Raw genomic sequence first — 72,089 nt, 5'->3', positions numbered from 1 at the left:
CATATGTTATAGGAATTCTAAGATGCCATAATTAAACTGAATGTTCATAAGTGCACACGGTAAACACACATATATAAGTACAGGGCTTTTCCCCCATCAGAACTCAGTTCCGGCACTTTTCAGGTAGGCACCATTGCCATTCTAAGAGAACATAGGAGGTGTTCATGGTGAGTTCCAGCCACTCTTTTTCTAGAAAAACAGCACTGCATAAGTATATAAACTACATGTCTGAAAGATCAATCCAGGAGATCAATCCTGAAGCCATCTTGACTCTTAATGACTCCAAATATTCCTCTGCAGAAGGAAATATATTGGAAAAACCTCTCCCAATGGTTCTTTTCACTTAAAAACCCTTCAAATCTTGCCTTAAGCACATATTTTGTCTATGAATAGGGTAGGCCTGTGACCTGGATTCAAGAACTAAGGTATTTTACCATCTCAAAAAAATTGCCCAAACTGGCCAGGAAATGCAATCAGCAAACATTATCAGTTAACTTGACAGACAGGAGGCAAGCCATACCCTCAAATTTCTGTTGCAGTCCACCTCTTTCTGCGATGGGGTGGTTTTTGGCTAAGGGGCTGGGCAATTCCTTAAGTCTTTAAAAACTCTTGCACACCTGTGGTCTGTGTCTTCACATCCCACCAAAGGGGTAGAATGGCTTCTGTTGCAACAGGAAAACAAAGATCTGCCTTGCTCTCACTGGATCCTGCCTCCATCCATTCTTCTCTGACCAATCATGGACTTAACGGTGAATGAGTCCCTTGATGGAGAGCTGGGCTGTAAAAGCCAACTCTATTTTTTTCTATTAACACATTCAAAGCACTATAACAGTCATGGTTTCTGCCAAATAATATTGGGAACTGTAGTTTGTTCAGGGTGCTGGGAGTTGTGAGGAGACCCCCTATCCCCCCCCCCCCCCGAATTACAATTTCTGGAGCAGTTTGACAATCAGTACTTCTTTCCTGGGGGACTCTGGGAACTGCAGCTGTTGTGACATCTTTTCATGTAACTTTTCTGAATAAAGACATTTTTTCTTTTCTTTCCAGCCATCCCAGTGGGGCGGGCAGGAAATGCTCCTGTTGCTCCTTTATATTCACCAGAAGGATTATATCCCAGGATTAGTCCCCACAATTTATAGTTAAAAACATGATCTAAAGAAACTGGGTAAATGGCTTGATATACTCTGGTTGACTGCTAGCCGCCTTGGTTGTTAGAACCGGGCTTGATGTGGTTCAGTTTAAAGGCACCTCCTTAAAGCCTTAGAAATGGTAGCAAATCACAAAAGTAAATGGATATGTTGTATGCAACATCATTAGTGACAGAGAGAAATGTTCTGGAAAACTGCAAAGAGAAACTGCACTGGAACAGCAGGTTCTGGGGAGAGGAGATGTTGAGCTTTTGGATAGGAAAGACTGCCTTCGGCATAAATTGATGGTTGGTGTGATTCTTTTTTCCTTTAACAGAGCAGGTGTGTGTGTGTGTTTTAATCTTGCACCTGTAATATGTATATCCCCAGTGACTGATCTCAGAGAGCATGCAATACTGTAGCATTGTTGAAGCTGTGACTGGGGACTTGTGGGTTGACGTCTTTGTCATCATCCAGTCCCTGAGTCCACCTGCAACCCTTCCTGCTGTCTGCCTCTCAAGAAAAGAGCATAAGGGCAGAAGAAGAGCTCTGCTGAATCAGGCCAGTGTCCCATATAGTGCTGCATAAAGCACCAGCTCCTAGGGGCTGAGACAGTTCCTCCTCCTCCTCCTCCTCCTCCTCCTCCTCCTCCTCCTCCTCCTCCTCCTCCTCCTCCTCCTCTTCTTTTTCTTCTTCTTCTTCTTTATTAAATTTATATACCATGCTATACCTGGGGGTCTCAGGGTGGTTCGCTGAATAAAATCAAGATATAAAACCACAAAATACATAATAAAAATAAAAACAACAACCCAATAGCCCCCCACCAACCCACAAATTTTAGAAGGGCATAGGATGTAAATCAGATCAACCAAAGGCCTGGTTAAAAAGGAACGTTTTTGACTGGCAGCTAAAGGTGTACAATGAAGGCACCAGGAGAACTTCCCTAGGAAGAGCATTCCACAGATGGGGAGCCACTGTAAAGAAGGCCCTGTTCTCATGTTGCTACCCTTCAGACCTCTCGAGGAGGAGGCACAGGAAGGACTGCCTCAGAAGATGATCTCAGAGTCCAGGTAGGTTCATATGGAAGGAGTTGGTCCTTGCAGAGGCGGAGCTAGCTGCTCCGGCACCTGGAGCAGCGTGACCTGGGGGCAGGGGAAGCCACCCGTGGGGGCGGGGCTAGCATCTGGGGGGGGGGCTAGTGTCCCAGGGGGCAGGGTGAATGTCCCGGGGGGGCGGGGCGAGCGTCCTGAGGGTTAGTGGCCACCCGCCATGAGCGCATGTATGCAATTGCAAGTGATTATTTGTGAGTAAATGTCTTGTATTACAAAGCCCTGGAAAACGTGGGTCCAGAATACCTCAGCTTGACCACCTAGATCATCTGCTGGAGCATCACTGGTTGTTCCCTAAGTTGGTGAGGGTCATCTGACAAGGACAAGAAACTGAGCTTTTACTCTCATCTGTCCAGTATTATGGGATGCACTGTCAATAGAGATTCAGCAAGCACCCTCTGCACTAACTTTTAAACACCTGCTGAAAGCACTGTTATTCTGCCAGGCCTATGCAAGCAATTCAGAATACATCTTTCCACAATGGTTAACTGATGGCTGGATCGACACTGATCTGTAAAAACACTTAAAAAATAATGCAATGCAATTTTTCATTGATGGTGGATTGCTGCTTTACAGCACCCTCTGGTGTCACATTTTTATAACACACGTTATAACTTACCAGTGTAGATTAGTCCGATGTCTGTTTTTAACATTTTTTATGGCTTTCTTTGTATAGTTTTATGTTTTGTTGCTGTAAACTGCTTTCATACTTAAAAATATATATGACGTGGTAGCAAAGAAACAGGTTCAGGTACCAGGTACCAAAATGGCTAAAATGAGTGGAAGAATCAGAAATCGGGAAGACCAAAATTTTAATAAGGAATGGGGAAAATTTATAATTTATCTTAAAAACCATTGTAAACAGCTAAAATTGTTAGTAGGATTGTAATAACACTTGTAGTTCAATGTTGAATTATGGAAACAATGGAGATGTACATTGGCGATTGGTGGCTGCTGTCAGTGAGCGGGCAGATGATTGGTGGCTTTGGTAAGGTGTGTGATTGGTCAGGTGGGTAAGCGATTGTCGACACCCCCCCCAATAAATAGCTCAACAACTCTGGGCAACCCCCCAAAAAGCTTTAACAACTCTGGGCAATCTCCCCCCATTTCCTTAATAAGGGTCGTCTTATACATGGGGGCATGTTATACACGGAAAAATACAGGAGAGAGGGAGAGTTGTATGCATTTTCATATCTCTAAGAGTAAGAGTGGACTTCTGGGATAGCTGAGTCTGTAGAACATGAGACTCTTAATCTCAGCATTCGAGCCTCACATTAGGCAGAAGATCCCTGCATTGCAGGGGGTTGAAATGACCCTCATTGTCCCTTCCAAATCTACAATTCTATGAGTCTAATACAACTTCTCTCCATCAGAACATTCCCATCAGGCCTCCCAGGTGAAACCATCTTGCTATATACACCACTACCACCACACACTCCCCCGCTACTTCCCCACACTTCTAATGTGTATTAAACAAAGGCATTAGCAGCATTTGTCAAAGTGGCCCAAGAGAGGTCTACTTAACACTTGATCTCTGAATGCTTTGCAAAGAACTGCGGATGCAAAGATTAACATTCCTGAGAGTCTTCTTGCCAGGCAGTTCAATTTCTGTGTATGTTTCAGCAAATGAGAATCAGGCGGAAAAAGGACCACAGATCCCAGCTATTCAAAATACCTCTGTGATGACTAAAAAGGAAAGAAAAAAACCATTCTCGCATGAAATGCACCTAAACCATTTTCTTAATCGGGGACATTAAACAATTCTGCTCTCGTGAGCATAACGATCCACAATAAATAGGCTGAGATTTTCTGAGACTAAATGCTGCTCCTTCTGCATGCAGGTCACACTTTAATGAACTCGCATTCCACAAAGCTTTTGAGATGGAAGGAAGACGCTAAGGCTGTTATTGTGAAGGCTCCTGATGCCTCCAGAGCAATTGAGTAATGTGACCAACCCCCAAACAACCATTTGTAACATGTTTAATTTGAGGTTAATTCTGGGCACAACACTTTGATGTGAGCTTTAGCCTCAGGTGTCTACTGGTGTCCATCTAACAGCAGATGAGGATGGGAGGGAAAATAAGATTTTCAAATGTATGGAAGTTGTGCTGGGGTGTATGTGTGAACCAAGTGTCCTGTGCTGATGATAGGGGTGGGTCAAAATATCCACTTAGGCTTCTCTTCATTTCTCATTTCCCCCAATCTTAAATTCAAGTTCTTCACATTTCTATACCAGGTCACATTAACCAAAAAAAAAAATGGCCTCCGCCTACTGTTTGGACTCCCTGCCTTGTATCTCAATGGACATCAGCCCCGATTCCAAGGAGCTCTATAAAATTGCCCTTTAGTGGATTTAAAGCCTTGTGATACAGGCTCTTTATTCGTTCTGGGGAGCAAGATATAAAGAGATACTATTAATGCTGTATTTCAAAAAGCCAATGGTGGGTACATAAATCTGGGCAGGCCTTTTAAAAAAACCACACCTCTTTTCTTAAAAATAGATATTACGAAGCCAAATGCATCCCTCTCTTTGCTGGTCAATTGGGCAAGAAAATGCAGAATCACAGTGGAAAGGCTTTTGGTTATGAAAATGTTCACAATATTGGGAAAGGTCCAAAAGACACCCCCCCTCTCTCATTTACATCTCACAAACAGCTCGTAGATCCAACTCGAGCTAAAAGCACTGTAAATACATCATTTTTCCAACTCAGCATATGAAATCCTTAGAGGGTGGAAAAGCCTCTAGTAGGCCATTTAATTATATACACTTGGCTCTCCATAAAATTGCAAGGGTTGGGGGAAAAATATTTCCTTTCTGCTGGTGTGGAACACTTCAGCATACGATGAGGCCAGCAGGCACCATGATAGAGGGAGGGCAGGTTAGGGGCAGGCAACAGACTTTTCTGGGTCCTAGCACACTATATGTATACTCCCCTGTTTCCCTTGGGTTGCCATATGTTCTCTTTTTCCAGGACATACCCTCTTTTTCATGGTTAGAGTCGTCATAGCAGTCCATAGTTAAAATTAGAAGTTGGCAAATGTGTCCTCTTTTTTGCAACCCTATTTCCTTATGCCTCCTCTTCCTCCTCCTCCTCCTTCTCCTCTTCTTCTTCTTCTTCTTCTTCTTCTTCTTCTTCTTCTTCTTCTTCTTCTTCTTCTATCATTCATAGCCGAGTAAGATTGTCTTCCATAAACATGGTTTTAACAATGAGTCCGTAAGTGACTGCGGAGGCCAATTCTGGATCCACACGTCCTTCCACAGTGGGGACATTGGTTTCCGGGTGGGAGTTGATCACAGTGTGGATTTGCCAAGTGCGCCTTCCTCTTAGCACATTTCTCCCTTTCGTCCTGAGTTCGAGTGTCTTCAAAGCCCATGCCACCTTTGGTAAAGGCTGTTCTCCAATTGGAGCACTCTCAGGCAAGTGTTTCCCAATTGTCAGTGTTTATGCTACAAAGGGCCATGCACAAGTTGCCTGACAGACTGAGTGTCAACGGGTGAGGCATTCCCTATAGTTGTATTTCCATATTAGAAAAGACTTGACTTGCTGAAAGTCTGCTTGCCACACAGCTGTTAAAGCCACAAGAACCCCCATTCCCCCATTGCCACCGCTTAACCATGCAAAGAGCTCAATTGGTAGAGCATGAGATTTTTAATCTGAGGGCCATGGGTTCGAGCCCCACGTTGGGCAAAAGATTCCTGCATTGCAGGGGGTTAGACTAGATGATCCTCGTAGTCCCTTCCAACTCTACAATTCTATGGTTCTATGGGATGTTGCAAGTCAGTGGTGTTAGTGTAGGTGTTTCATCCGTTGGTCTTAGGCTGGCAAGACTCTGCTTGGGGCAAAAGCCAGTCAAGGAATTTCAGATGGCAAGGAGTACCAGAGTGTGTTTTGAATAAATGTGCAATTAATTGTTACTGTTTTGAATGCCATTGCTATCTTCCTTAGTGGGTCATGCAAACTGCTATTCTGAATATTCTTTTATAGGGCAGTGGATACTGGAGACGAGTTTGTGGAACCAAGGAGGGGTTGGCCCAAAAACATTTGCAGATCACTGATCTAATTAATTCAATTCACAAATTACAAATCATTTTTAAAAATCAAAACATCTTTAAAACAATTCCAGTACAGATGCAGACTGGGAAAGATAACTACTTAAAAGGCTTGTTGGAAGAGGACAGTCTTCAGTAGGTGACATAAAGACATCAGAGATGGTGCCACTCTGATATTCATGAGGAAGGTATTCCAAAGGGCAGGTGCCAGAACACTAAAAGCCTGGTTCCTCTTCTCCTTCTGAAGACTCACTGATTCATAAGTTTGATTCCTCTTGACATTGCTGATTACCAAGCATTTGGCACTTCTGATTAACTTGATCCTGGGGGGGAAAGATGCTGGATAAAGGGAGGAGCTGTCTCTCAAAGAATATGCCCGTGCTTGGAATGGATATATCGTCAATTTTAGTGGCTCAGTTGTCCAGTTATAAATTCAGTTCTCCACATTTCTGCAACAAATTGCAATTAAAACAATTATAATGAATTTTCCTAGGCATTTCAGTGCAAATTTATCCTGATAAACACATTTATTTTGTATGCAGTTTTGTAAGCAATTTCCCCCTCATACATGTCTCTCCCATAATGTACTTGCAAGATCTCATTGGATAGGGATCCACCCATGAGATCTTATGAGAAGAGGGAGGGATCAAGGCCTTTAAAAGGTTTCAGCTGCAAGTGTTGGGGCCATTTTCCCTTGTGAGTTTCCCACCCACCTACCCTTAGTGACCCTCTCTGGGTCATCTAGGTCACTGGTTGACAGGCCAGAAATAAATTGCTTTTCAATCTCAACCACAGTTGGCCTGCTGGTTGGGTTTTCCCCTCAACCACCCCTAGCAGCCTGGTTTGCACCATGCCAGGGTTCGATGCTGGACCATTCCCATGAAGTAGGGCCAGGAGCTTCCCTAACCCAATGAATCACTATTCCACCAGAAGAGGCTAAGTGGAATGCCAAAATTACCCTTGCCTTCTGCCAACTCCGCTTTCCAGGTGCGCTGACTCTAGCAGGCAAAGGTGTCAGCAGTCCCCTCAATATTCCTTGGCAGGGGGCTCAGCCCTCCCAATATTGAGGGTGGAGGAGGCCCAACTGCCAAGGCGAGCATGGTTCAGCATCAAAGTAGGCTCTGTCTGAGCACCAGAGAGGAGGCACGGTGGCCATTGAAGCTGTGTGGAGCTGGGCAAGGCCTTCTCCAGACATCGCTCCTTGTCCTGACAATGCGTGCGTGATTTCACATGCACAACACATCACTAACCTCCCAATCTTTGCCTCAAGATAGCACATATGTCATTTTCTGCTGCAGTCAGTAAAGGCTGGGCCTGATTTCACCCAACACCTGTGCCCTGTATTGCTTATTCCCTGCTCTCTCATAAAAAAGGTAAAGGGATCCCTGACCATTAGATCCAGTCGTGGCCGACTCTGGGGTTGCGGCGCTCATCTCGTTTTATTGGCCGAAGGAGCCAGTGTACAGCTTCCGGGTCACGTGGCCAGCATGACTAAGCCACTTCTTGCGAACCAGAGAAGCGCACGGAAACGCCGTTTACCTTCCCGCCGGAGTGGTACCTATTTATCTACTTGCACTTTGACGTGCTTTCAAACTGCTAGGTTGGCAGGAGCAGGGACTGAGCAATGGGAGCTCACCCCGTTGCAGGGATTTGAACCGCTGACCTTCTGATCAGCAAGTCCTAGGCTCTGTGGTTTAACCCACAGTGCCACCCACGTCCCTTTGCTCTCTCATACCCTCCAACATTTTGCCAGTGAAAATAGGGACCTCCTATTCCTGTTGTTGTTGTTGTTGTTGTTGTTGTTGTTGTTGTTATTATTATTATTATTATTATTATTATTATTATTATTATTATTATTACCCTGACCATCTGACTGGGTTGCCCCAGCCACTCTAGGCGGCTTCCAACATATATAAAATCATAGTTTTAAAAAAGTCCCTATACAGGGCTGCATTCAGATGTCTTCGAAAGATACTTAGCTCCCTGGCTCCAGGGGCGCATAATTCTATACCCTCTGATGAAAACAGGGATATCTTTCTATACCTGCCAACATTTCTCTGATGAAAATAGGGATGTCCTAAGGAAAAGTGGGACATTCCAAGATCAAATCAGAAACTGGGACAGCTTCTGTAAATCCTAGACTGTCCCTGGAAAATAGGTACACATGGAAGGTCTGTTCTCTCAAGGGAAAAGGGAAAAGGCTGATGGGTCTCACTTCCTTTCAGCAACCGTGCTGCAGAATTCTGCACTGACAGCAGTTCATGGAAGAACTTTCTCCTTCAAAATTATAGGACGGTATCCTCCACTGAATTCATCACCAAGGAAGGACGGAAATCAAACAGTTCTCTGGTATACCAGGCAAAGGTGTTAATTGTGTTTTTTAAAAATAAAATAAAATGATCTAGGTTGTTCTCATTCATTTCCCGGCCTGGCCAGCTTCCTGTTAACTACCCTCTCCCCTTTCCTGGGCTTGTTGCAAGCATATTTTCTCACCTTCAATGTCCTGAAAATTAATGTGAAAGCAAAGGAATGGTGGCATGCCTGCTCTCACAATTTAGCTGAAGAAACAATAGTGATGGATGTTTAATAGATGTGAAATATCTGTTTTTAATCTCCTGTGCCTCAGATGCTACCTTTGCAGCTGAAGCGATTGTGGTGCATATTGAAAGATTGTTCCTATTTTTAATTGAGTTGCCATGTAAACAGACGTTCTGACTAGTGTTACTGGTATCTTTTTGATGTTGGAAAACTGTCCCCTTGCCTTGCCTCATCTGGATCCCCGTCACAGCACGGACTGTTTCAGCAAAACAAAGAAGAATAAATTTAGCATATAGGTGACAAGCCTCCACTGCTCACTTTTAGCCGTGTTTGCCGGGGAGGTGGTCCCACTATGTTCCGTGTAACTTCCTTCATGCGAACACTGAGAACAATGCTGTACAATACCAGGAAATGGGTATTTAGTGTGAGATATAAATCCTTTTGAAGAGAACAGGCCATGTATTATGGAGTCACAGCTGTGGCCCAATACTAAGCCAGGTGTGCATACGTTCCGCAGTTTATAGTTATAACAAGTAGGCTTGTTGAACAATACATTGGCAGGATTTTAAGAACACTTGTAATTTGAGAGTTATTATGGGGAAAATAGGATGATTATTTTTTTTTGAGAAATAAAAATATGCAGTTGCTTTTGCGTGCTGAGGTCCCCCAAAACCCCTACCCCAATAATTCACACATCACACATAATTTTTGTTTAAGGTTTCTGGCATAATTTTGGCCACAACTTTATTATCATACAAATTGTGAGTGGTTGCTTAGGCATTGGTTATGACTAGCTGTCCCCCCCGCCTTGGAGGACAGCACTGACTCCATAGTCAGTTCGGAGGAACAAGATCAGGGTGAGCTGGAGCTGCGACACAGACCCTCAGCGACTCCCGCATGCTCCTTGAAGCTTACGTGGCCCGCACCCTGCAGTCAGGGTTTGGACGAAGGGGATGGTAAGCTTCAGAATTCCTTTAACGGAATACCCGTGCAGCAGCAGCATTGGAGGGGCAGGCACAGCCAATCCATACCCCTCCACCAACCAATTTTAACCAATGCCTAACCGCCAACCTTACAAGTTGTGACGATTTGCTAAGCAGTAGGCAAAACCCAAAGGCACACACTAATCAGCCAATTGGGAAAATTCCTACTGGGCCCCCACACCAATGCGAACGACCCCATGACAGGCAGAGCAAGGTCAAAGCGCAAGCCCAACAAGGGAGGGCGGGCGGGAGATCCGGTGTCCACAGCGAAAGAGAAAGAGAAAGCTGTGGACCTTGCTTAAATAACCCTAAATCCCACCCCTAAATTGGCAACATCAAATTTACCCCAGTAACACCATCCTCCAATCTGCTCCAAGCCCCTTGGATCAATACTGCCTGGCAACCCAGAGGAGTTTTGTTCGGCCCCATCCGCAACACGTGCTCTCCTTTAATGAGAACACGCTTTGTTGGAAGCCACCCAGAACGATTGGGGCAACTCAGTCAGATGGGCAGGGTACAAATAATAAAATGATGACGATGACGTCTGTTAAGGGTGTGGCCCTCAACAGCTGTACATCCCTGGCATTTTGGAGAGTGAGTTAACATGGTACGCCATAACACACAGCATGTTGAACTGAAAGATTTTGTTGCTGTCATTAATGGAATACTTTTGACACAATAACAGGCACCCTGGCTGTGCTGACTAGCCCTGCCCCAATATCGCAAACTCTGAGTAGAAAGACACATTCAGTATTCCATTGTTATTTCCATCAAAACTTATTTACACTGTTGAATTTATCTCAATGCTGCCAACGTTTTCAAGTGTACACAATTCCCGCCCTTTATTCAACCAACAATTTCCAATCTTCTTTAAGCGAATGTTCTTCTTGCTCTCTTATTCTATAAGTTAGATCCGCAAGCTGTGCATATTCCATCAGTTTAAGTTGCCATTCTTCTTTGGTTGGGACCTCGCTTGTTTTCCATTTTTGAGCCAGCGTGGTGTAGTGGTTAAGAGCAGTGGACTTGTAATCTGGTGAACCGGGCTCCTCCACATGCAGCTGCTGGGTGACCTTGGGCTAGTCACACTTCTCTGAAGTCTCTCAGACCCACTCACCTCACAGAGTGTTTGTTGTGGGGGAGGAAGGGAAAGGAAATTGTTAGCCGCTTTGAGACTCCTTAGGGTAGTGATAAAGCGGGATATCAAATCCAAACTCCTCCTCCTCCTCCTCCTCCTCCTCCTCCTCCTCCTCTTCTTCTCAAAACACGGGCCACCATAGTTTTACATAAATAACCTTTTTTGACACCTGGGAATTCCCTTCTGAATTATCCCCAACAAAAAGGACTCTGATTTTTCGGGGGGGGGGGAGGTACTTTTAACCATTCCCCCCCCAATTCATTATGAATTATTTCCCAATACTCTTTTACCCTTTTACAGGTCCACCACTCGACCTCATTGCATCTCCCCATTGCCATTTAGACCCCACAACACCCTTGTGTGGTCAGTTAGGTTGAGAGACAGTGACTAGCCCAAGGACACCCTGTCAACTTCATGGCTTTGTGGGAATTTGAACCCTGGTCCAACCCTAACCACTACATCACACTGGCTCTCAAGTGTGCTAACTGACGTGTGGTTTGGAATTTAACTATCCTTCATATTCCACACTTTCCAAATGTTCTAATGGAGTTAATGGTTTTAAAAGGGGGCATAAAAAAATCATGTTAACATGTGTGTTTTGATCAGATACACCATGCATTTAAATGCAATTTTCTTTCTTTTCAATTGCAGATTAATTCAGAAATGTGACAGAATGAATTTAAAGTGTCAAAGTGAATTGAATCAGCAGCAGATTATTTGTCCAACTCTGTTTTGGAAGAGTCCCTGCCAAATACAAAGAACCATAATAAAGAGGAGCGGGAGAAGAAGGGCAATTGTATCTGGAGAAGCCCTCAAATCTCAAAATTAAGAACACTTGCAATTCGAAAAGAACTAAAGAGAAGTGCAGAGAGCTATTGGAAGGAGGACACATGTCAGGGTTTTCTTCATTTGTTATTCTTTGCCATTCCAACTCTTTTTGGAGGGTGGTACAACGCTTTTCTTCCTGCAGCTCCCTTCTGTTCATGCCAGCTCCAAAATTTCAAAGTGTGTTCTTGTGAATGCAGCAGGGATATTGCAGTTGTTGCTTGGTAACTGGCCGTGACATTTCAAAAATGCCTTGCTTTTCAATGAAGCTTCCCAAACTAATGACTGTAAAAGGAACAGTTGTTCTTTCAGAATCATTTTGTATCTCTCCTTCTTTTAAGCTTCTTTTCAGAGGCGAGAGTATATTCACATCTGGGCTTGGAAAAACGTGCCCTGTCACTGGCCCCGCCTGGGAATCAAAAATCCTTTCGAAAACAAACAAGCTCCCTTTTTCCTTTGGGAGTTGATAAATTGTCGCTCAAGAGCATCGTCAGTCTTTTGGCGTTTCTACTCCTCTTTTTACCCATGTTATCTGTCCCTTGATGAGATTCCAGGAGGTGGGTCTGTCTGCCGCCATCCACTGAATCAGACAAATTTGCTTAAGACTTCAGGCTTTGGCCAAATCCCATGAACACCCCTGCTTCAGACTATAGATAGATATTAATATGTAGGTAAGGGCTTTTTAACAGATAGTGTTTATTTTTAGATGACATTCAGGTGCATCATGTTGCAAAATAATTTACCCGCTACACATAGCATATTGTGTGTTCTGCAACTTATTCAAAGCAAACAGAACAAACACTTTCCACACACACAAAATGATGTTTCAAAACTGCAAGATATGTACTTCCTAAGTGGGTTATAATCTTGCCATTCTGATATTTTGCTTCAGGTTGGCTCTGTCTTATATGTATTTCCATGGAAGTCCGCTTACCTTAAATGGTCAGGTTAAAGGGATCCGTGAGGAGTTGTTTCTGTCCGATGCCCTTATGGGGGTATGGCCTTAGAACTCCTCCAGTGGAGACCTCTATCTGATGTAAGTCATAGGGCCCCTCATGTTGTGGTTTACCCTTAGATACACTCCCAGCAGACATGTTGGAGTTAATTAGATGGCTTCACCCAGTGCCTATGCCAAACGGTTCACATCTTTATCCAATAAAGTCATGGCCTATTTGAACCCCAAACCTATATTCTGCTGTCTTGTATGGTGATTTCACCATATAGAGAGTGATTGGGGTCACGGGGCCTTGGCACACAATTACCGTGGTACCTGGGGTTACAGATGCTTCAGGTTACAGACTCCACTAACCCAGAAATAGTACCTCGGGTTAAGAACTTTGCTTCAAGATGAGAACAGAAATCGTGCAGCAGCGGCACGGCAGCAGTGGGAGGCCCCATTAGCTAAAGTGGTACCTCAGGTTAAGAACAGTTTCAGGTTAAGAACGGAACCCCAGAACGAATTAAGTTCTTAACCCGAGGTACCACTGTACTCAGTCACCTCTTTCAGCTTTTTGTCGCAATGAAGCAATGGACCGCCACATGGTTTCCAAATCTTTCATGTTTCTGTTGTGAATAATCTACAGTTCCACTCCTCTCATCTTTGGATGAGGCAGCCTGACAGTTCTCTTAATTTTGTTGGTTGCGTCCTTTAGAGGAAAACTCCCCCCCCCCCCACTGGAGTGGTGGTGGTCACTCTTAATTGGCTTGACTGTCTTCTGCCCTGAAACATTATGCTAATGGAGTTGAAATTGACCGAGATAGACTAATTGCAGTGTCTTTACTATTTCTCCTTCTGATGCCAGGGAGGTGGGGAATGCTAACGACAAGAGCTGACCCATGAAGGAACAAAGCACACTGTCATTGCTCTAATTTGGAGTCTGGATCGGTGTGATCGCCGTTGCTTTCCATGTCGTCCGCTTGCTAATTGCTGCTGTCAGTTCCCAATAATGAATGACTGAGTCAGCACAGCATGGGGGGGGGGATGAGGGAACCCAACCCTGATTTAATGCTGTAACCATCTTAACTATGCTCTGCCTTCCTAAAGGGAGATGGGCAAAGGCTTTTCTTAGATGCTAGTGCTGTTGTTTCCTCCCTCTTCTGTCAGCTATAGCCATTTGGTAACTATAAAGAAAGTGAGGAGGAATTAAAGAACCTTTTAATGAGGGTGAAAGAGGAGAACGCAAAATATGGTCTGAAGCTCAACATCAAAAAAACGAAGATCATGGCCACTGGTCCCATCACCTCCTGGCAAATAGAAGGGGAAGAAAAGGAGGCAGTGAGAGATTTTACTTTCATGGGCTCCATGATCACTGCAGATAGTGACAGCAGCCACGAAATAAAAAGACGCCTGCTTCTTGGGAGAAAAGCAATAACAAACCTAGACAGCATCTTAAAAAGCAGAGACATCACCTTGCCAACAAAGGTCCGTATAGTTAAAGCTATGGATTTCCCAGTAGTGATGTATGGAAGTGAGAGCTGGACCATAAAGAAGGCTGATCGCCGAAGAATTGATGCTTTTGAATTATGGTGCTGGAGGAGACTCTTGAGAGTCCCATGGACTGCGAGAAGATCAAACCTCTCAATTCTTAAGGAAATCAGCCCTGAGTGCTCACTGGAAGGACAGATCGTGAAGCTGAGGCTCCAATACTTTGGCCACCTCATGAGAAGAGAAGACTCCCTGGAAAAGACCCTGATGTTGGGAAAGATGGAGGGCACAAGGAGAAGGGGACGACAGAGGATGAGATGGTTGGATAGTGTTCTTGAAGCTACCGGCATGAGTTTGATTAAACTGCGGGAGGCAGTGGAAGACAGGAGTGCCTGGCATGCTCTGGTCCATGGGGTCATGAAGAGTCGAACACGACTAAACGACTAAACAACAACAACAAAGCCAACCTTAATGTGCATGATGACACACACACAGCTTGCACCGGACCTCCCCCCCCCCCATCTTGGGAAAGACTTGGTGCCTCTGCTAGCCACCAAGGCTGCCTAATAGCACCTTCATCTTTGCAACCCACTTAAGTTGTTGAACAAAATTGTCCTTCTTTTATTATATACAGTTGTACCTAGGTTTTTGAACAGCTTGGTTCTTGAACCTTCTGGCTCCCGAACTCCGCAAACCCGGGAGTGAGTGTTCCAGTTTGTGACTATTTTTGGAAGCCGAATGTCCAATGGGACTTCTGCAGCTTCCTATTGACTGCAGGAGCTTCAGTTTCCAAATGTTTTGGAAGTCAAACAGACTTCTGGAACAGATTCCATTCAACTTCAAAGTACGACTGTATATTCTAATGTTGGTGGAGTTTCCTCTCTCTGTTTTTCTACTCTTGGCTCCCTCTGATCTGTCAGATATATATATATATATATATTTAAGCCAACAGCTGAAACAGTCCTTATCATCTTTTCATTTTCAGTTAAACTTCTTCAAAAGCTTTGTTGTTCCTGCAAAGCATCCCCACCCAGCCCCCAGATATTGTGTTGGCACTGTGAATGAAATCATTCACAAACTACTGACCACTGAATGCTAGCAACTTGCCTTCACTCAGTTCAGAATTGGCCCAGTCCTATCAGACTATTCTCATCGAGCTTATGATATTGGTGCATGAATCTCATGTATGTTCCTTAATGTACTATCCACTAGGAATTTTGGCTCCCAGAACAAGCCTTGGTGCAAAGCCACTGAGAAATGAAACCACCTCATTCCCACTTGTCCATCCCAGCTTTGTTCAGGTTTTGTGTACCTCGGTGGTACAGTGGTACCTCTGGTTAAGAACTTAATTCGTTCCGGAGGTCCGTTCTTAACCTGAAACTATTCTTAACCTGAGGTAGCACTTTAGCTAATGGGGCCTCCCGCTGCTGCTGTGCGGCCGCCGTGCGATTTCTGTTCTCATCCTGAGGTAAAGTTCTTAACCCGAGGTACTACTTCCAGGTTAGCAGAGTCTGTAACCTGAAGCATTTGTAACCCGAGGTACCACTGTAGATCATTGCATGTGAATATCCCAGCTTCAGCCTCTTATTTCTCCAGGTAAGACTTGGAGTAGGGTTGAAAGGGCCTCTAGTTCTCTGAGGTTCTCCTATTTCCGACCTTAAATTTGGTTCTCATTTCTGCTGCAATTTGCAATATGAAACCAAATTTCTCCCCTTTCCCTGCAATCCCTAAGCATAAAAGAGCACTCTGGAAGATAGGAGTCGGTTCCCTGGAATGTCAAATATACGCAGTCAATATTTTTCAAATGAAGAAACTTTGCTAAGATTAAGGATAAAGGATGAATGGGATATCAGAGAAGCAGCATAAAGGGGGAAATAATTAGACAGTGTGGTGTAGTGGTTAAGAGCGGTAGACTCGTAATCTGGGGAACTGGGTTCGCATCTCCACTCCTCCACATGCAGCTGCTGGGTGACCTTGGGCTAGTCACACTTCTTTGAAGTTTCTCAGCCCCACTCACCTCACAGGGTGTTTGTTGTGGGGGAGGAAGGCAAAGGAGAATGTTAGCCGCTTTGAGACTCCTTCGGGTAGTGATAAAGCGGGATATCAAATCCAAACTCTTCTTCTTCTTCTCTCTAAATACTGTACATGAAATAGTCTTAGAGATCTCCCAACCAGCCCCCCCCCCCAAAAGGTATGAAGCAAGTATCACACATGCCAGGGCTGTCCCCCCCCCCCCCAAGCCGGAACTCATAGGAACTCAGTTTCAACACCTTTCAGGTGGGCACCATTGCCATTATAAGAGAATGAGGGAGATGTTCATGGTGAGTTCCGGCACCTCTTTTTCTAGAAAAATCGCACGGAAACATGCTCCTTAGCTGCTGATAAATTGATGTCAAAATTCGTAAGGCCTCTTTTTTTATCCCTGCAAAATAAAATTAAAAGGGGTGCTGAGGGAATGTAAGAGAATACACCGATCTAGTGTGACTGTGGTAGGTTTGATGTACTCAACATGTAGGCAAGGCACACCTGTGGAGATTGACTATTAACACTCCCCCCCCTCCATCTGTAGAAGGAAAAGGTGTAAACTGGTAGAAGTCTCTAACCCTGGTAGACAAGAATCCATCATGGGAAATCTTAGCTGCTTATTCATCTGAGAAATGCTTGAGAGACATGGTTGGAACAGCTGCTCTGAAACAGAGAAGCCAGGTCATTTTGGCAGGGATTAGTGGATTTTAAAAGTCACTGTCATTTTATCCTCCTGCCTTTCAACACAGGGAGTGCCAAAATCTGGGTGCAGCCACTGTGGAGATTCTCTCTCAAGTTACTACCACACCTACATTAGATGCTGTTAGGGATAGAACATGAGCAGGAAGTTTTAAAATATGGAGAGAGAGAGAGAAAGCACAGCCCTTTGTATTTCTATGTGGGCTGTGAATGGCCCATGTCTGAAACCCTGAAAAGCTGTTACCAATCAATGTAAACAGTACTGAGCTCTTGAGAAAAATGGCCCATTGGTCTGGCTCAGGATAAAGTAACTTTCTACATGCACCTTAAAGATAATAGGGCAAGGTTTGAGGGTGCATGGTACACCCACCATGTTGAAACTAAGCAGGGCTGGATTTGATTCTTAACCTGGATGGAAAACTGCCTGGGACCCTGTAAACTAGAGGTCACCAAACTTTTGTGGCAAATAGACACATCTGGAGATTTGAGAAAGCACCATGGGTGCCAGTCACGAAATGTGGCTGTGCGGCATAACTTAAAATGGCTGCTGTAGGGGCGTGGGACAATACAAAATGGCTGCCGTGGTGTATCTGTGTGTGGCATGATGCAAATGGCTTCCACATCCAAAAGAGCAGAATAAGATATAGGAATAGTATGAGGGTGCCCATCATCAGTCCACCCTATGAACAGGGTGTGAGGGAGACCCCACACTCACTCACAGAGCTGTCCAAAATGGGTGGGAGGGTGGATGTCCAATTCTGGCATCCAATGCAATGTGGACATGTTTAAAGCAGGACAAGTTTAACGTAGGAGAGGTCGAGACAGTGCAAAGAGGAACTGAGCGAGGAGAACAAAGTCTCTCAGGTCTTGTGGGGTTTTGAGGAGTTATTTCCTGAGACCTTTTGTGGGCACGATAGGAGGTTCTGCCAGGTACACTGGTCTCCAGAGGCACCATATTTGCAACCCCTGCTGTAAATACTGCCTTGAGTTCTATGATGAAGGATATGGATGCAATATTTCCGCTGGGAATAGTATAAAACTGGGGTGGATCTCCATCACATTCTGTCCCCAAGTTATCAGGCAGATCCATCCTCCTGACTGCGACTCACCTCCAGGTATATCTTCCATCTCCACCAGGCTGAGTATATAAGAACATAAGAAGAGTCTGCTGGATCAAGTCAATGGCTCATACAGTCCAGCAGACTGTTCTGGTGAAGGCCAACAAGATGACCCTATGAGAAGCCCCAAAGCAGAACATGAGCAGAAGAGAGCACTCTCTCCTACTGCAGTTTCCAGCAAGCAGTTTTCTAAAGCATCACTGCCTTCAACCTTGGAGGCAGAGTATAGACATCATGAATGGACTGTCACATTTTTTAACTGTTCTTTTAAAATTATATATAGTCAATTAAAAGAAACTAATTAAAGAGAAATCAGCACCATTTTATTTTATTTTAAAAAAGAAAACAACATCCCGATTGCATCATTCTCTCTTGAGCGAGACTTGCTTTCACATCCAAAATCTCTCCATGTCTCTTGGTAAAATTTCTAAGCAGTTGTTTACAATCTTAGACCAAATGGTGGAAGCAGGTGTTTGCAAGAGGTGTTTGCAAGAACACACAGATAGCTAAGACTAAATTATTAGCTCTTATTTCATTTATGACTCATTTCCCATGAGGCATGCTGAGGTGATCTACAATATTACCATATACGAAACAACAACAAAAATTGGATATATATTTATTTATATAATTGGTTTTTTGAAATTGTTTTTATGTGTGCAATTGTTTTAACAGTTTTTATGTACATAACTATTTTATAAGTGGTAAATATAAACTATGTATATTTATTTATGCACACATATATGTATATATATGTATTTTTGCATTTATTCATTACACAATGTATATTTATTTTATTTATCAAAAATGCATTTCCATACTGCTCTATCACTAAAATATCATGGTGGTATACACTGACTACCCCCCCCCCCAATCATTTTGAAAAGAAGATAATCATTAAGATGATTAGTTGATCAAAAGTTAAACTGCGACAAGTGTATGCAGAAAAGGTCTTCAAGAGACACCTGGATGTCAAAGAGGAGGTTGCCTGCTGAACTTCTGCTGGAAGGGTTTTCCACAGTCTGGGACCAGTGACACTAAATGCTTGACTTCTAGCTGAGGTCTTTGGGGCCTTGGTAACACAGGGGACACCAAGCAGCGCTCCTTCGGATGGTCTAAATCAGTGTTCCCCAACCTTGGGCCTCCAGCTGTTTTTGGACTACAATTCCCATCATCCTTGACCACTGGTCTTGCTAGCGAGGGATGATGGGAGTTGTAGTCCAAAAACAGCTGGAGGCCCAAGATTGGGGAACACTGGTCTAAACGATCAAGCTGGGATATAAGAGTTCAGGTTGTCCTTAAGGTATCCTGGGCCCAAGTCATTCCAGCCTTTGAACCTGAACCCAGTAGCCTATGGCAGTGTTTCCCAACCTTGGGCCTCCAGCTGTTTTTGGACTACAACTCCCATCATCCCTAGCTAGCAAGATCAGTGGTCAGGGATGATGGGAATTGTAGTTCAAAAACAGCTGGAGGCCCAAGGTTGGGAAACACTGGCCTATGGACAGTCATTGCAGAGTTTTTAGCAGAGCTGTCACATTCTGCCAGCCACTGCCCTCCTCAGCTGCATTCAGCACCAGCTTGAACTTCAAGACCTGGACCAAGGGCAGCCCCACACAGAGCACATTGCAGCAATCCAGTCTGAAGGTTACCAAAGTATGGAATATAGGGGCCAACTCATTCCAGTCCAGATATGGCTGTAGCTGTTGAACCAGATGAAGCTGTATTACAATGATAAAAAAATAAAATAACAACAGCAAATAAAATTCATGCAGATTTACATTCAGCATAGTAATAGCATTAAGGCACTGCTTATGCAACTGTCATCTTCAGCAGCTTTGCAAAAACCCACGAAGAGAGGCAGAACAATTGTGGAGAAATTGCGGTCATAAGCGGTAGAAATGTTAACAGCTTCCTGGGGATGTTTGGGGAGGGGTGAAGCCTTTATATGCCATCAGACAGATCCAAGCTGCTGATATGGATGCCATTTCCTACTGTGTGTGTGTGTCCTTCTCATTCCTGTAGCTTGCAATGAAAACAGACAAGGCAGTGCTCTTATTTCCCTGAGTACCAAAGTCAACACAAGTGATATTTTGCATCCTGTGCTGCTGTACTGAACGGTGGCTGGGTGAGTCACTTAGGACCCTGGAGAGCTCCGGCTTGTGCAGTGGCGAAGCCCGGTCTGCAGTGAGCATGTGCGAAGTGGGTCTGCTCTCTTAGGGCTCGGTTAGTTACTGATATAAACAGCTGGAGGTATTCAAGTGCTGAGCTTAGAGACGAGCAGAGCTGCGAGAAGGAGGATGCAGGAGGATTACAGCTTCTGTATACTGAAATCTGGGTGGTAGAAGGAGGATTAACGGAGCAGGGCGCTGGGAGACGGATTGATCTGCTTCACAGAGCTGCAATACAGTTTTCTGGTAATATTTCGCTGGATTTGCGGAGGACTTTGCCTCTCTCAAATTGGAGTTCTGATTACATGCGCAACTATGTATGTGAGGTGAGTGTTCCTTCCCTTCTTATTGGCACGTTGAAAAGTGTTTGCAAATATCCATCCATCATTGCCTAAGTCAGAACTGAACAACTTTCTTTCTTTCTTTTCCTTCTTCCACCGTTGTTCCTGAGCCATTAGCAATTGCATGCATTACGGAGGCAGGTATCTGTGGGGTTGATGAAAATGATCCATGCTATCTCAAGCATGTGGTGTGTGTGTGTGTGTGTGTGTGTAGCAGGATTGTGTTGTGAAGATTGTGCTAGGAGGCTGAGCACTGTGAAGCCTGGATTTGGTATACTTGAAAAGGGAGATCATATATGTGTGTGTGTGCAAGAGAGACTGTTACCCCTGTGTTCTGAAGATCACAAGTAGAGGCCAGTGTTTCTCTGAACCCCCCCTACCCCAAATGCAAGCACATACATTTTTGCAGCACTTTATAAATAACATCTATCTCCATTTTTGCTTGGTTGCTATTGCAGATCTGTAGTGTCTCCCAAACCCTCAACCATAGGGCCTCTCGAACCATACATTTGGGATGATATTATTCCTTGCTGAAAGAAGAAGCCTTTCTGAAACTACCATTATGCAGAGCGTCATCTCACACGTTGCCCCTTAGAGAAAAACTTACTTCTGGCTGTCATGCCAGAACCATATTGGTTTGCAGAAATGATGACAAAGAAAGCAGCTTGACCTACAGTTCTTGGAGATCAAAGTGAGGAACCCATTTGCAAATAGGATTTCTTCCCCTTGGATTTTTCAAGATCTTAAGTTTTATCAGATTTCCTCTTTCTCAGCCTTCACTTAACCTCCTTTAAAAATAAAATAAAGACAGAAATCATAATCCTTTTGCACTGTATGTATACATTTGCCATAGCACAACTCCCCCCCCCCCCTGTGGCTATCTCTCTCTCTCAAACAACAGTGTGTTTTCATTTTACCCTATAATTTGGCAGTTTTGCCACTGACCTAGAAAATAAAAGTGTTGATGGCAAGGTTCACGAAAACAGGGATATCATTTCATCTCAGTTCATTTCGCTAAAGAAGGAAGGAAGCAGTTTTTAAGTCTCCAGTTTCTTCAACTCCAAGGGATTTGCTCCCCCCTCTCGATTTCAGACATCCTTATTTCCCCGGAGTAGCAGCATTGGTCTTGAAAGAGGATTGTGTTTCCTTCCTCAAAATGATCTTTGCAATTAAACTTTGGCTTTCCCAGAAGAGCCTAGCAAACGGATGTTTAACCTCAGATTTAGTGAGCAGACCATGGACACCCTTGGTTCGTTTTGATACCTGAGCCGAAGTGCTCTCCTGTCATTAGTACTGCTCTCCCTGCTGGGAAAGATGGTTTGATTGGTCCTTGAACATGGATCTTTTAAAAGGCTTAAGTATCTGGGTGGAAAAAGAACTTGTTGCCCTATTTCTCCCTGCAGCTGTCTACAGCCTCCTATGAACATTCCAGCCTCTGAAGGCATCATGATCTATCTCCTGCCCTCTGCCACCTCCATAGGCACCCAGGCACTCTCCCTCATCCCCAGTGTTCCTTCCAATTCTCCTGCACTGCTGCTTCAAGCCTCTTGCTCAGAATGACTAAGGCCTGATAGCCCTTTGCCACCTTGTTGTCTGTTGTGGGCCTTGCTGCAGCTGCAATCCCCCCAGGCCAGGACTTAGCACAACAGTTACCAGAAATGGCCAGATCTGCTTTGAATAGGGCAGAGTGGAAGAAACACCTGTTCTGGAGGGCAGCGAAACAGGTTCTCTAGATCTACTAGCCATAAAGACTATGATGTGCCTCCACAGTGGGAGGCTGTGTGCTTCTGAATATTAGTTACTTGAAACCACAGGAGACAAGAGTGTCCTTGCAGCCGGGTCTTGCTTGGGGGCCTCCCAGCAGAGACATGTGGTTGGCTGAAAGAGGTTGGAAAAGGGCCCAGAGTGGAAATGAAGCTTATGAGATATGGTGTGAAAAATGTAGGAACTAGAAATAGGATACAAAAGGCACGGGAATGTATAGAGTGTATCTCCCTTGCCCATGAGGAACATCTGTATTTAATAAGGTGATTCCAAAATACAACAGCATTCCTTATTTTTCTTCCTGGTGGTGGTGACTGGTGATATTTCTTGGCTTTATTCAATTTACGTTCCTAAGAATTTGGGCTGTGGTCAATTACCACTTTACAAGCTCATAAAGGGAGCCAGTGAACTGAGAAGCTTGTGAAACCCTGTCCGAGATCAGGGAGGAAGTTGGTAGCTACAATTACCAACTTCAGCACTGGATGCCACAAGGAGCAAATTCAGAACCGTGCTGATACCCACCATCAAATGGTATTCAGTGGCATATCACTTCAGGATATAGACATTCCGCATAGCCTTCGCAAACAATAGGCAACAGAACGGGAGGGCTTCCAGAAAGCATTTGGTAGACCATCATGGACCTCAAGATGGAGTAGACGAACTGTTTACATCACCTAACAGAGCTCAGTTCTGATTAACCCTGAATAGAACTCCCATATTCAGGGGCAGTGTACCTTAAGAGCACCAGATTCTGATGAACAATTAAAAAGGAGAGACCTTTTCCTTTATACCCTGTTCAAAGCCTTCCTAGAAGCATGTGATTGACCACAGAGGGAAATAAGTTGCTGGGCTAGACAGGTGAAATATACCCGGAGTCCTCAGTACATAACAACAGGCCTTTCATCTAATCCAGCAGGCCATACCTGAAACTCTGGAAAGCCACTGTCAATCAGTGTAGACAACTCACAGCTAGGTGGACCAATGGCCTGACGTGGTAGAAGGCAGCTCCCCATGTTCCTATTGGTAATATAACACTGGGCAGCGGCAAGCAACTTTTACATGCAAGCTTTCATAGGAGCAGTCTATCTGAGCAGTGCTAATGCGGAATGTTGGCAACAGTGTGTTCAGATTCGCTTTTGCGTCCTTCACTGGCTCTCCAATTCCATGCTCTACACTGTTGATCTGTAAGGGATAAAAGGATCCGTCAGTTTCACTTCTATCATTTTTCCAATCTGAAAGTCAGTTCCCCACATTTCTGCAGCAATTTGTGATCTTTTTGCTTGTTTACATCCTCATGTGTGTGTGTTTTTAGCATTATAGTGTGAATTTCTTCTAACACATTTTTTTGGGTGTGCAGTTTTGATTAATGTACACATTTTGGCAAGTAGTTTTCCTTAATATGAATTCATGTATGCTATTTCTACTAGTATCCTTCACCCCTAAGATATGCATTTTTGTAAACATTGTTAGGTTGGAAAACTGCATCACAGCATTCAGAAAAGTGTGAATCTCAAAGGATGGCTATGTTTCGGTTTTCATACTGTTTCAGAAGGTGGAAATTTGATAGATTTGGCTTTAAAATGCAAACTGAATTGAATTTATCCCCCCATCCCTACTCATGGATAAAACACTGCTTAAAACAACAACAAATCATTTTGATTTCACTGTACTTAGGATATTCTCTATATTACTTTTGAATGGTGTTTCTTTTTAACATAATCCACATACTGTTTTTTCATGTTGGTAGATAAACATCATGTGGGGAAAAAATCTTGATGGGTTTGGGTAGGATTTATCTTTCTTATAATATGGCAGGATAATAACTTTTAAGAAGTAGCATTGTTTTATTCTTACTGGTGTTTCTTTGAGCATTTGCATGGATATATTTTTACAGTTGTACGTCACATTGAGGCATTTCATGCAGTAAGCAACAAACAAAATTAATAAGACGATAATTTGTGGAAATTGCAGATTTCAGCAAAATGCTATTTATTTATAGACTGCTATTTCATAAAAAAAAATCAAAGCTCTTTACAACAAAAAAGACATAAAACCGTACTGTAAAAATCATATTTGAAAAGTTGAAACAGACGATTGCAGAAAGATGTGTTTTTAATTGTCTGCATAAGCCCTAGTGAAACAGGAAAGTTTTCAGCATGATTTTAAAAGTTGAAACAGAAGAAAAGTTTCCCAGAATGAGAACAACAGAACAGACCTAAGCCATACACAGCTGGCCTCTTGATATTCTCCACCTGATCTGTGGACAGAGGAACTGAAGGACACCATATCACAAATTTCTCCAGGTGGAGGATAAATTTTTCTAACAGTTTGTTGGGGCTGAGGGGAAGGGGGTCACCAGTACCGAAGGCAGAAGTAGCACAGGTTCTTTTGAGTACCCGAAGCTTCCCCAAATACACCTTTGGCAACCACTCCAAGCAGCAGCAACTACTGTACCAGCAACCTGGCCAATATTTTGTATTGTTTGCAGTGTCCCAGACCTTTAGCCTTGCTCCAAGTCATAGTTGGGGGCAAATGACAGCTGCCACAGAGAAAAGAAATAGTGGGGAATAGTGAAAGGAAATCCTTCAAAGTAGCTTTCTTTTTCAGCTCAACACTGGAACAGAATGCCCCAAGGGGTAGTGGGTTTCCCTTCACTGGGTGCATGGCAACCTATCAGGGAGATCATAGATGCAACCTATCAGGGATGTCATAGATGCAACCTGCATTATGGAACTTGCACTGAGGAAAGGGGTTTGACTACATGTTCTCTAAGATATCTTCCAATGCTACGATTCTATCCATGATGAGAACTCTGGGCTTTTCTTTCAACTTTAAAGGCACAACAGGAGGCTCCAGTTTTGATCAGTGCATTGAGGAAAAGTATATTACTTTGGGATCTTTCCTCCCACTCTATTATTAGAACTGGAAAGGGGGGGGGGAATAACCCACAATCAAGACTCTTGTCTTTTTCTCCTATGTAGGTCTAATAACACTTTTCGCTGGAGTGGCGAGGAATTTAGGTCGGTGGAATGGAATAGGACAGAGGTGGAGAACCTCCCTATTTGTCCAAGGGCCACATTCCCTTTTGCCATTGGTTGGGGGCTGCAGGAAAAATTGGGTGGGACAGTTGATTTGGTTGCCCTTTCTGCACCTTGTCCAGTGCTACAATAGTTTATTTGAGATACGCAGGAAGCTTCCTTATGCTGAGCTAGACCATTGGTTCATCTGTCTCAATACTGTCCACATTGACTGGCAGTGACTTCCCAAGGTTTCGGATAGGGAGTCTCTCCTGGAGATGCCATGAATTGGAACTAAGACCTTCTGCATGCAAAGTTGATGTTCTGCCTACAAATGGACTCAAAGGGATGTAAACATTGCCATCTTCATGTTCCATCTCTAGGTGGGTGGTGAATGCAGCTTGGCAGTAGACTAGTGTGCATCCATAGAAATGTGAACCAGGGCATCAACTTGCGCACAGTTTGCCATCAGGATCAGACCAGCGGCTCCTTATGTGATAACACTGCACTCTCTTTTTCTCTTTTTAACGTATGTTGACATCGTCCACCTTAAGTGCCTTCACTATGAACAGGCAAGATAAATATATAATTAGACTTTAATAAATGCATGCATACAGCCACACATGGACTTTAGGAGGATCTGAAATGTTGGAAGGCATCTCTTTGCTGCTGTAGATTTGAAGACCCAAACAGACTTGTTGAGAAACCCTGATAGGGTTATGTGAAGTATTTCCACCAGGAGAACAAAGGGTTAGTAATGCCCACACAATATAGTAATGCCCACCAACTCTGATGGCATTAGAAGAGCATTAGAATAATTCATGGCATTAAAAGAGTGGTAGACTAATGAATGGAGGAGGAGGAGGCTATCAGTGATTACTAGCACGACGGCTATGTTCTAGTTGCTGGGAATCACAAGGGAGAGTTGCTATTGCACATAGGTCCTGCTTGTGGGCTTCCTATTGGGGTTTCTGGTTGGCCATAGTGAGAACAGGATGCTGTCCTAGGTGGGCCTTTGGTCTGATCCAGCAGGGCTCTTCTTATGTTCTTATTACTGTTTGCAGAGATGCACATGGACACACATGGACATGTGCTAGCATATCTAACACCTAATTACAATCATGTCTTTTTCTCAGATTGTCCTCACGATGTTCAGGTACCCTACAATACCTCTTTGCAGCATGGCAATAACGATGACACTTTGTGTGAACATGTGCCCTCCTTGTCACTCACATGAAATTAGGCCTAAGAACATTGGCTACAACGCTGTGTTTTTAGATATTCCTATTATTAGACAATTGAGAGCCAGGAAATATTGATGATCTACTACTAATCCCCCAGAAATCTATTAGTGGATTATGGTCAAACTTCTGGCTACCCTTGATCTTATTCCAGCTAGCAGAAAATCTCCACAGTCTCAGGCAGAGGTTTGTTTGTTTGTTAAAGCAGCAGTACACACCAACCTCAAGATTTGGTTCAGATCTGTAGACGTAGCTTTTATGAAGCAGACTAATTTGTTCCAAATTTGTGATCTGTCTGACTTGACTCATGATTCAGGTCCAAATTTACCTGAGTGAAAAACAAATATTTGTATCCCACTGTTCACTATGAGGCGGAATTTAAAAACATCTACCTTGTTTTCCTCTTGACAGAAGTGGGTGAAATTTGCAGGCACAGGAGCCCCTCCAGAATGAATGGAACATGCCAAAATTACTGGCAGATAGCTTTTAGGGTTTAGTGTGAGCGTGCTGGCACCTTGAACTTTTATTTTTATACATTTTTTTAAAAAAGTCTAAACTTTTCCATTTTCTGTCGGAACTGGATGCAATTTGCATGCATGGTTGATGCTTCTGAGGGATGGAGCCTGCCAACTCCCAGAGTGACAATTGCAATGCTTTCTTCAACAAGGCTATAGACTTGACCCTTCCAGGGCAGATCACTTGGCCTCTCCCATTGTTTGGTGGGTAGTCAGTATTGAAAACTGCTGACATGAGAGAGGTGCCTCTGGGTCAGAAATCTGCCAAAGCACAGACAAATAGAGAGTCTTTAATTCTTTTGTTTTCTTGTTGTTGTTTGAAATAGGATTGGGTGGGTAATATAAACAGGAAATTATTGGAAAGGGTGAGAGGTAGGAGAAAGGAACCACCCTGTTCCAGAGAGACAGAATTTGCAATGGAGCAACAATTGCATGAAACAAAAACTATTTCACTCAACAGTCCTCACCCAAAGCATTGTGATTGGGAAGCCCAGATAAATTCTTAAAAGCTAGGCCTGTTCTTCAAAGCAAACTCTGCCTTCCGCACATTTCCCATAAGCTACTCCAGAGTGTTCCCCTTATACAGTGGTACCTCGGTTTAAGAACAGCCCTGTTTACGAGCTATTTGGTATAAGAACTCAGCAAAACCTGAAGTAATGTTCCAGTTAGCAAACTTTATCTCTGTCTATGAACAGAGGCCAAATGGTTGAAGGGCACCAGCAGCAGAAGGCCTCATTAGGGAAAGAGCCCCTCAGTTTAAGAACAGCTTCAGTTTAAGAATGGACCTCCGGAACGGATTAAGTTCGTAAACCAAGGTACCACTGTAGTCAGTTTGGTTTCACTTTTAGAGCAAAGGATGTCTGCAGCAGTTTTCCTCCTGCCTCTTTTTTGGGGGGCCCTAGGCAATAGGCCTGGGATCTGAGACTTTTGGGATATAGCATTGCCTCTCGGACTCAGGGTGCCTTGTTCCTATAGTGCTTCAACTCAGAAATGTAAACACACACACACTGAAGTGAAGGCATGAGACAGGAGTTGGTAATGCAGGTGAGCTGTGCAGGAGCAAGCTGGTAAGCATGCTCCAAGCAAGCTGCCGGCTAGCTCTACAGAGGCTCCTTTTATTAGCAGAAGTCAACAATTGGGAACAGTAGTGAAACCACCCTGAACTTAACGTATTTCCATCTAAGCACATTTCCAGCATTAGCAAATACACGTGTCAGCAGGTGCTTCCCTCGAATGTTCCCCCCAATACTTGATTAAGTCTGTGTTCCCCACCATGCCCCAGCCAAGTAATATGTCTAGCAAACAAATTGCGAAAGGACAAAAGGTCAAGGAGAAAACCCTGTTTTCTAGCCAAGAAGGCAAAAGGTCAGGGAAAGCAGGCATAATGCTCCGTGACATACTGATGCATGTCTGGTGCGAGGTTTGCCTTCGCAAAGCGGAGCATTACCTCTACAACACAAACCCTGTGGCACCTTGATTTGACTCAAGGTTATTGCACCCTTGTAATTTCCTGTCTTTCCACCTGATATCATTTTAACATTGGCAGTTGTCCATCAAGTCAAGCACTGTCTACTCTGGCTGGTAGTGGCTCTCCATTGGGTCAGGAAGGGTGAGGCCTTCCCTGCCACCTTCTGGGCTTCCTCTCAGCTAGAACTCCAGCCAGGCTCTCAATGCCTTTTTGCTTTGCTTCCCCTTCCTCCGCAGGTATAAGAAACTCTGACGCTTCAATGCCAACTGCTGTGTCTCTGCCCTGCAGTTTCTCATCTGTTTGATCAGGCCCCACTGCAGGAAGGAGAAATGGCAGGTCTTGTCTGGTTGCAAGCTCCCCTCTCAGCATTTATCCACCAGGAAGACCTGCTAGCCAGGGCTCTAATCCTGCATCCATATGGAGGGATGTACAGAGGGAAGTGGGACTGTCCCTGGTGGTCCTTCACAATTATGGTGATGATCATAGAATCATAGAATTGTAATGGTCAGTGGCGTAGCGTGGGGGGTGCAGGGGGGGCCGGCCGCACCGGGCGCAACATCTGGGGTTAGGGCAAATCCACAGGTTAGGGGGCGCAAATCCACGGGTTAGGGGGCGCAAATTACTTGCCTTGCCCCGGGTGCTGACAACCCACTCTACGCCACTGGTAATGGTGGGAGGGATCACACCCCCAGCAGTGCAGGAGTCACAGCTAAGCAATCATAGCTTTATCATGTTGTGACGGCTACACATCCTTCTGAAGGAAGGGTAAGCCAAAGCATCTAGATAAACAAACAAAATGCTCGGATTTGTATGTGAGCATGTTTTCCCCAGTTTGCTTTGGCTTCACGCTGAGTAATCTGCATGTACAAGTTATTATATTAATACTGACTTTCCTCCCCTAATAAAGCTGCAGGGGAAAAATGGATGTCTATATCCAGAAGGCAGGCTGGAAGCCAAAATCTATTTTGGTTAGGTCCTGAAATTATTTCCAAGCTTGAATACATTTGTTCTCAAAGAGAGCTGACAAAGTAGAAAAGCAAAATTAAATGGCTCCATAGGGTTGTTACACCCCTCTCTCCCAAATAAATTGTTGATAATGTTTTAATATATTGGCCTAAAGGTTTTCATTTATTTTAATGACAAGGATTACCATTTTAGGAGATCTTCTGGGTCCGTGCAATAGATCCTCTGTTAGGGGGATCTGCAACAAAATGTTCCAGTATACAGTGGTGCCTCGGGTTAAGTACTTAATTCGTTCCAGAGCTCTGTTCTTAACCTGAAGCTGTTCTTAACCTGAAGCACCACTTTAGGTAATGGAGTCTGCTGCTGCTGCTGCGCTGCCGGAGCACGATTTCTGTTCTCATCCTGAAGCAAAGTACTTAACCCAAGGTACTATTTCTGGGTTAGTGGAGTCTGTAACCTGAAGCATATGTAACCTGAAGCATATGTAACCCAAGGTACCACTGTATTCAGAAGTGCATTCCTACACCCTTTTAGAGGGTGTTGTAAGGCAGATATGGGGAACTTTTGACCCTCCAGATGTTGCTGAACTGCAACTCGCATCATCCCTGGCCATCGGCAGTGCCTTTTTTCTTGAAAAAAAAGTTGCCAGTACTCACCATGCAGTTGTTACAGTAAGGGCATGTTTTGTCATTGGCCACGACACCAACCTCCCCAGCCGCATTGCAGGGGGTTGGACTAGATGACACTTTGGGTCCCTTCCAATTTTGTACAGTGGTACCTCGGGATACAGATGCTTCAGGTTACAGATGCTTCAGGTTACAGACTCCGCTAACCCAGAAATGGTACCTCGGGTTAAGAACTTTGCTTCAGGATAAGAACAGAAATCGTGCTCTGGTGGCGCGGCGGTAGCAGAGGCCCCATTAGCTAAAGTGGTACCTCAGGTTAAGAACAGTTTCAGGTTAAGAATGGACCTCCAGAACGGATTAAGTTCTTAACCCGAGGTACCACTGTAGTTTCTCAAAGCCAGATGACCCCCCTCCCTCCCATCCATTACCTTGCTGCACTGACTCATGGTTTTGGCACCTCCGGTGGCTCCTGCGCCCATCCCACCATGCCCATCATGCGCATTGCCAGTGAGTTGACCCGGGTGCACATGGATAGCAGCAGAGTGCAGTGCACTGGCAGTGACCAGGCAGGGCTTTGGCTCATGCCATGACTCCCCATGAGGGAGGCAGGCGGGGAGGTGCCGGTAGTGCATAACAGTGAGTATTATCAGAAAAAAGCACTGGCCACCAGTCACACTTTCTGGGCTGATAGGAGTTGTAGTTTGGAGAGCCAGTGGTTCCCCACATCTATTTTATAAGATGCATTAAATCAGGGTTTCCCAGACTTGGGGCTCCATCTGTTTTTGAACTACAACTCCCATTATCCCTAGCTAGCAGGACCAGTGGTCAGGGATACTGGGAATTGTAGTCCAAAAACAGCTGGTGAAGCTGACCTGTCTGTTACTTCACTGGGGATTTTTGCCTTTGCAGCAGCTGCTGCTGCCTGCAAGTTGCCTGATGTGTCAAGGATGAGCCCACACCAAGAGAAGTGGAAAGTCCACTTCTGCATTGCAGGGGGTTGGACTAGATGACCCTTGGGGTCCCTTCCAACTCTACAGCTCTATGATTCCAGCAGCAAGGACCCCCTTGCCCCATGTCTTCAGGCAAAGTACTTAGAGACAGCAGTTGCTGGAGTGGTCAAGGCTGGTCAGCAAGTGAAAAAACTCAGTCTCCAAAGCAACTTGTCCAGCCAAGGAAATGACCATCATGCAAATGAAACATGAACGGTCTGGTTTTCTCTTTGCTCTGCTCTGCTTTTGCACGAGCTGGGCTCCTTGGAAACACCAGAGCAGACGCTTGGCCAGGAGACAGCTTTCGTTTGTTATAAAAGAGGTTAAAGGTTACCAGGAGCACAAAAAGTGTTTTTCTCTTTCAAGAACAATCCTGCCACTGTGTGACTCACGATAACAAAGAGCCCAGTGAGGTCTTAGTGCTGACTAGAGATGCCTGACAAACCTCAGGCTTGAGGGGTGGTGGCGGGGTGTTTTTAATGACACTGCGTGGATGCCTGTTCAAAATTTCCACCTGCTCAAATATATGCAGAGAGCTACTTGCTCAGACCTCAAGCCGTATCCTAGAATAGCAAGCAGTCCACTTTCCTTTAGGGGCTGACCTCTGACCCTCCTGATGTTGTTAGATTGCAGGTCCCCTCATCCCTGACCATTTGCCAGGCTGCCTAGGACTGATGGGAATCAAAGATCACCAACATCAGGGGGGCGACAGATTAGCCACCCCTGGTTTAAGTAGTGATGTTTTCCTCTTATCACCCACTTTCCCATCATCAACTGACCAAGCAGAGCTGCTCTTAGGCTTAAGGACAAAACATTACACTGTCCCTCCTAAAAAAGATAAAAGATAAGATGTGGGGAACCCTTGGTCCTCCAGATTCCCCCCACCTGCTCTAAAAGGTGCTTGTTATGTCTACATATTCTCCAGCTGTTTTCATTGATTAAAGGCCATCCTGATTTCCTATCTTTGGGAAATTACTGTCCAGATTTTGACCCCCCACACACTTTCCCCCTTGCTATTTGAGAATGACATATTCAACTGCTGCTAGCGTAAGATGCTAGCATTGCCATTTTTCAGGGTTCAGCTTTCTCTCATCTCCACAATGTCAATGAACTCATCCCTGACACATCAGGCAACTTGCAGGTAGTAGCAAGTTCATGTTGCCTCCAATGTGCATGCATAGAAATTTGGGGTGTAAGAAGCCCGTGATTTCCATTCCTACCTGTATTCATCGCAACCAGTCCTGTTTTCTGTTTCACTGGAGTTCAGTTTCTGCCAAATGCTACGTTATTAATTTTGCTGCCCACTATTTAAGCTAAGTCTCCCAACTTAATGTAGCTACTCACCCAACTTATGTAACTGGCATACAATTCAATGTAAAGGAAATGTCAAAACAATGTAAAAAACAGTCAGTAATCATGCATTGTTTGCCGACTTCAAAGCAACGATGCCAGTGAATAGTAATCATATTCGCTTGACTGATTCCCGTTCCTGAGCACAAAAACTGCTTCAATTTCTACTCCTTTTTGCATTTTTACTGGAATTCTATGCCATCCCTAATAGAAATGCATGCACATGACCACTAAGGTACCATGTAGCGCTCCGTCTGCCATTTACATTAATTCACTTCAGCGCTGTCCTCTCAGCTATTTTGGAAGGGAGATTTAGGATGCAGCCCTGAGGATGCGCATTTGTGTGTGTGAGGGGATTAATGATGATTAAACTGCCTCCTCCAATCTGCTTGCACCAACAGGGTGGAAGTGAGCCTTCCTCCCTCCTTTTTTTTTTTTTTTACTTTTACAGTTTCTTCCCATTATTCCCAGTGGGAGAGAAATTAATGGGATGGAACTATGCCAGCTCCAGAGCTGGCATGTTTCCCTGCCTGGTTTGCAGGCATGTTTGAGGTCTGAGAAGGCATTGCATCCTTCAGATCCAAGCCTTCCCTGGTCCAGCCTCAAACCACTACCAGCATACACCCTTTGTGGCCTTACCAGTGTAGGACCTCAGAAGTTTGGATAGAAATAGGAGGTAAGCAGATTTTGGCTAAGTATTAGGAGAAGCCTCCAGTGGTAAAACTTGAGTGACAGTGGAGCTGACAGCCTCAGAATAATAATAATAATTTATTATTTGTACCCCGCCCATCTGGCTGGGTTTCCCCAGCCCCTCTGGGTGGCTTCCACAGAAACCAAAAATACACTAAAATCACACATTAAAAACTTCCCTGAACAGGGCTGCCTTAAGGTGTCTTCTGAATGTCAGGTAGTTGTTTATCGCTTTGACATCTGATGGGAGGGCGTTCCACAGGGCGGGCGCCACTATCGAGAAGGCCCTCTGCCTGGTTTCCTGTAGCTTTGCTTCTTGCAATGAGGGAACCGCCAGAAGGCCCTCGGCGCTGGATCTCAGCGTCCGGGCAGAACGATGGGGGTGGAGACGCTCCTTCAGGTATACTGGGCCGAGGCCGTTTAGGGCTTTAAAGGTCAACACCATCACTTTGAATTGTGCTCGGAAACATACTGGGAGCCAATGTAGGTCTTTCAAGACCGGTGTTATGTGGTCTCGGCGGCCGCCCCTAGTCACCAGTCTAGCTGCCGCATTCTGGATTAGTTGTAGTTTCCGGGTCACCTTCAAAGGTAGCCCCACGTAGAGCGCATTGCAGTAGTCCACGCGGGAGATAACTAGAGCATTCACCACTCTGGCAAGACAGTCCACGGGCAGGTAGGGTCTCAGCCTGCGTACCAGGTGGAGTTGGTAGACAGCTGCCCTGGATACAGAATTGACCTGCGCCTCCATGGACAGCTGTGAGTCCAAAATGACTCCCAGGCTGCACACCTGGTCCTTCAGGGGCACAGTTACCCCATTCAGGACCAGGGAGTCCTCCATACCAGCCCGCAGTGAGTTCTCCTTTGCTAGACGTATTTAATCACAGTGTGTTGTTGCACCCTGCAACAGGCAGGGAACTGGACTAGTTTCCCAATGGTAGAGAACATGCTTTCACATGTTTACAGCGGGGATAGCCAATATGGTGCCCTTGAGAAGTAGCTGTTCCCCTCATTCCTGGCCATTAGCCATGCTGTCTGGGGCTGGTAGGAGTTGAAGTTCAACACCTGGAGGGCACCCCACTGACTACATCTGCTTCAGGGCCTTGGGTTGATCCCTGGCAACTGCAATTAAAGAGTCCCAGGTGTGTTTCTAGGAGTGTACATTTCGTCTATTCCCCAAACTTTCCAAATTGGAACCTCCCTTTTAATTTGAAGCAAAAGAGAAACAGTGTGTTGATGCAGCTGAAGATCTGTGTTCTGCTGCTTTGCAACCCCCAATCAGCCATTCTTGTGGGATTATTGTCTTTAAAGTGTAGAATGATAAACAACAGATGGGGGAGTGTTTCACTCAGAGGAAGGGCGCACGCCATGAGAACAAATCACTGCGCTTCGGAACTGAACAGATTTTGCTTTAATATTGCAGATCTGGGGGACTCTGAAATGTGAAGCACTGCAACAAGGGCTGTGAAATGTGACGTGTTGCTTGTGATGGTCAGCAACAGTAGTTCAAGGATCCTTAAAGCACCAAAGCATCCTGAATACAGAGGAATATGGATCTCCATCCAACCGTGATAGTGGAAGAAAGCATTTTTGAGAGAGGAAAGGTTCCAAGATAATGAGATGGACCTGTGGGAGGAATGAATGAGAAGCCTAGCGGTGTGCTAAAGGCGTGAGGAGCCCAGGTTCACAGCAAGGGTATGGCCAAACCTTTTTTCAGACCACAGAAGTTTCTTCGGAGGACCCAGTTTCTGCTTTTCTTCCTCACTGCAGCTTATCTGATGGCTGGTAGCCTCCTGCTACTGCAGCGATCCCGCTTTGTCCTCCAGCAAGGTTTCCGTGGGGCATCTGGGAACCAGGCCCTGCCAGTTGTGGACTCTTTGGTAGGTGCTGGGAGCGCAGATACAAGACCTGTGCAAAACACTCATTTGACTCCTAAACTTCTAGTGAACATGGATGCATTCCATGGACCAACACCGGACCAGAAGTATGGGCCGCGGTGGCTGATGTCCAGAAACTCTGAACTGAGGCAATTACGAAGGAGATGGTTTCTTCGGTTTGTAAATGAACAAGAACCAATGCAGTCTGTGGGAACGAAGAGGCTGAAACACACATCCGAAAGCAAAGGTAAGTGGCTTTCTAAAGATGTCAGTGGTGGCTGATGCTCATTTGGACTGGTTGGGCAAAAGTCAGGGCACCCAAATAGGAGATAGAAAGGGTGGTTGTTAGGGGGTGCAAAATTTCCACACCTGGTGCTACCTTAGTACAGCTGCCTGCTTCTGTTGCTGGGCTCTATTGAAAATGGTTTCTCCATGCAAACCAGCAAGTGACCTCTCCAGACAGCAGAATGACTCTTCTTATTTCTGTGGCTGCAATCTCCTGGTTAACACAGACAATGTTAGGCAGTTGAATGTGCATGTGTACTCTGTCTGTTTCCTTCCCTCCAACCCCCCTCCATATGGCCCCAGCCAATGGCAACCTACGCTATGCCACTAATAAGAAGTGAAGCAAAAGCCAACGACAGGCAGAGACCTCTAACTCCAGTTTTGCCCCCAGCCTCCTCCCTGCTGAGTTCTATGAAGGCAACACTGGGATTGAGGAAGAGAAAGCTGGCAGGCAGTGCTACCCCTTGTCGTGTTTGCAAGTAAGAAGGTATGAAGGTGGAGATTGGCTTAGGACAAGCGGAGGTTAGTGAGTGCAGTAACTGACTAACCACCAGTGAATAATAGAGAAGTTGAAATTGGGATATGCATTATCTAAATCAGGCATAGGCAAACTCAGCCCTCCAGATATTTTGGGACTACAATTCCCATCATCCCTGACCACTGGTCCTATTATCTAGGGGTGATGGGAGTTGTAGTCCCAAAACATCTGGAGGGCCGAGTTTGCCTATGCCTGATCTAAATTATCAGTGGAGATCCTTTTGCCCTGCTAGAACTCCAACTCCCATCAACCCTAGCCAGCATGGTCAATCGCCAAGCAGAGCCACCTTGTGACTGGTTGCTATTAAAACTGTCAGGCAGGTGAGGGTTGGCTGAGGGCAGACTGAGATTGGTGGGCAATGCCTCATTCATCCTAATGGATCAGCTTCTCTTTGTATCTGATGAGACTGCTGCAGAGTTGTCAAATCCAGTGGGACTGAGCGTTTTTGCACCTCTAATAATGTTTTTTTTGGGGGGCAGGCCCCCACAATGTTTCCTACCACCAGGGGGCGGAGGAGGCCAAGCACAGAACTGAGTGTGGCTTCTGTGGCAGGCTCCTCCTCTTCCTGTCATTAAAGGCTGCCAGAGAGAGAGGAGAAGGAGCCGCTGTGCCCTGTGCTTATGACTCTGTCCCCTGGCTCCTCCCAAAACATCATGTGACACCATGTGACGTGTGCATGACATCACGCAGTATGCCCGGCCTGTGTGACAGGTGTGAAATCGAATACATGACCAGGCCCCCTCAGTCTTTGGTGCAAGTTGGTGTCTTTGCTCCACAGTCTCAGGCCCCAACAGCAGTATACATTTTAAGAAGTATCGTACCACTTGGAACAGTCATGGCTTCCCTTGAGATCATTCTAGGAAGCAAAGCTTGTTAAAGGTGCTGAAAGTTGTCAGGTGACCTTTGTTTCCTTTATAGGGCTACAATCCCTCATCCCAGAGAACTCTGGGAATTGTAGCTCCTTGAGGGGGATACTGGGGGAGGCTCAGTTTATCTGCAAAGGGGAAAAATTAGTCCTGTGAAACACAACCCAAAGAAACATAAAGAAGCTGTCTCTAGCTTCTTCTTGCCTGCACCTTTTAACTGGGTTATTGTGGGCGTCTGTTCGCGCTGTACGAACTTCCTAATTGTACATTTGCAAATTGCTCCTTGTCTCAACATCTTATTTCCAGAGTTCTGCTTTTTCCTTGTATATATATAATGTGTGTGTGCGTGCATGTCCGCGCATGTGTGCGCACAATCCTGGAACCATACAATTATCTGCTTATTCTGAATCAATCTGTGGAACACCATCATTCAATATACTGACTGAATTGTATACTTGGGACACCTGTGCAAATCTGGTTCCCCAACCATAAGGAGACAGCCTATCTTTGTATTCTTTCTTAGTGAGTAGATCTTGCTTAGAATGTGAATGAGCACATTTGGCTAGGGAGCAAAAAAAATGAATGGTTTACACCATCCCAAATAACACATTCAGTCATCAGGAATATGTTGTCTGAACAGGACAAAAGTCACCACTCCTCAACCCAACCCAACCCTTCATTTACTGTTAGCTTCATGGCTCCAGGACCCACCCCCCTTTTAAAAAAAGTTTAAAGACAAAGGTGAGCAAGAGGAGACAAAGGTGCATAAAAATTAGGCACGATGTGGAGAAAGTGGATCAGAAGAGTTCTTTCCCCCTCTCTCATAATGCTGGTGGACATCCAATTCAGCACAGACAAAAAGACTTCACGAAGCACTATGTAATTCACTACAACAAGATATGATGATGGCCACCAACTTGGATGTCATTTAAAGGTGATTAGACCAATTTTAGAAGGGCTAGCAAGGCCAGAGCTCAGGGATGATGGGAGTTGTAGTCCAACAACATCTGGGGACCCACAGGTTGAGAACCGCTGAATTTGACCAATTAAATGGCCAGTAGCCATGACTGCTATGTTCTACCACCACTGTCAGAACGCCATATGCCCTTGAATCCTAGTTACTGGGATTCACAGGTCCCGGTCACACACAGGTTCTGCTTGTTGTTGTTGTTGTTTAGTCATTTAGTCGTGTCCGACTTTTCGTGACCCCATGGACCAGAGCATGCCAGGCACTCCTGTCTTCCACTGCCTCCTGCAGTTTGGTCAAACACATGCTGGTAGCTTCGAGAACACTATCCAACCATCTCGTCCTCTGTCGTCCCCTTCTCCTTGTGCCCTCTGCTTGTAGGTGTCTCATTTGGGCATGTGGTCAACATCTGTGAAAACAGAGCGGTGGATTAGATTCCAGCACCATGGAGTGGTTTAAAAGTCATTACATCTTCTCGGGGAACTAAGACCACAGGAGCTGGGGCAGGATATACATATCTGGCAGTGAGGGTGGAGGAAACCCTTACATTTGCAATCAAATGTTCCAGTCTACAATATTATTTCAAACACTGTGCTATTTTCATCTACTCAAGGCACTTACATTGGATGCTTCGGTGATGATTCCAGGGAGAGGACTCTGAAAGGTGCTGTGTTTTATGACTTGAGAAAAATGACTATTTCTCACTGCCAGGAAGCATGCTCTGAGAGGTAAAATATATGTACATCTTTCTCTATATAAATATATTTGTGTCTTTCGTGCGTTTACATCTCTTTTCCAGAATTCAAGGGAACTTCAAATTCCATTCGCTTAAGAAAGGAACTTACATATATTATTTCATTCCGTTTATTCATCTGTTGGTTTGTTTCATTGTTGTTCCTCCCACCTTTCATGGACAAGCGATCCCGGGGCAGGTTATGCAGTACCACAAAATCAAACATCAAAACACAAGAATAGATCAACAAAACATTAAAAGAGGATAAAATCTTCTTCTCAATATTGACACCCCTGGCCTCCCAAATCAACACCGCTCTCAGTCAGTAGCCTGGAGGAAATGGCAAGTTTTTAGCTGGCACCAAAACTAAGCAGTGCCATGTCCTAAAGAGAAAGGCTTTCTGCAACTGGGAGGTGGAAGGGGTGGTGGTGGTGCTGCCATGACCAAGATTCTTTCTTGAGTTTCTTAGCCATGAGCATCACTCAGAGATGGGTGCTAGCCAATGCGCCTCTGAAAAGCAGGTGGGGAGAGCATTATTGTGCTCAAGGACTTCTCTGGTTGGTGACTGAGAACAGAATGCTGCACTAGATGGGCCCACTGGTCTGATGAGCAGAGCTCATATTTTGTCTTCAAGCCTCAGCAGGACAATCCTGGTAGAGGTATTCTCATTCAGATAACTGGGTCTTAAGTCTTGTAGGGCTTTAGAGGTCATCACTATAACACTGAACTTTCCTCCACAGCATGCAGACTCTTCAAAACAAATGCTACAAAGTTCCAGCTGGCTGAACCAATCAGGACATTTTCAGCCACATTCTGTGCCAGTTGAAGCTTCCAAACCATAAAATCATAGAATTGTAGAGTTGTAGAGTGCTCTGAGGAACATCTAGGCCAATCCCCTCCCTGCAATTCAGGAATATGCAGCTGTCCCACACAGGGATCAAACCTGCAACCTTGGTGTTATCAGCACCAAGTTCTAACCAACCGAGCTATCCAGAGCACCTCATCTTTAAGGACAGCACTGCATACACTATGTACAGCTCTGCTATAAATTAAATGCCATGATGTGCTGAGTCGACATTTGCTACAAAACTGCTGGATTTTACAGTGAGGGGGTTCGTTTTGTCCCATCTAGGGCTTACACCTATGCTGGCTTGGAGTATGGAGCAGAATGCTATTGTGGAAACAAGTTGCCCACAACTTTGGCAAAGCAGGAGGAGTGCAACAATGAATGCAAAGGAGAGAAAGGAACCATCTGTGGAGGCATCAACAGGCTATCTGTTTATCGTGTGGAGGAGCAGCCATGGGCTGGACCAAAACGACGTAAGTGATGTAAGGCTCTTAAGTGAGTATTTGCTACCAGCAGGGGTGGGCAGCAGAACGCCTGCTCCCCTCGTGTCTTCCATTACAATGACAGCATGGATCAGGGGCGACATGGGGATTCTCCTTCCGTTGCAGGCAGTAGGGACTGGTGCCCAGAAGGCAGGGAGACCAACAGCAGGGGGAGACAGAGACAATGACAGGCAGAGCTGAGTAATTCTAGTTTAGTTCCATCCTCCTCCCTGCCAAGTCCTACAAGGAGGAGGAGGAGGGTGACAGCCACTGCCACCTGCTGGTCTAGCTGCAAGTAAAAAGGCAGGCAGGTGGAGGCTGGCTAAGGCAGTGCCCCACTTGCCATAATGAATCAGCCTCCACTCATTGGAGAGATTCCCATTATATTTGTTGCATGTTCCACGGGCCTCCTTCCACCAGAGAGCTGACAATTTTCATGAGTCTGGTGGCAGGTCCAGCATTAGAGGAAGGAAGAATTCAGCGCTGTTCAAGATCCACACTCTTAACACGTCCACAGCCAGTCTCTGGAAACCCCTGGCCCTGTGTTTACATCTCCTACCATCGCTGCTCATTTCCCTACCCTCTCTGAGCACACAAGCAGTGATATGAAAGGGGAAATATAGTTGTTTTGTTCCCCAGGGTTGTTTTGCTATCTGTGTGCCGTGTACCTATATGAGCAAGTTCTCCACTGGCAGAGCCAGGTGGGGCCAGACAGTTGCTCTGCAGAGAATCCCCTTTGCTTTAACTGTGGTAGAAGGCACCAAGTTTGGAGGGACTCGGTGTTTGGGTGGCTTTAAAAGAGGATTAGACAAAATCATGGAGGAAAATAAGGCTATCATTGGCTACCATCCATGATGGCTATGTTCTACCTGCAGAGCAGAGAGTGCTCTTGTGCTCAGGTCCTGCTTGTGGGTTTCCAACAGGCACCTGGTTGGCCATTATGAGAACACAATGCTGGACGATGGACCATTGGCCTGATCCAGCTGGTAATAATAATAATAATAATAATAATAATAATAATAATAATAATAATAATTTTATTATTTATACCCTGCCCATCTGGCTGGGTGGCTTCAAAAAAAATATTAAAATACTGTAATACATCAAACATTAAAAGCTTCCCTAAACAGGGCTGCCTTCAGATGTCTTCTAAAAGTCTGGTAGTTCTAAAAGTCTGGTGGGAGGGCGTTCCACAGGGAGGGCGCCACTACCGAGAAGGCCCTCTGCCTGGTTTCCTGTAACTTGGCTTCTCGCAGTGAGGGAACCACCAGAAGGCCCTCAGCACTGGACCTCAGTGTCCGGGCAGAACCATGGGGGTGGAGACGCTCCTTCATATATACTGGACCAAGGCCGTTTAGGGCTTTAAAGGTCAGCACCAACACTTTGAATTGTGCTCGGAAACGTACTGGAAGCCAATGTAGGTCTTTCAAGACCAGTGTTATATGGTCTCGGCGGCCGCTCCCAGTAACCAGTCTGGCTGCCGCGTTCTGGATTAGTTGTAGTTTTCGGGTCACCTTCAAAGGTAGCCCCACGTAGAGCGCATTGCAGTAGTCCAAGCGGGAGATAACCAGAGCATGTACCACTCTGGCGAGACAGTCTGCAGGCAGATAGGGTCTCAGCCTACGTACCAGATGGAGCTGGTAAACAGCTGCCCTGGATACAGATTTGACCTGTGCCTCCATGGACAGCTGTGAGTCCAAAATGATCCCCAGGCTGCGCACCTGGTCCTTCAGGGGCACAGTTACCCCATTCAGGACCAGGGAATCCTCCACACCTGCCTGCCTCCCGTCCCCCAAAAACAGTACTTCTGTCTTGTCAGGATTCAATCTCAATCTGTTTGCCGCCATCCATCCTCCATCCTCTTATGACATCTAGAAATAGCATTAAGATTTCAAACTATCTTTTTAAGATGACACCATGGAAAAACAAAAACAGGGACAACGTGAGGGTAGTGAACCAGGACAACAATCTACCTGGGACAGACCAGAAAACATTTCTAGTCTCTGGTTCAAAAGCAACAGCTGACACAGTTCTGTCTGAGAACTAGGCCTGTGTCCATAGTCTATGACTTGCCCTTAAAGTACGATGATAAGATGTGTGGAAATGAGCATCCTCAAAATCACAGTTGGATGCTGAGATAGAAACAGGCACTCTCTGCTGCTGGCCCCAGTCCTTTGCATTTGGTAACAAAAGGGACATTCTTTCTGAATGTGGAGGCCCCAGCTCATAAGCATTTGAAAGGAATTCCAGGAGATGTTGAACTGCAATCTTACTGACCACTCATTTGCAAAGTGTCAAAACCAGTTCATGATAAGTTCATGGTGATTTTGGAGGGCACCTCTGTATTTTTCCACCTCTTCCCACTGGTGAAGGAATTGGTTCTCAGCTTAAGATCAAAGCAGGAGTTGGCCGCATTGCTGGCATGCCTTCTTGTGAGCTTTCATTCTCGTATTCCTGCCTCTGCCTCAAATGCAAGAGGTGGACTTTGTTTGTAGATTGAAATCTTGCTGGAGTGTCAGTAATCCAGGGCTTCATTTCTTTGGTTCCCATGGTTACAGGGACTCTTTATAAGCAGCAAGAGTGAAGCAAAGCAAATCAGTGGAGCTGAATGGAAAGACCATAATGGGGGTAGAGGGAACAATGGGGGGGGTGCTGATTCACATTGAGGGGGCCAGAAGCCATTCCCTAGTTCTCATGACACTCTCCATCTTCTTCTTTTTTAAAGAATAATTTCACTAAGTTTTCAATTTTACATTTCCAAATAAACATTTTACAAACTTAAATATATCCAGTGACTTCCCTTCTTCTCCTTCCACGGTTCATTTTACATATCATACATCATATTTTGTTATAACTATTCAAATCAGTTTTCCATTTTTACATCCATCAAAAATTATTTGTTCAATTTATCTTAGTGCTGCCAGCGTTTTCAGCTGTGTATACAGTTATTTTCCATATATTCAATAAATGTTTTCCAATCTTCTTTCAATGTATGTTCTTCTTGCTCTCTTATTCTTTTCTTAAATCTGCAAGTTCTGCATATTCTGTCAATTTAAGTTGCCAATCCTCTTTAGTTGGGACCTCGCTCACTTTCCATTTGGGGGCTAACAAAACACGGGCTGCAGTTGTTGCATACATCAATATCCTTTTCTGACACCTAGGAATTTCAGTCTGTGTTATTCCCAACAAAAAACGACTCTGGGTTTTTTGGGGGGGAAAGTAGTTTTAAACATCCCCCCCAATTCATTATAAATCATTTCCCAATATACTTTTACCTTTTTACATGTCCTTTGCCTTTGATTATATGGATACCATCACCAAACAGGACAAAGGAATTCCAAAGGATTTGGGGAGAAAATCAATCTTGCTTGCATTTTAATGTGAAACCACCTGATTTGCACTTCTCAAATCATCCCACACTTCACACACCCCTTTCCTTCATAATCTGCACTTCTCTAAATTTGGCAATGCAGCTCTGCAGCTCAACTTGGGGCTTAAACCCACAACCATGGGCTTAAATGCCACATGCTCTACCAATTGAGCTACATTGGAAAGTGCAAATTAGGTAAACTCACCTTTAAATGTGAACTGAATTTAACTTCTTCCCCAACCCTAGCTTCACAATCCGTATGGGATCATTTTGTCTGGGTGGTTAAGCATTCCAAGTAAGTCTTCCAGCTCGAGTTGGTCATTGGCACATCCTGAGAAGCTTCCAGACTAGAATGGATCTCATCCTGACTATGACTGGTTCTCATTTCCCAGCTGCCACCCAGCACGGACATTGCTTCTTGATTGAGAACTTGGAATTCAACCCGTTTTTGAAAGGTTCCCTTCCTCTCTTTTCTTACATTCCTTCAGACTTCATGTGAGATGCAACTGGGAATAGAAACGCCTTTGATTTGTGTAGCACATCTCAGCCACTGAGTCATATAGACTCTTCTCAAACTTACAACTCCCCATGGATGCTATCTGTGGGAAAGGAACATTAGAATTTTAACTCCTACCACCAAAGATGGTGTTTCATTGCTTTTAAAAAACAGGTTGTTTATTAATTTATTTTTTAAAAAAATACTATTATGCACTCTGCAGAGACTCACACAAATCTTGGAATTTGCATCATTGCTGAATTCAGTGCTATCTGGTTAGATATTTAAATAAACCATTTCAAGTATATATATATATATATATATATATATATATATATATATATATATGCTTTCGTATATATATATGGGGGGGGGGGGAGTAAGATGGATTTAAAAATAAATGCCACCATGCTGGGTGGCTGATGACAAGCACTACCTAGAAATTGTTGAGATGAGAAGATGGAATAGATGTAAGAAATCTCACCCCTTCCTCTTACCTAGCTCACCCTACTTTTACCATCATAGACTTCTCTCTCCATTATCCCTTTTATAGGGGTGCCTGTATTCCACTTCCCTTCTGCATATCTTGAGGCAAGGAAAAGGAGGCCCAATACCTGGCTGGCAAAACCCAGTAAATCCACCAGCTCAAGGAGCAGCAATGATACATATTGTAATACCCTAGCCAGCTAAACCACCCAATCAATATTTCAACTGCAATGTGCAATGTTCATTCAGCAGGTGCTTAATATAACCATATATTCCATCAGACAGCAGAAGCATCAGGCACAAGTGATGACAATAGAAGATAAATAACAAAATATCAACATATCAAAATTCACCGCGCTTCAGAGGCTGGCATATTATCCCTCGGAATTCTCACTCAGAGTGAAACCATAATTCAAAACTCTCTTTTCTTCTCACATAGGAAGATAACAATACCATCTCTAAATGCCCACCCTTGATAAGCCCCTCCCCTCCCTTTGGCATGAATGACCAGCTGCACGAATTTAAAATGAGGCATAGCTGACCTGCCAGTAGTACATGTGAAAAGGGATCTAGGGGTCTTAGTAGACCACAAGCTTAACATGAATCTATGGTGTGATACAGCAGCCCCACCCTCCAAAAGCTAATGCAATTCTAGACTGTAACAGAAGTACAGTGTACAGGTCAAGGGAAGTCATAGTTTCACTCTGTTCTGCCTTGGTAAGACCACAACTGTGTCCAGTTCTGCATGCCACAATTTAAGAAGGATGTTGAGAAGCTAGAATGTGTTGAGAGGAGGCTGATCAATATGATGAAGGGTCTGGAAACCAAGCCTTATGAGAAATGGTTGAGGAAGTTGGGTATATTTAGCCTGGAAAAGAGGAGATTGGGAGGAGATATGATAGTCATCTTCATATATCTCAAGGACTGTCACATGGAAGATGGAGCAAGCTTGTATTCTGCTGCTCTGGATGGTAGGACCTGATTCAGGTTACAATCAAGGAGATTCCGACTAAACATCAAGAAGAGCTTTCTGGTGGTAAGAGATATTTGGCTGTGGAATGGACTTACCTGGAAGATGGTAGACTCTCCTTCATTGGAAGCTTTTAAACAGAGGTTGGATTGCCATCTGCCATGGATGCTTTAATTGAGATTCCTACATTACAGGGGGTCGGACTAGATGACCCTCCAGGTCCCTTCCAGCTCTACAATTCTTTGATTCTATTGTTCTTTCTCTCTTGTACAGCAGGGAACCCCTTTTCCAGGATAGTATTTACTGTGCACATGCAGACATCACCTAAGAACAAGCAAATAATGCTTCTTCCCTTCCCCATCTGGACGACTGTTTCACTCCTATGCAGATCTAATCAACAACTTAATTGACTTAATCAATTTAAATGCATACAATCACTTGACTAAGATTTCTTTAATTGCGGACTAGAACTCCCCCACTTTCTCCTCTGGAACCAACTCTTTTTAACTGTTTCAGTTAAGAGATGGCGATTTTGACCAAGGTGCTGCCAATGGTTTTCCGATGAAGCGCCCAGGATGGATTGAGATTTCAATCCTCACTGCCATCCTCTTCTTTACCTGGTCACTTGCTGGATCATGGCTGAGCCTCATCTGATTCATTCCTCCTCCTGAGGGAGGAGAGGTGGAAGGCAGGCTGTACCTTTTCTCCCATGAAAACCCCCAGAAATAAAGCTCTCTGGCAATCCAATGCGTATCAGTTTGGGGGTGGTCACAACCACCTTTGTTCTTGAGGTCCAGGGACAAAGGTGGAGAATTGGGGGGGGGGGGGTCAAGGCATGGTTCAGAATGAGGTCAGGGCCTTAGACATCACATCTGTGAGACTAGAGGCCCCTTCATATGACTTGTTTATTGAGCATTCATCCTTGTTTATTTGCCATCATCAAAATGTTTATTCGGCTTTACGCCCATCATGAAACACAACACAACAAAACAAATCAAATAAAAACACCGGACTCGTACAAGCCACAAGTAGTATAACACAGATCACAACTCACAGGGACAGATATTAGCCATTCATAAGAAAAGGTTAAGATTAAGGTTAAAAATTTTAGGCACTACACTAAAATCAATAGGTTTATTTGCCCAAAGCTGACATGGGAGATAAAATTGCATCCAGCCTTTATGGAGCATTCATTCTGATTTGTTTATGTGATTTGTTATGTGTCCAGTAGTCATCCCTATTTGCCTGCAGGGTGTTTCCACATTTCCCTGTTACTCGTTTGTTAATCCCAATGCATTGCCCCATTACTTTCCTAACCAGAAAAGACAATTTCTTTTCCCCCCTTTTTATAAAAAAAGCTAATTTGTTGTGCTAGGGTGACAGCACTGCTTAATCCATTTTAACAGCCAAAGCCTAAGTTGTCCATGTTCTGGCAACTTCTCCTTTGGACTACTGTAATATGGGGCTACCCTTGAAGATGTCCCAGAATGCAACTGATAGGCTGGTCAATGGGGCAGCCTGATGGGAGCATGTGTCAGTGGTCCTGAAAGCACTGGATATAAAGCCCTAAATATCTTGGGACCTGGGTTGGGACCATGTCAGAAACACAAATGTATCCATAAGAACACAAGAAGAGCCCTCTGGCAGTGGTGTAGCATGGGGGGCACAGGCGAGGTTGCCCCGGATGCAAAATTGCTTAGGGGGTGCAAAATTTCAACACCTTGTGCTGCCTTAGTACAGCTGCGTGCTTCTGTTGTTGGGCTCCATTGAAAACGATTTCTCCATGCAAACCAGGAAGTGACCTTTCCAGACAATGGAACGACTCTTCTTCTTTTTTATCTCTGCAGCTGCAATCTCCTGGATCACCTGGACACCATTAGGCAGTTGAATGCGCATTTTCTTTCCTCCCTCCCTCCCACCCACCCTCTCTGTGTGGCCCCAGGTGCTAGCAACCCACACTACACCATGCCCTCTGGATCAGATCACAGTAGCTGAACAATTGCCTTTGGCAAACCAGCAAGCAGGATTCAAGCACAAGAACGCTCTCCCCTCCTGTGGTTTCCAGCAACTTGTATTCAGAAGCATTGTTGTGGAGAACATATCCATTTTGGGCTAGTAGCCATTGTTATCTCTCTCATCCATGAGGTTCTTTAATCCTCTTTTAAAGCCACCCATGTCAGTGGCCATCACTGCCTCCTGTGGGAGAGAGTCCCATCGTTAAACTATGCACTGTACATAGTCCATCTAACAAATATAATCCGTATTCTTGGTTGTTGTTGCTTTCAGTCCTCATACAATATGTGACTGATTGTCACTGTGTTTCCTTTGCATTGAAATGAATGGGGTCGAATGATGTATTGACCATGCAATTTATGTAAGTTACATAATTACTTTTGCAAATTGCATCAATTACATAAATTTGCTACAGTGGGCAGCCAGGTAAATAACATAGTTTTTGGCAGAATAGGAACTGTAGCAGACTGGAAGCAATGCTGCATGTGACAAACACAGTGTGGGATTATGGTCATCTGATACCTCAGTAGGTAGAGTATGAGACTCTTAATCTCAGGGTCATGGGTTTGAGCGCCATGTTGGACAAAAGATTATTCAATGTAGGGGGCTGGACTAGATGACCCTGGTGGTCCCTTCCAGCTCTACAATTCTATGATCTGTGAATGCAAAGTTATGCCTTCTTACATCCCTTACAGGAATATGTGGTTGCTCTGTGAGGGACCTCATTATTATTTATGCTATTTCTGAGTTTATTTTGGCACATCCAGGGCTCTGAGGCTGCCGTTCATGAATAGCAAAATTAACATAAAGTAACCATGCAAACTATATGAATGTGGCATTTAAATTTAAAAGGCAGGGTTGGTTTGGTCAGATGACCTCTGAGTTGCTTCCAGTTCCTTACAACCCCATGAATCCACGATTCGGCCCACATGTTCCTGTCTCTTTGGCTGCCGCAGCAGAAATCTATTTTAGCTCCTGAAGGTTGCATATAATCTCTCTGGCTTGGAAAAGAATGAATATGAGAAGGTGCTGTGGATGGAGTAGTAACCAAACACACCCGCACAGCCCCGGAATGGGGCTCCCTGAAGGTGTTTCAACAACTCATTGAAATTCCATTTTGTTCCTGGTGCAGCTCATGAAAAGCTTTGTAGATTTTTATCAGAGCTTTCAAAGCCTTGCAGGGGAAAGTCAGGAGGGGTGGGAGGGAATCTTCAAAAGAAAACCAAGGCATGAAAACAATAGCAGAGGCCTCCTTGGGGGAGGGGGGATTTAATTTCAACTCTTCTGTGCTAAGGCACACTTTAACAGCCAGGACTCCACTAGAAGCTGTGTGTTCATTTCAGCAGAGCAAATTTTCTCACTTTCCATCTCAATGCCAATTATTGCATCCAAATAGTGAATGAGAATATATATATACATAGGCGCCGACACCATGGGGCCTGAGGGGGCTCGAGCCCCCTCAAAAAATTTTTTGGGGGGCTCAGCCCCCCCAATAATCTCGGGCGCCCTTCCAGCAGAGCGCCGCCGCCGTCCCCCGCCTCCTCCCCACCTGCTCCCTCGCCAGCCAGCCAGCCAGCCGCGCGCCCTAGTCGGAGAGCCCCGGCCGTCCCCCGCGAGATTAGGGAATCCCCGGGGGCGGGGGCTCCTGCCTCGCTGCTTCGCAGCACCACCGCCACTGCCAAGGCACTGCCGGGGGGAATTTCCTTCCTCCTGGCCCCCGCGAGAACAGGGGAATCCCGACTGGCCACACCTCCCAGCCAGCCGATTGGCTGGCTGGGGGGCGTGGCTTGCCCTATTTAGGGCCGGAGCCACTTTATTTGCATATTCATGAGCTTATTTATTATTCATGAGCTTCCCCGGGCCCCCCCAATATTTTTTATAAGTCCGCGTCCCTGTATATATATATATATATATATATATATATATATATATATATATATATATATATATATTCCGAAACTAATATTCTTCCCTGTGATAGGAAGAGGCTGCTACGGTTGTTGTTTCTTGAGAGATAACTATTTCTTATCCCTGCAGGGCAGAATATTATCAATCGAGGGTGTTTCAGAGCACCAGAGAATTTAACAAACACCTTGCCGGTCTCTTTGATACACGCCAATTTGACAGTGGAGATGTGCTCCGAATTTTGCTCCAAGAAAGTAAGGACAGTTCCCTTTCTTTTCTTCTCCCCATCCCTTCATCTGATTTTGATCAGTTTGCTAGCGCTTCTGAAGCCTGATACTAGGAAAAGAGAGAGGGAGAGAGAGCGCTCTGAGGTTCTGGGGTGGGAAATGCGTGTATAATTGCATTTTGGAACCATAGCTGATGATGCACATTTCAAAGCAAATCAGATTTCTGTGCTGCTTTTCCTCAGTGACACCTAAGAACTTTGAATTCAGGCAGCTTTCATAAATTTCAGCATCCAGAGGTAATTTCAGCTTATATTTCTAGTACAAGTTTCTAGACCTTGTGAATGCAGAGAAGAGGTTGAAAGTGATGGATCTTTCCCAACCATCGCATTCCCACAGGCCACCTAGCTCTTTGGCAATGGAAGCTGAGCTGTTTCATTTTTATATCAACCTGTCCAATGCTGGTGTGTGTGTGTGTGTGTGTGTGTGTGTGTGTGTATTATATAGATGCTTATTGGAGAATGTGGGGGTGGGGGAGAGATCCCATGCCTTGAATACTATTATGATGCTTGCCAGCTTGGGCAGATGGTTTCTCTCATTGTAGAAAATGCGTGCGCACCATGGGTAAAAATGGAAAACCCTGCTATAGATGGAACTCTGTTGAGTGTTTACCCATTTTGGAAATACAATTTCCAATCTTTGACATGGCTAGCCAATAGTTTTCAAAGCATTTTTAGGGATCTGCCGGTACATTGACTCCACGGTTACAGCAGATGAATCTTGAGAGGTTTCCAGAGTGCTGCCTAGTCCTGTTGTGTCTGATGTGTTTCAGTTAGTAAGGCTCGAGGAAGTGGACAAGGTTCTTAGATTGGTCAGAGTGAGCACTTGTGCTCTGGACCCTTGCTCCCCTTGGCTGCTAAAAACTAACTGGGTGAGGGAGGTGATTAATACTTCCCTGAGAGAGACAGTGGTCCCTACCTGCTTGGAGGAGGCAGTGTTGAAACCACTCCTCAAGAAACAATCCCCCAATATTTGGAAAATCTATGCAACTACAAGCCAGTTGCTAATCTTCTCTTCTTGGGCAAGTTTCTTGAGCAGGTGGTTGCCAGGCACTCTTGGCGGAAACTGATTTTCTAGATCCATTTAAATCAAGGTTTAGGCCTGGCACTGAAAATGTTTTGGTTCCCCTGTATGATGACTTCTGTTGGAAGAGAGAAGGGAGAAAGTGTCCCTGTTAATTCTCCCTGACCTCTCAGTGGCTTTCAGTATCATCGACAATGACATCCTTCTGGAGTGGATGTCTGAATTAGGGGTTGGTGACACCACTTTGCAGTAGTTCTGGTCCTACTTGGATGGCCGATTCCAAAGGGGGATTCTTGGGGAGTCTTCTTCAGCCCCATGGAGCCTTAAATGCAGGGTTCCTCAGGGCGCAGTTTCATCCCTCATGTTGATGAAACCAATGAGTGGGGTCATCCAGAGTTTTAGTTTTTCAAGCTCTGCCCCCTTTTCTCCTTTCTTGGGACTCCTACTTAATTCAGATGTGGGCAGGAGAGCCCTTCAGCTAGAGGACTCCTTTGAACAGAGGGCTGTATTCTGACAGCCAATAAAATAGAGCAAAGATAGCCAACATGGTATGCTTCAGATGTTATCCTAGTTCCCACAAATGTTCCCATTTGATCATAATTTCTCCAACATTCTCCTTCAATGCCTTTACTTATAAATCAGAAGAAGATGCTTGGTGTTATTTGTTTTGTGGAAATGAGCTGTTAGAAATCCTCTCCGGAGCTGAAAATTGCTTTGCATTTTCCAAAGCAAAGTCAGGCTGCTCAAATCATAATATTGTAAATAAAGCAGCATTATCATCAAAAATTCTCAAATCATTGGGTAAAATGTGCAGAGATGTGACAGTTTAATATGCTTAAAGAAAGAAAACATTACAGTAAGTTGAGTGAGCAAGCTTCTTTTGATTATTGCAAATGCCAACAAATTAAAGTCAACGACATTCCAGGCAGAGAAAGTATGCTTTTGTTATGTTTCATTCTGTAAATTGGTGTCTGAGATGTTTTATTCTCTAATTTGGTGACTGAAATCTCAATCTGTATACTCATTTGGATTTATTTTTCCTTGCATTTAAATGCCGTGATGGCCTAACTGCCTAATTCAGGTGGAAGTAAGTCAGATCCACTCAAAATAAGTCCAGATAGGACAATTATTGTTAAGGGAATTCAGTTCAATTCATGGCAGTGCTGGTGAGCAGTAATCAGGACCATGGTTAGCTCCAAGTGGGCTCCGCTAGCTGAGCTACAGAAAGATGTTGTTTCAGCAAAGGAAGTCTCACACCTGAATCTTCAAAAGGGGCCCTACAGCCCTGTCTATAATCCTTAAATGACCTGCATCTGGTTCTGTAGTCACATGTTTCTCTGTGGCTGTGGAACAGGTTAAACTCTCATGTATGAGTTGCATGCCCAGGCTGCCAAGGGGTAGAAGGGATTGCTGTGGGTTTCTGCCTGGTTGAAGTGTCCTGTGATTCACCCTAAACTGAATCCTCCTCAGGAGCATACTAGGATGCAGGGGGCATGACAGTTGGCTACCACCATTCAAGGTGCCTCTGTTGACCAGTACAGCTTTTAACACTTGTGATCTGGGCTATAAGTATAAAGCACCTGAGTATCTAATAAATGCCCTAATGCCCTATGGACTTGCCTAGTCTTTTTGCATCTTCAGAGGCCCTTCTCTTGGTGACATTGCCTTCTAGGGATCAGGGCCTTTTCTGTAGCAGTGCCACATTGTGGACCAGCCACAGCTAGGAATGCTTGAACATGCCTGAGCTACACCTCCTGCATTCATATTCAAATTGAAATATGGTTGTCCTCAGAATACACACCTACAACAAATTATTTAAGGTGCTCCCCCTTTTTTAAAACAACAACAACAACAGGCAATAGCTGCCTGAAGAGCTTCCTGCCCTACACATTTAAAACTGGACTGCCAATGCCCCTGGAGAACCAGGGAACAAGCTCCATACTCAGTGCTAATTTTCTAGGAAAATGAACGCCTCCCTTGCTCTCTTAAAATGGCAATGACACACACCTGAGAGGTGCTGGAACTGAAAAAAAGCTACTGCCACCACCATCATTACTTCTACCCCACCTTTTCCCCTGACAAGGACTCAAGGTGGCATATCCAAGCTAATGGTCATCATTCCCTCTTGCAAGATGAAACCCCCAAGTTTAACTCTGTGTTGCATGAAGAAGGCTTTCTTTTTGTCTGTCCTGAATCTTCCAACACTCTCCTTCTTCGGACGAGCCCAACTTCTAGTGTTATGTGAGAACCTCTCTCTATCCACTTCCTCATAGAACCATAGAATCGTAGAGTTGGAAGGGACCCTGAGGTTTATCTGTTCCAACCTATATCCTGTCCATTCTTATTTGCCTTTTCTTTTCTAAACTAAAAAAGCTCCAAATGGTGAAACTTCCTTCAGACAGGAGCTCCCACACCCCTTGATCATTTTGGCTGCCCTTTTCTGAAGCTTTCACAGCTCTGCAGCATTATTTTTGAGGCGAGGTGACCAGAATCTATCACAATATTTCAAGAGCTGTGTCAACATAGATTTGTAAAGTGGCATTACGATATTGGCAGTTTACTTTTCAATCCGCGTTCTAATGAACCCTGAAACAGAATTCGTCTTTTTCCCCAACCAGAGCTGCCACACACTGAGTCAGCATCTTCATCAAGCTATCCACCATGACCCCAAGGTTCATAGTCCCCTACCAGTTCGTACTGTATATGGGGACATGACACAAAGTTCCCCTCTACACCACACACCTGTAACAAGTTCTATTTCTTAGAGAATGACTCACAGCCTATCCCCTACAAATTTACTCGGAAGGAAGCCCCACTGAGAGCAATGGGTCTTTCTCCCTGGTAAATGTGTCTACAATTTCGATCACCACCTGTTCCTTGCTTTTTCTTTTTCTTTTTCTTTTTTTGAAAAGAATTTTAAATCTGAACAAGCTGAATCTCCTTGTACAATTCACAAAAATAGTTTAAAAGAGCCACCATTTTTTCTCCCTGCCACATTTAACCTAAAGGGGAAGTCAGAATGGGATGGTTTGAACCCAATTATGTTGACAACTATTTAATGCCTTGTCATGCCGCCAGAACACTGGAAGAGAGCCTTAGGGACTCTCCATAAATTACCTCATTAGGAGTGGATCATTACATTTGTCCAACAGGGCCTGTGTTCGCTGCATGAGAACAACGCGGGGAAATGTTGCATAGGACACATCTAGGTGTCCTGTTGCTTTGATCAGACACTTTTTATGCATTGCTTGGGGAAAGACCTACCACAATTATCCCACCCCCACTGTAAAGATGAACAGGTTTAATGGAGGTGTGTGTGCGTGCCCGTGAACATCTTTAGTTTTATCAAGAGTTATGTAACATGGTTTAATTTGGCCTCATTTTTCTACGTAAAGAGTTTGCATCTCTTTTACTGGTGTGGTTTCCTTTACCTCGCCTTGAACAGGCACATGGGCCTGATTGTGGTGTGGCCTTTGTGCATGATCAGAATTTGAGAGAAGGCATTTTGTCGCCTTTGCAGAATCAGACAGAGCTGGGATTCATGTCGAAAGGCATTGTTTATTTCATTTCATTGACTGTGTTGCCTACTCTGTCAGGTTGCACAAAGTGGCTAGAATGCAGCGCTTTTGTGACCGTGCAGAGAATGGAGGCTATGATGATGCTATGAGGAGGGAGAATCTGAGGCTATTTAAAAGGGCTGTTGAAAGCCTCCTCCCTAAATCTGTTCTGGGCCCCCACTCCTGGGCTGACCTGTGCCAACCCATGCCAACCCAAACCATATCTGGCCAGAATTGATTTGTGTTGGGAACTCCAATGCTAGTCCTACTCAGAGTAGACCCACTGAAGTTAATAGACCTGACTAACTTAGATTCCTTACCTTCAGTGGGTCTATTTGGAGTACAACCTACTTGAACACAACTCACTGTTTTCTTACTGTGCAATGTATGCATTGATCAACCAGTCTAACTCACACAATTTATTGGCTATGTAGTCAGCCTGATCAACCCTCTAAATTCTGACAGCATCCACAATAGGAAATGTGAAGAAAAAATGGCTTGGAAAAGGAAAATATTTATTTGAGACAGGACAATTCAGAAGAGGAAAACTGAATTTTAGGATTTCCCTTCACATTCATTTCAGTTCCAGGTGATGCTTTCTAATGTTTGCTAGCCTTTTTTAAATTCCAGCCTTTTATTTTATTTTCTAGGAATTCCCTTTGGCAGCCATCAGAGGACCCCAGTGCCGCTGCGGCTTCCCAACAATTCATTTCCCATTACGCAACAGCTCAGACAGCTTATTCTGTAGCAGGTTGCAAAATGGCAGCAGCACGGCTGAAGAGCCAAAGAGGGGGGACTATCTCTTTGTCTATCAAACTCCTGTCCAAGGTAAGAGAGAGGTTGAATATATATAATATCAATAACTATGTGCAGGGAGGTGTTGTGCATCTTACAACCCAAACAATGAGGCAAGACACTTGCTGTCAGGTTAAGTAGTGCCATAATTTTATTAATGCATAACAGGAGAAATCTGCAGTGAATACTGCAAGCTGTTCCAGGACATTGGATAAGGGTGAGCAGCCTTGCAACCGCCCACCGTTGCCTAGGATAGTGTGTCTGGAAGTGCCCAGAGTCTACGGACTCAGCTAAGCAGATGCGAATAAAACGTTTTAAATGTGTTGTAAAGTGCAATATGCAAATAGGACACTAGATGGCAACAGTGAGCTATGCAAAATTCAATGTATTTTTCAATTATTATTTTTTTAAAAAAAATCATTTTCACAGCGTTTTTTATATGTGTGTAGAATCCACCTAGCTTTTAAGGATGGGGAAGAAATTCAATTCAGTTTGCATTTAAAGGTAAACCTACCCAATTCTCACTTTTTGAAATGGCACACAAACTCTCTGAAATGCACTCATCTTTTGAAATTTGCTCTTCTCCAGATTTTTCAATGCCATTCTCCAACTAAGTAATGTATACAAAAATGCAGAGACCAAATTCAAAATTATTACCAAATGTTCAGTTTGCCTCATGCTGGACTGACATCTGGAACATTGTTATATTAGAGAAATTTACAGGGAAGGCCACTGTCATCAATGGCGTATCAAAGACAGACAAATCCGAGGCAATATGGTAGGATCTTATATCCTGTATTAATGAAAACCACTTGCAGCAGCGCTTACTTACTGCCTCTCTTTCTGTATGGAACTTGTGAATGATATCACACACACACACACATACCGGCTCATCTGTATTATTACATTTTCTCCTGCACACTGAAATCGCCAATGTCCCTTTGTTTTTGTGTGGTTTTTTTGAGTAGTGGTCTTTTTGTTTGTATCTGTTTTTCTATATATACAAAACCAAAAAAAAAAACACATGACTCTTAAAAAAGAAAGAAAGCACAAACTGATGTAAAGTGTGCATTAAACAACTATAAGCCCAGACTGGACCTTAGCAGTCTACCTTCAAGAGAGGAGAAGCCTCTTTACAGGGGGTTGTATCAAGCTTAGATCCAATAAAGTCATGGATCTAAGTCATGTGTATTCATTTCAATGGTTCTACCCTGAAGAGGACCAGCATTGCATACAACCTGGGCTCATTGTCTGCTTCAACAACAGCATGGGGGAGACTGGTTCTACTAGATCTTCTGGGCTGGAATCCTTAGAGCTGGAGGCAACCTCCTCAGGCCAGAAAGTGCTGGCTGTTGCTGTTCCAGAGGTTCTGGAGCAGTGAGGTGTTCTGGGGGCTGGTTCAGGAGCCAGGCTGTCAAAATCCATGGATCATCCTCTGAGGAGGCCTGTACTTTTAAACCATGACCAGAAATCAGGAGACATATGTGTAGATGAACCTTAGGGGCTCATCCTGAGGAGAAATATTGGAAAAAATTCAAGGGAGACCAAAAGAGAGTCAATAAGACTACTGAAATGTATTAAAGCTGTTCTACACTTCCCTTAACTATTCACAATGAACTGACATTGATTTTGACTGGGATGATATGGCACAGGGAAATCCATCTCTCTCTTTCTCTCTCATCTTGTGGTAATGCAGAATATATCCACTGTACTTGCAATATTGATCTGCCCTTAAGGGAGAGAAAAAATTGCAATACAGATAGGCAAGACCAGCATTGAGAAATAAGAGTCAGGGAGTATATATTCAAACATGTCTGATTTGGATCTTTTCCTGGAGAAACCGCTAGCACAGACAAGTCTTAAGTAGATAATTAAGAGACAAACATTAAGCGTGTCCAAATCTATCTTGCTGGTAGGCAGAAAATCCTTTGTTTTATGGTGATAGAAAAGCTTAGCTGGAATTCTAGGGCTGGAGGGGATGAAATTATTATGCCATCCAACCCCCTGTTCCAAAAGCAAGACCACCAGCCTCAATAGATCAAGCTGTGCAGTCTTAACCACAACGCACTCCAAGCAGATAGTTGATCCTTTGTTAAATAAAATAAAATAAACTCACGGAGCAAATACTTAATGCAAAAGAGCCAAGCCACATATATTGTTGTGGTTGTTTTTTAAAAAAGGCTTGCAGGGCAAATATGTTAATTCAATAGTCATCTACTGTAGTGGAACGCAAAACTAACAAAAGTGACAAGCCAATCTGACCAGGGTTGTCAAGAGATGAGTACAAAAGGTACTCTGAAATCTTTCTTTCTTTCTTTCTTTCTTTCTTTCTTTCTTTCTTTCTTTCTTTCTTTCTTTCTTTCTTTCTTTCGGAGTAAGTTTCTAGTCTTCCTGGAAAAAAAGATATGAAGCCAAATGTCCTATGCAACTTTTCAGAGATGAAACCAACCTGCTACTCCAACCTTTCACTATCTTTAGCGAATGCGTGAAGTCAGAGCTGTAATTAAACAATGATTTCTTTGGATGCTGGGTGATAAGAATCCCTTTGGTCCTAAAAAGCTGCTGTTTTTCCCTCTCCTTCAGTGCAACTTCTATTCCTGCTTCTGTGAAACTGCATTCGTTTGGGGCAGGGGGCAGGAAACCTTTTCAGCAGGGGGCCGGTCCATTGTCCCTCAGACCTTGTTGGGGGCCGGACTATATTTTTTGGGGGGGAAATGAACAAATTCCTATGCCCCACAAATAACCCAGAGATGCATTTTAAATAAAAGCACACATTCTACTCATGTAAAAACACCAGGCAGGCTCCACAAATAACCCAGAGATGCATTTTAAATAAAAGCATACAATCTACTCATGTAAAAACACGCTGATTCCCAGACTGTCCGTGGGCCGGATTTAGAAGGCGATTGGACCAGACCCCGGGCCTTAGTTTGCCTACCCGTGGCTTAGTGTCTCTGTTGTTTATCAAGCTTAACTAACTGGTTTTTATTTGTGTTTTGCTGTAAAATACCAGGAGTTGAATGCAGCTATCAAAGCATGGAGGGGGTGATATGCCTAACTTCCTGGCCTTATGCCTCTCTGTGTGTTTTTCCTTAGTGACTCATGAGTGCTGTATTACACACACACACACACACACACACACACACAATTTTTATTGGTTTTTAAACAAATACAAATGCAACTATAAAACACTTATCCAGCAGTAGAGATAAGTGTACTGTCGCTAGACATACACATACTTTCAACATTCAAACATATTACTTGACGTAACCCCTCCACTGAGCATATTGAGTTGTTGATGTAACAATGTCTTGATTTGGGCTATCAACGTAGTTAAAGAAAGGGGTCCATGTTTCTTGGAAGGTGTCTCTAACTTATAGATGCTCATTTTTATTTTTGCCATCTTTACTCTAAAATTTCAAGGATGTAGCAGTGGAATGGAAAAACTGAAATATTATCTAGTCTCCTGGTATGTGTGTGTTTAGGGAAGTAAAGTATGTGGGTGTGCTTGGTTATTGCTATTATGCTCAACTTATGGGACGATTAATTGCTTTTCCACCCACAGAGGGAAAATTTGTGGTTTCTTCAGGGTGAGTTATTGTTGCTGATATGCATACTTAAATTGGCATCTGCATCTGCAAGAATCAAACAAAAGAGGGGTCAGGTATGAGATATTAATGACCACACAACAGTTGATCTTAGAATACATAGCTTGCTTTTTTAGAATTTAAATCTTGAATTTATCAAAGTGCAACCATGTGAAACATAATTGTTGTAAATTGTTGTCATTTTGTGTGTGTATTTGTTGGGGGGGGGGGAGAGATTACTTTGCTAACAATGAAATGCCATCTGTATCTGGTTGTAGACACCCGCTGCACTGACCGGATGTTTCTCCCCACCAAATCCAAAGCTTTTGTGGCATTGTCAAGCTTCCCTGGAGCTGGCAACACCTGGGCTCGTCATTTGATAGAACACGCTACAGGATTCTACACTGGGAGCTACTATTTTGATGGAACCCTATATAATAAAGGTAGGCTATTGAGCTGTGCCTGTCTTGTTTGTTTGTTTCTAAGAACAAACACACTGCCAGCTTTGGGCCCTGAGTGTTTTTGTCTAAAAGTGGGTTTACTGAACAGTGGGAGGAAAGGGGTGTGTGCCACATTAGATCGGAACAGTGTAGTAGTAGGATTCATGATAGGGGTGAGTAGGAAGTAGAGGTTACCAGAAGGTGAGGGGGAAGGGGGGAAGGTAAAAGGGGAGTGTACCAAAAAGAGGGAATTGCTGGTAGGGCCATGACAAACTTGTAATGGCTGGCCTGCTTACAGTGGTATATATGATCTAAACACAATAATATATATCTCAGTCTATATCTATCTATCTATCTATCTATCTATCTATCTATCCACACAAACACACACTTTATATACACACACACAGGTTTTAAAGGGGAAAAGGATCACTGGAGAAGCAGGAGAACTATTTGTGTCAAAACTCACGAGAGTGGCCAAAAAGAAATTGAAATGTTTGACTCGGCCATCTTATTGATACGGAATCCATACAAGTCGCTGGTGGCAGAATTCAACCGGAAGTGTGCAGGCCATCTCGGGTATGCCACAGATCGAAACTGGAAAAGCAAAGGTAAGCCATTACTTTCTGACTTCATGTCAAAGAGGGATTTAAGGAAACATGCTGCACTGCTGTTTTCTTTACTTCTCAAAATTATAGACTGTTTCAAAGCATAAAGCCATCAAAGTAGCATATAAGAGAAAAAGGGAACAAAACACGCAGTTCTAAAACAAACAGTAACACGGAGTCATTGAATTGTACAAAGTTGGAAGGAACATCATTTCAAGGATGCTAATTCTAAAAAAAAAAAAAAAAAAGGGGGCAGTTTATCTAGGTATATAACTGATACTCCATAAATGACTAGGTTTCTCAGGGAAAGAATTCTTAAACCAAAGCATCTTCAGTAGGTATCTAAACACCATGATTGCAGGTGCGTGTTTCATTTCAGCTAGCAATTGATTCCATAGAGTTGGAGCTGCTGCACTAAAAGCTCAGTTTCTAGTACAAGCTCAGCACATGTAGGATGCTCAGTAGTGAGAGGTATAGTTGCTGGGCAATGATACATGGGGTGAGGTGGTTCTTTAGATACCCTGGTCCCAAATGAACATTTCTTCATGTTGGAGGAACATCTACCACCGTTTTTTTCAAGCAGAAAAGTTCCTTGTTCTGTCTCTGGCATCACCACTTGTAAGGATCAGGGCTACATCTGCACCATACACCATAGCTGTCAATGTTTCCCTTTTTTAAAGGGAAATTCCCTTATTCCAAATAGGATTCCTTGCAAGAAAAGGAAAAAGTTGACAGCTATGCCATACACCTAAAGTGTTACAATATCCCTCTAAGAGTCATGGCTTCCCCCCAAAGAATCCTTTGGAACTGCTGAGAGTTGTTAGGAGACAGAGCTGCAATTCCCCAAATGGTTTAACAACCAATCCTTCCTGCCAGGAAACACTGGGAATTGTAGCTCTGTGAGGGGCAGAGCTTAATGAACTACAGTTCCTAACATTCTTTGGGGGAAGCCATGACCGTTTAAAGTGGTGTGATAGTGGTATAATGTAAAGGTAAAGGTAAAGGGACCCCTGACCATTAGGTCCAGTTTTGGCCGACTCTGGGGTTGTGGCACTCATCTTGCTTTATTGGCCAAGGGAGCCGGCGTACAGCTTCTGGGTCATGTGGCCAGCATGACTAAGCCGCTTCTGACGAACCAGAGCAGGGCACGGAAACACCATTTACCTTCCCGCCGGAGCGGTACCTATTTATCTACTTGCACTTTGACGTGCTTTAGAACTGCTAGGTTGGCAGGAGCAGGGACCGAGCAGCGAGAGCTCACCCCGTCACGGGGATTCGAACCGCCGACCTTCTGATTGGCAAGTCCTAGGCTCTGTGGTTTAACCCACAGCGCCGCCTGCGTCCCGGTTAGTGGTATAACGTATTGAGCATTAAATGTACAGATTGGGCCTAAGTGAACTAATACTTTTCAGAAGAGAGCTTTCCAAGAAAAAAAAGACACTTCACCTCCACTCCCTCAAGAATTTTCAAGCAACCTTCCCCTCAATTTTGCCACACACAAACACACCCTTTCTGTTAGTGCTATCTGCTTCTGATATCATTTTAAAGCAGTCTTCCTTTGCCATCCTTTTTCTGTCTGGCAACAGCTGGGTTTGAAAACAGATAAGTCAATATCCTTTATTTTGTCTTTCGCTTTGCAGAGTGGCCAGATTTTGTGAACAGCTATGCCTCCTGGTGGGCTTCCCATGTGTTGGACTGGCTCAAGTATGGCAAACGTCTCCTCGTCATCCACTACGAAGACTTGAAGCAGGCCCTGCTCCCTAATCTGAAAGAAATGGTCAGATTCCTGAACATCACAGTGACGGAGGACCGCTTGCTCTGTGTTGAGAACAACCGAGATGGGAACTTCAAGCGGTCAGGAGCCAGGCAGAAGGGATTTGACCCATTCACAGAGGAGATGAAAAACATGATCAATAAATACATTATGATGGTGGACAAAGCCCTGAGAGAGAGAAACTTTATCGGGCTTCCAAAAGAGTATTTGCCCAGATGATGTCATATGACCAGCTAGCTACATAAAAAAAAAAAAGAGAGAGAGATCCTAATAATGAATTTTTTAAAAAGGCCAGAATTTTATAGCAGTAAAAAGGCAAGATTTGCACAGGGTCTTGCTGATGAATGCAAATTCTTGAGACTTGGACGCTCTTCAGGGGTACTAAGTGCTACGAAAGGCGAGCAATGAAGGATGGAAATTGGGTTATAAACCAAGGCAAAAGACATTAGCGTCTCTGCCTCTGTGTGTCCTTTTCTCTATAAATGGCTACAAATTTTAACACTTGTGTGCACTGCTAATTATGGGAAATGTGTGTGAGGTGGGGTGGGGTGGGGGAGGCAGACAGTTCCTTTGTATCCCCCTAACTGCCTACTATCAGTACTTCTCAAGAGTAACTATAACTTTTATAACAATTTTGGCAATTCAAATGTGCAGGTTACCTCCTTGCTTTCTTTGTTTTAAACTCACCCTGATAAATATTTTTAGCTACGTAGTTCGGGGGGGGGGAGTTGTTTTCTCTGCCTTCTTCCTTTATTTATGAATTTTTAAAAACTGGGTCTTTATCCTTCATGAAAAGAACATGTCTAGAGGGTTGTAATCTAGGCAATCTCAAATGGGGACATTCCCTCCTCAATATTTCTAACGAAGATTTCTAATGAAATTAAATTGGGAGCAATTATTCCTCTTGCTTTCCCACTGGGGATGGCTGAATGGATATCTATCTCCAACAAAATTCTACTCAGAGGAAACCCATTGATGTTAATGGGCCTAAGTTAGTCATTAAAAAATAATAATCAGTGGGTCTACTTGGAATAAGACTCAGTCATTGGATGCAACCCATATTCTTTAAACTAGGATTCATTTGAATTTCAAATTATGCATCTTGTTGGGTTTAGGGATTTTAGAGGGGAAAGGCGTAGAATTCTACAATTTGGCAGTGGTGATGTTGCATTAATTTTTTAACTTGGGCGGAATGCCTCTCAAATTTTAATTTCTAAAGAGAAATGGGAAAATCCAAAATTGAATTCAGTTTCGTCAGATTTGTCAGATTTGTGGAAATCTTTACTATGGCCCCAGCTTGCTCCAGCCCTGACAATCTCTTACCAGCATGCCTTTGATGAGCTCTGGCATGAAACGAGAGGCAACTATGCAATCAGAACAGGGTGGACTCTCATTCAACCAAAGGTTTTAAAGCAGAGATTGGGTGGTGGCCCATCTAGGTAACTAGTGCAATGGATTCCCTGGATTGGCAGAGAGTTTAGACTGCATTCTCTTTGAGGTTCCTTCCCACACTATGATTGCAACAACAATATTGTTATGCCATTGTTCATCCAGTGGTGGGGGTTGGGGCATCACAAGAGTGAAATGGAGCTCCTATGACAGGACAGATCAGGGACCACACAGTGTGCCTTGTGATGACACTGCTTAAAGTGCATACAATATTGTCTTACTTGCTAACCAAGAGGGAAATGCCAGCATGGAGTTTTCCATCACAAGCGAAACATAAAATACATAAGGGTAATGTGGGGGTGAGTGGGAGACTGACATGTCTAACTTTCAACCACAGTGGTTTGGAGGAGGGATAAATAAATACAAGCAAAAACCACATGGAGGAATATGGATGCCTTTGTGTCTCACCCACATCCGATTAATAAGAGCATTACTGAAAATTCGTCTGATCCTATTTGTCTGTAATTTGGCAGGTTTGTTACCCAGGGACACATCATAAGCACACCATTTTCACTTTGTACACACACATATATGCACAAACACACTTGGGTGGGCATAACTTATTCTGGATGACAAATGATCCAAATTAGTCTGAAGTGATTTTCAGTTCTGAAATTTTCCATTAATTGAGCATCTTTGCTAGTAGGCATGTCACAGCAAGACCGCCAGGAGATGTTGCATAGCAGAATGTTATAAGTGGGACCTACAGCTTGCAAAGAAAATTGTAATGCAGAGTGCTCCTGTGCAGGTTCCTGGCCAGGATAGCCTATCTATTCCCCTTTGTAACCCGTTTCCATCTTCTTCCACAACAATCAGTCAGCATCCCATGGTCAATGAGAATACTACATACAAACAGGGCTTTCTTTGAGGCACTTCCACACTCAATTCCACCATCACCCCAAAGGGGTGAAGAGGCAGGGAGTTGTTGGGAGTCCCTTGCTTCCCTCTCGGACCTACAATTCCCAGAGCTGTTTAACAAGTAATCCCTCTTTCCAGGGAACTCTGGAAACTTCAGCTCTGTGAAGGGAATATTGGGTCCCCTAACAACTCTCAGCACTACAGTTCCCATTATGTTTTGGGGAAAGCCATGACTGTCCAAGTGGTATGAGTGCTTTAAATGTATGGTCCTGGCAGCCATCTTCTGAGAGAGACAGAAGGCAAAGGTGTAACAAGAAGTAGACTGGTGTGGATGTGGCCATAGAGAGAATCTGCACATAGTTGCCTATGCCCAGTGAGATAATGAACAAGGTCTTCAGAACTTGAGCAAATGGCTGCAGTATCAAAGTCCTCATAATCCTGGAGAAACCGACACTTAACACATGCTCACCGAATTCTCCTAACATCCTAACCAGAACATACCCCAGTTAGAAAATGGCTTATGAAAGCTTACTTCGTCATACATTTGGTTACATGCTACAGTTGTTGGCTCATGATAGCATGCGTTCCTCCCAATGAAAGGTATGAGGTGTCTTTGGCCAGCATAACTTTGTATTTGCACAATCCTTCAAAGATGCCTGGAGAGCAGGGGTGTAAGAAGGCACTGTTTTCTATCCATCACATGCAGCACTGTTTCCATGCTGCTGCAGTCTGCCTGTCCCCAAAACTACATTATTTGTAACACTCTGGCGAAATTACATAAGTTGTGTATTGTTATTGCCATTACATAATTCCACACTGTTTGTTGCAATGTGATGTGTGTGGGAAGGGGGGCATAATCAATTAGCTATCATTTGCAGACTGAAACCAATCACATTCACTGAATTGATTTCAGTTTCGGATATGAATGAATAAGCACTGGCAATTTCTCCTCCTGTTTTTGTTTTCATTCTCTGATGCCTTTACTGGGGAGTCAACAAGCACAGAAGGTCTCTATGCTCTGATAATGAGGGAGACTTCTGGATTTCAGCTACGTTGTGTTTATAATGCTAGAATCCTTGCAAACTTGCACTGTACAACAAAACCTCCTTCTCCTTTTCACCCATTAATGTAACAGTAACACAGTAGACTCACAGGTCTTCATCACAATGACACTACAGTAAAACTGTTCAGTCCATACAATCAAACCGGTGAATGATTTGATAGGATTACAACTGGTGTGTTCCTTTGTAAAGTACAATTCTTTCCACTCTAGCTGGAATATTGTGCAAGTCTATTCTTCAGAATTCTTTGTTCTATAAAGATCGGAATAAATGATAATGTCACTTACATTTTAGAGACAGTTAAGTCCCCGCTGCCTTAACACTCTGCTGTGGAGAGCATTTGTTTCCTTAGACATTTCCTTCCCTTCCCATTCATTTAAATGGGTTCCACTGTGCCTGTTTTACGGTTATTTTTCATTCCTATCTCTACTAAATTAAGTTCTGGATTTCAAAAAGAAATATCAATAGCACATAACATCTGAAATCATTTTCTGCAACCCAGAGAGAACAGCAGAGAGGAACAGCTTCGCCTGTCATTTCTGTCATGTTTTACATCCAGGTTCTGACTTTGAAAGCAACCTTAGATCCTAAATGTATGCTTTATTCATTATACTGACTGGTGGTGTGGTGGAACTATAAGCATTGTTTTGAAAAGGTCAGCACAGAATTAGTCCTCCCCCACTTTACTGAAGAAAGTTGAGAAAGGTATCATTAATTAACCCAAAATATGAACAGGTATGTACACATCGATTCCATTAAGAAACTGACTGCTAGGTTTCACATATCCTCAAGAGCGTTCTCTTTGCAGTCCTGGATAGTGGTTTGTAAAGCCATACATTTCAATGTTATGTTCGACCATATTTATTTCTGATGCAGAGTTTAGTTGATTACTGATAATACTTGTCAAGTGATTAAACGAAAATCAACAATTACATACATTTGTGTAAAATTATAGATAGGTGACAGAACAGCCAAGTTGATGAGAAAGCTGAGTTGCATTTCAGACACAACAGAGACTCAGATGAAGTTTCTGGAAAACGTCTTATGGCTCTGTCTTTATTGGCAGCACCAATTAAGATAGCTTTTGCAATTTGCTACAAAGAACCAACAAGACAAGCAAGGTGAGAAACAGGTGATTTCTAGGAGAGGAATAATGCTCTGAGAAAGAAGGAATGTGCTGTGAACTTTTAGGATATAGGCTGCAAATATTTTGAAGGAAGGAAGGATTGGATTATACCAAATGCTATTCAGATATAATGGATGGAACCAGTTATACACCTGATAAGCTGTGAGACATATGACTAAGACTAAGAATGTGAGAAGAGCCCTGTTGGATTAGACCAAAAGCCTATTTATTACTGGGAAGCTCAGATCAGCTGGCGATTTGGCTGTTCTCTGTGGAAGGAGTGTGGTGCTATTGCAAAGGAACAGAGACAGCAAACACTGGCTTAAGCTGGCTGATGTCTCTAGGCTAGTTTGAGCAATAGCTTTGGTGACAAAATATGCAGAAACCTAATTTGTTCCCAGAAACTTCTCCATATCTAATGAAGGCGCATCTCCATTTTTTGCCATTAATATATCCAGAAGGTTTCCTTTCAGCAAGCAAAGTAATTAGATGGAATCTTAATTTGCATTCCCTGGGAAAGGACCATTGCCTTTCCCCAAGAGGGACACCTTTGTGAATTGGTTGTTGCCTCTGATTGGCCAAAGACCTGTCATGACTATCCTGTAAACTCTGCAGTGGGAAACCTATATTGTTCTGCATAGTCTTGATCCAGTACTTGAGTTAATTACTATTTAATCTCCTCTCTGTCCAATAAACTCCTAAATATAATCACCTTTTGCTTATGGCACACCACACATTGTGAACTCTCTTTCCTATAAATCAGTGTTTCTCAACCTGTGGGTTCCCAGATGTTGTTGGACTACAACTCCCATCATTCCTAGACACCATGACCACTGGTCAGGGATGATGGGAGGTGTAGTCCAACAACATCTGGGGACCCACAGGTTGAGAACCGCTGCAAATGGACATCCCTCAGACTCAAAAAAATTCCAGCTTTTGTGGATACCCCAGGAGGCTGCTACATTAGGGCATGTCGTTTTAGCGGGTGAAGTATTTTGAATTCCCAAGTCATGTTGCAACGTTTTAGAACCCCTCATTTTTGAAAGCTAAAAAATTCAATGCATCTCCTCTACTCTTCCCTAGATCTCTTCTCCTTGTCTCATCTCCCTGTCTCTCAGCCATGTTTGTTATTTCCTTTTGGGTTAGTCATGGCCCTTGTAGGAAGTCATGACCCTTGTAGGAAGCCACAAGCAAGCATTTTTTTTCTTTTTTAAGGAAACAGATTGGCTAACAGAATGCAAACTTGCTGGATGCCTCTCTGCCATGGAGCAGACCAGTCATCAAAGTCCCACCAAACACCTGTTACCTTGCCCTTGCAGTTCATACTTTCATACTGCATCACAGTGTGGTATGCTGGTTTGACATCAACTGATAGGAAGTGCCTACAGAGGGTGGTGAATACAGCACAAGATATTATGGGCTGTCCCGTGAATCCGCTGGATGAAATAGCGGAAGAACGTTGCCTCAGGAGAGTGAGGAAAATTCTCAGGGATGATTCACACCCTGGCTGGCACTTTCTTGATCTCCTGCCCTCAGGCAGAAGATAGAGAAGCATGATTAGTCGCACCAACAGGGTAAAGAACAGCTTCTATCTGTGGGCTGTTAAAGGTAAAGGTAAAGGTACCCCTGCCCGTATGGGCCAGTCTTGACAGACTCTAGGGTTGTGCGCCCATCTCACTCAAGAGGCCGGGGGCCAGCGCTGTCCAGAGACACTTCCGGGTCACGTGGCCAGCGTGCCATCGCTGCATCTGGCGAGCCAGAGCCGCACACGGAAACGCCGTTTACCTTCCCACTAGTAAGCGGTCCCTATTTATCTACTTGCACCCGGGGGTGCTTTCAAACTGCTAGGTTGGCAGGCGCTGGGACTGAGCAACGGGAGCGCACCCCGCCGCGGGGATTCAAACCGCCGACCTTTCGATCGGCAAGCCCTAGGCGCTGAGGCTTTTTACCCACAGCGCCACCCGCGTCCCCGCGTGGGCTGTTAGGCTGCTGAATAAAGATAACAACAGGGCAACTGACTTTCGGGTTTGGTGGGTGTGCATCAGTAAACGAGGGGGAAATAAAACTAAGAGAGCTGAGTGGGGGGTGCTTGTGTAATCTCACTGTATACAAGTTGTACAAGTGACAATAAAGTATTTCAATTTCATAGGGAAACTCAGAGAACCATTTCCTTCTATTCTGCTTTCCTCAGGACAGGCAGCTACTGTCTGATCACTCACCACAACGTCTACCTTTTCTATTTCCCCAATCTCACTGTCTTTGTATCCTCACAATGCCATTTCCATTCAAACTTCTCCCTAGTACATCTAGGTTTCCATTGTAGCCCTTCTGCTTCCCTAGCACCCACACACTCCACATACAGTAAACACTCCACTCTCCATCTCTTCCTGGCACTACCATTGGAAGGGTTGAAGCTATTGGCCCAGTCAGTGTAAATGTGGGTAGCCTGCACATTACTTTGTAGCAACTCACCATCTCACTCTTTGCTAACCTGGCAGTTGACATGTCAAGCCACGTAAATCCATTTTATTTATGATCCATGTTATTCATGATCCAAACAGTGAGTAGTGTGAGATTACAGGGGTTCCAGGCACTTACCCAGTGTCCGTGTTTGTGTGGTATCTTTATGATATATGGTTTCTTTACACATATATACAACCTGAGCCTACGATGGAGGGGTCTTGCTTCTCCCATAGCCCAGCCTTGAATTCAAGCAGATATCAGACATTGCTCTCTGACCCTCTGCTTCCTGTTTTGCTTCTAGCTCACAAAATTCCACACTTCAAACCCAGGCTTTATCTTTCTACGTACAGTGGTACCTTGGCTCTCGAATTTAATTCATTCCGGGAGTCTGTTTGACTCCTGAAACATTCAAAAACCAAAGTACGGCTTCTGATTGGCTGCAGGAGCTTTCTGCACTCAAACAGAAGCCACGTCGGATGTTTGCTTCTAAAAAATGTTTGGAAATTGGAAACTTACTTCTGGGTTTTCAGCATTCAGGAGCTGATTTGTTTGACAACTAAGCTGTTCACAAACCAAGGTATGACTGTATTTGAGAGTTGGCGGAGGGGCCCCACCCATCTGCTGTCTGGCATAGAGTCCCATCTTTTAATGGTCCATCACCCCGGGCAGTTACCTTATCAGAGAGCTAGCCTGGCTTATATTTTAACATTTGCTGGGTCCAGGGGTTAAAAAGGTCTGGCCCACACAAACTCATAGCAGTACACAGAGGTGCTGAATGTATGCTATAAAAAAACCCAGCCCCACAAAACCTAAACATCTTGGACCTGTAACAGAGCCTTTATGTGTTGCATAAAACATTTCATTTTAATAATGCACTTCCATTGTATATATTGTTACAGTGATCGCTTGACATCATTTATGTGAAGGAGTTTAGCATTCCCTCTCATTAGGATAGATGTAATAGGACTTGGCCAAAACTAAGCACCCATTAAGAAGCATGACTGGAAATGAAATAATTCCTAATGTGATTCTCTTGCTTTCCAACAGATGTATAGTGAAATCTGCTTGATTAGCAAAATGGGATCAGATTTACATTAGCACCAAACTTCATCTTAGTTACGGTAGAATCATCACATCTGCAAACAAGTACAGACAGTAAAAAGGTTATCTAATCTTAAACAGAAGTGTTTGGACATAACCCTTAGAAAAGTAGTGGGCAACCTCAGACTTAAGTACTAATTGTAGCCCTCCAAAATGGGAAGGGAAGGAAAAATGACCACCTCCTTGCATATCCACCATATATATGTAACAGGGAAATTACAGGGCACAATTCAAAGCATTGGTTATGACCTACAAAGGCCTGTACAGCTTGGGTCCAGGCTATCGGAAGAACTGTATCTCCTTACGTGAGCTGGACTGGGCTTTGAAATCTTCTGAGGAGCCTTTCTCTTGGACCTTCACAGGGACATTGGGTGAGGTCATGACAGAAGACCTTCCTGGTGGCTGCTCCTAGATTGTGGAACTTCCTTCCATGGGTGGTCAGAGTGGTCCCCTTCTGGCTTTCCTCTCACCAGCAGGCAAATAATTTTATTCCAACAGGTCTTTGAACACTAACTGACAGACGTGGTAAGGCTTTTTGTATGTCCCTTTAAGCGTTTTCAGTGATATTTCAGTGCCATTTTTAAAAGATTCATATTTATTGTGTGCCATTAGTTGTATTTGTTTCAATTTATCCAGTGAGCTGCTTTGGGGCCTACATTGGGAATATGAAATAATATATGTTATATCCAACAAATATTCTTGAATTTCAATCACAGCTGGAGAAAGGAATGGCCCAGGCCATTTTGTTACCTAACTCAAAGGGCAAGTTGGCAGCACGCCCCATTCCATGTAGAGAATTCAGCTGGTCTGGTTGCTGAATCTTTCTTCAACAGTGATGACTGGACAGCATCGTTGCATGTGACAACAGCAGGCTAGTTTAGAAGGCACAGGACAGGCCACATGGTGCATACAGAAGGAAACAACCCAGGAAGTGGGACCTGCCACCCCATTTCCTATGTGTGGTGTGGAGAAAGCAGGTGGAGGGAAGTTCTTCTCCTCTTATAACACTAGAACTGAATGTCGGAAGCTGAATGTTGGAAGATTCCAAAGAAAGCACTTCTTTGAACAGTGCATAGTTAAATTATGACATTTGCTTCCACAAGAGGCAGTGATGGCCACCAACTCTCCTCAGAAAAGCATTACCTAAATTCATGGAGGATAAGGCTACTAACCCAGATGGCCATGTTCTACCTCCGCAGTCAGGGAAGCACAGGAGGGGTGAGTGCTGTTGTACTCAGGTCCTGCTTGTGGCTTTCCCCAAAAGAGGCACCAGCTTGCAAGGGCATCAAACACATGTCAGGACATCCTGCACATGATGTCCCAACATGATGCACATGACGTTAGGACCTTGGGAAGAGCCTCGGGGTGGAGCCAAATGTGGCGGCCATGTGACTCAATGGCCTGCAGCTCCTCCTCTTGAAGCTGCCACCAGCAGGAGACTGCTTTGGCCTTCCTTCCCCCTCCTTCTCCAGGAGGAGAAGGAGCCAGCCACCAGAGCCATGCCACGCTAGTCTCCGTGCTTTGGCTCCATGCGTTTGGGACATTGGGGGGCCTCCCCCCAAAATATAGGAGGGCTCTAAAAGGGCCCAGCCCCTATTCCCCCAGGCATCTCATTGTCCACTGTGAGAGCAGGATGTTGGGTTAGCTGGGTCACTAGACTAATCCAGCTGCGCTCTTATGTTCCTTCAGCATCTGCTGTCTGAGACCACTACTTTTGCCCACTGGTGAGGCTCTCTACTTGTTTGGAGAATATTCCCCTGAAAGGTTGTACAAGAGGTTTTCTTTGTCCCTTTGAAGCAAATTCATTTGAGCTCTGTTTCAAACATATTCTCCTCCTTTGTAACTTCACAGAGAAGGACAAAAAAAAATTGGGGGGATTACAAACCTAATATATAATTTGCACATCTGAAAATGTGCTGCAGTCATTAAAGACTAATAAAATAAAGCAGATTAAAAGGATAGCTCCCTTAAAGATTGATCTTGGCTACCCAAGGTCAAAAGTAAATTATAAGTAATGCAGTCAAGAAGTTGGACGGCACTGACTGGATAAATGTCATAACTGAAACAAGCAGTAACTCAATTTTCTATATTTGAACATCTCATTATATTCCATGCCATTGAAAGACATATTAGGTTCCTGAGAGGTGACACAGAAGGTCTCCAGCTGAAAATCCAGCCCTTAATTATTTTGTGGAGGTTAATGTGCCTATAGGAGTGCAGTAGCTCGGACTTAACAGTGACTAATAGATTCCGATGGAAACGAATTTAATGGAAAATTAATAAAGCGGTACAGAACGGTCCTAGGTTTAAATATGAAGGCTTGGAACAATTGCAAGAAAAAGTAGGTCTCAAGTTCAAATGCCTCCTTTTGAAGAGTTCCATTGCTCAGGTGGTTGGCGTCTAGGTGAGCGGTCCAGCATCATGAGCAGTCTTTTGAACATTTACAGTAGTTTACAATGTGTGTTAACACACTCTCAGTAAAGGCTGTACATGTTGGTTTTCCATAGGGAAGGTCAGTGGATTAGTGGTAGAGCATATCCTTTGCATGAAGAAGGTCTCAGATCCAGTCAAATATCTCTAGTTCTGAGAGGTGCCAGAACTGAGTTTCAGTGACTTCTGGCTGGAAAAAAAAAGCCCTGATGTTAAGGCACTACATAGAAATAATATTTGCACAGGCTCTGTGTGCAGTGTGTGGCAGAGTGAGCAGCCCAGTCCTATTCACTATTGGAAGCTACCTTATACTGAGCCAAACAATTGGTGCATCTAGTTCAGTATTGTCAACACTGAGTGGCAGCAGCTCTGTGGGACTTGAGGCAGGAAATTTTCCTAGCCTTACCTCGAGAGACCAAGGATTGAACTTGGGACCTTCTGTATGCAAGACACATGCTCTTCCTCTGAGTTATGGCCCTTTGCGTGGTAATTGCCTCCTCCCACCAGTTGGAATAAATGAAGACCCAGGACACC

General features: G+C 44.1%; 1 protein-coding gene across 1 annotated transcript; it reads left to right on the top strand.

The window, feature by feature from the left end:
- Window positions 1–20,123: 20,123 nt before the first annotated feature.
- On the top strand, window positions 20,124–61,566 carry WSCD1 (WSC domain containing 1). The gene is made up of 9 exons (XM_028707991.2): window positions 20,124–20,529; window positions 34,588–35,288; window positions 38,311–38,425; window positions 39,563–39,750; window positions 49,132–49,253; window positions 54,514–54,691; window positions 58,524–58,688; window positions 59,096–59,296; window positions 60,934–61,566. The coding sequence occupies exons 2-9, from the start codon at window positions 34,862–34,864 to the stop codon at window positions 61,284–61,286; spliced, it is 1,749 nt and encodes a 582-aa protein (XP_028563824.2). The 5' UTR covers window positions 20,124–20,529; window positions 34,588–34,861; the 3' UTR covers window positions 61,287–61,566.
- Window positions 61,567–72,089: the final 10,523 nt, after the last annotated feature.

The sequence above is a fragment of the Podarcis muralis genome, chromosome 15, assembly GCF_964188315.1.
Source record: "Podarcis muralis chromosome 15, rPodMur119.hap1.1, whole genome shotgun sequence".
Lineage (NCBI taxonomy): Eukaryota > Metazoa > Chordata > Lepidosauria > Squamata > Lacertidae > Podarcis > Podarcis muralis.
Note: the sequence above shows the minus strand (reverse complement) of the source record. Positions and strands in the feature narration are given on the sequence as shown.

Coding starts and splice junctions, on each gene's coding strand:
- WSCD1 (XM_028707991.2), top strand. CDS start 34,862: ATGGCCAAACCTTTTTTCAGACCACAGAAGTTTCTTCGGAGGACCCAG. Junction 35,289..38,310: donor ACACACATCCGAAAGCAAAG/GTAAGTGGCTTT, acceptor CATCTACTCAAG/GCACTTACATTGGATGCTTC. Junction 59,297..60,933: donor TCGAAACTGGAAAAGCAAAG/GTAAGCCATTAC, acceptor TTCGCTTTGCAG/AGTGGCCAGATTTTGTGAAC.